The sequence below is a fragment of the Lampetra planeri genome, chromosome 17 (genome assembly GCF_965212315.1).
Source record: "Lampetra planeri chromosome 17, kcLamPlan1.2.h2, whole genome shotgun sequence".
Taxonomy (NCBI): Eukaryota; Metazoa; Chordata; class Hyperoartia; order Petromyzontiformes; family Petromyzontidae; genus Lampetra; species Lampetra planeri.
In genome coordinates, this window is record NC_136123.1 from 1,662,664 (window position 1) to 1,723,611 (window position 60,948).

Here is a 60,948-nt window from a genome sequence, read left to right on the forward strand (position 1 = left end):
TGGTAGTGAGCGAGAATCAAACTCATGTCACCGGGTTCGTAGCGCAGTGCCCTAACCGCTGAGCCACCACCTCCCACAAACAACAACAACAACTGCCTTCGCCACTGAGTGGCGGTGACGTCACCACGACGCTTGTGCCAGGCTAGGTGCACCTTGAGGCCACGTGAAGTGTCGAACGCCCGCCGGCAGGAGGTCACGGGGTAGACCCAGGTGCCACAGGGTCGCTCACACACCAACACAACAACAACCGCCGCCGTTCACCACTAATGGCGGTGGCGTCGCCGCGTCGCTTGTGCCAGGCTAGGTGCACTTCCGAAGCCGCGTGAATCGCCGAAGGCTCGCTGCTGGCACGAGGTGACGGGACAGACGCAGGTGAACGTGGGTCAACCGACTGAGACGACCGGCAGATGCACCAGCTCTGCTCCCCCTGCTGTCGCGTGGCCGTTCCCACCTTGGTTGCCACCATGCCCGCCTGCGTCTCCACCACGTACACGAATCTGTTCTTGACCCCGGAGAAAGCCGGGTTGATGCAGGGCAGGTCCACGCCTGGGGGGCACAGTGGTGGCAAGAGACGTGAGCTGAGTTTGACTCCATTTGGGCAACATGCCCGGCCACATTTGCCTCCCCAGTGGCGATGTTCACACACCGCAGCGGGCTAACCGCTACACCACCGCTCTGCACAGACACGCCACCCTCGCCCACCTACCATCCCTACATCCATCTCCCCGAAATCTCCCCGCCATCTCTCCCTCCACATTCTCTTTTCGCCTCCACCAATCCCCATCTACGGCGCCACGGTGGTCGAGATGTTAACTCCCTCACCTGCTGTATATTTGAAGTTTGCATGATTTTCCCGTGGTCGAGTGGATTATTCTCTGGGTCCTCCGGTTTTCTCCTCCACATTTATAATCGACGTGCATTTAGAGTATTTGGCTGCTATAAATTTCCACGTGATAAGCCACTCTTCGTTGAGGTATCATTTGTGGCCAGGTCGCTTTTGAATAAGAGCTATATAGTGCAGTGGGCTTAACCTGGAAAAATAAAAATAGTTTAGATTTTAGTTTAGTTAATTTTGTCTATTTTACTAGGTGAGGCCAAGTGAGTGAGTAGTTCTTTTTCAGAAGCGACCTGGCCACAAACGATGCCTCGACGAAATGTATCGCAACCGTTGCCCGTTGATTCTAAATGTGGAGGGAAACACCGGAGGACCCAGAGACAAATCGACGCGACCACGGGGAGAGAGATGAAGCGAGACACGCACTCTCCAAATATACAACAGGGGATCAAGGTAATGATCGTAGCGGGGGGGGGGGCGTACTTTGTGCGATCTCCTCGGGAATGCAGTACAGGTGTCCGTCCTTGTCACGGATGGCGCAGGCCTCGCTGCCTGGCAGCGTCACCAGGTTCGTGCCGATCTCCACACCCTGCGACCACGGTCAGAATCACTCGCTCCCACACTTACTCACTCGCTCGCTCACCCACTCACTCACTCACTCACCCACCTACTCACTTACCCACCTACTCACTCACCCACCTACTGACTCACCCACTCGCTCACCCACTAACTCACTCACCTACTCACCTACTCACTCACCCACCTACTCACTCACCAACGCAGTCACTCACTCACCTGCCTAATCACTAACTCAACCACCTACTCACTCACCTACTCAGTCACTCACCCACCTCCCCGCTCACCCAAGTACTCACTCACCCACTACTCACCCACCTATTCACTCACAAACTTACTCACCTACTCACCCACAAACATACTCATCCACTCGCTCACCGACCTCCTCACTCACCTACGCACTCACCTACTGGACACGAACACTAAGCCACACATCAACCTGCTGATTCACTCTCTCACCTGACCATGAACCCGCTCACCTATGTACATACATACAGATCCCCCGTATAGCTTTAACGGACTGTAAGGGCAAGTGCTGTTAGCGAGCAGCTATGTAGGGCTCGAACGGCAAACGAGGGGGTGGGTGGCCAGCACCACGCCCTGCCGCCTTTGTCTCCCCAGTGGGGATGTTTACACACCGCACCAGGTACTCATATGAGGCCGAGTCGACGCACACGCATACACACACACGCATACACACACACACACACACGTACACACACACACGTACACACACGTACACACACACACGTACACACACACACACATACGTACGCACACGCATACACACACACGCATACACACACACGTACACACACACGCATACACACACACACACACGTACACACACACACGTACACACACGTACACACACACACGTACACACACACATACGTACGCACACGCATACACACACACGCATACACACACACGTACACACACACACACACGTACACACACGTACACACACACACGTACACACACACACACATACGTACGCACACGCATACACACACACGCATACACACACACACACACACGTACACACACACACGTGCACACACGTACACACACACACGTACACACACACACATACGTACGCACACGCATACACACACACGCATACACACACACACGTACACACACACACACGTACAACAACAACAACAACCGCCATTCGCCACTAAGTGGCGGTGACGTCACCACGACGCTTGTGCCAGGCCATGTGCACCCTGAGGCCACGTGAAGTGTCGAACGCCCGCTGGCAGGAGGTCACGGGGCAGACCCAGGTGCCACGGGTCGACTGACCGAGATGACCGAGATGACTGGCTGATGCACCACCACGTACACACACGTACACACACACATACGTACACACACACACGCGTACACACACACACGTACACACACACACACACGTACACACACACACACACGTACACACACACACACACGTACACACACACACACGTAAACACGCGCGCACCTTCTCGTTGGCCTCCAACGGAATAACGAAGCGCAGCAGGCGGCTCTTCACGGGCTCTTTCCCCTCCTTCTCATCGTCGTCCCCTCCTCCTCCCCCTCCTCCTCCTCCCCCTCCTCCTCCTCCTCCACCGCTGCTGTCGCTCATGGACTTGACTCTCTTCTTATTGTTGTCACGACCCTCCTCCTCCTCGCCTTTGCCGAAGTAGAACGCCGCGTAGACTCCGTCTCCGTCGTGCGACGTGACGTCCGCGACCAGGTGGCCCTCGTCGTTGTACGTGTTGGCGTGGTGGATGAAGACGCCCGCGTCCGTGTAGCACGTGACCACGTCTGGAGGCGACGACGAGGAGGAGGAAGGGGCGGAGGGTGGTGCCGCGTCCTCTCTCTTCCTCGCCAGGACGTGGATGTGAGTCTGGCGGTGCACGGGGAGTGGGGGGGGGGGGTAGTGAGGAGGTGACGAGCTGTGTCTGTGTCAGTTGCCGTGTCGTTAACGACGTCACGACGATCTGATACGTGCGACGTGTTGGTCCTGAACGTTACCATGTTCGCCAGGAGACCGATCGCTCGAGGGTGTGGTCGACTCTGACTGAAAGCAAAATCAGTTGCACGCAACCAAAATCGGAGTCGTGCGTAAACCAAACCGGAGTTGCGCGCCCAACCAGGCCGGAGTTGCACGCAACCAGGCCGGAGTTGCACGCAACCACGCCGGAGTTGCACGCAACCAGGCCGGAGTTGCGCGCAACCACGCCGGAGTTGCACGCAACCGCGCCGGAGTTGCACGCAACCGCGCCGGAGTTGCGCGCAACCGCGCCGGACTTGCACGCAACCACGCCGGAGTTGCACGCAACCAGGCCAGAGTTGCACGCAACCGCGCCGCCGCACCTTCTGCCCGGGGTCGTAGGAGAGGCAGCTGGCCATGTTGCCTCCGCGCAGCGAGGAGGTGAGCAGGCGCAGCACGTGTAGCACGTGCGGCGACTCCAGGAGCAGCGCGTGCGAGTGGGACAGGCCGAAGCTGTGCAGGTAGCTGGGGCTGATCATGCGGGAGCAGGGCACGCTGCACAGCACCCGCGCCCTCCCCACTCCCGAGTTGTGCTCCTCGCCTGCCCGCAATGGAGGAGGAGCGCGCCTCCGGTTAGCACTCGCCCGGCGTACGCACGTACGTATGTGTGTGGGGGGGGGGAGAAGCGCGAGAGAGGGGAACGGAGGGGGGGGGGGCGAGGAGGGGAGAGAGGGTGGCGTGGGGGAGGAGAGGGGGGTACGAGGGGAGAGGGGGTGGGAGAGGAGAGGGGGGGGCGAGGGGAGGAGAGGAGGGAGGGTGAAGGAGGGGAAAGGAAATGAGGGGACGCAGAGGAGGGGAGGGAGATTGGAGGGGAACAGAGAGTAGGAGAGGAAGGGAGGAGAGAATGGAGGGGAGGGGAGAAATTAGAGGGGATAGGGATGGAGGGATGAGGTGGGAAGAGGAAAGAGGGAAGAGGGGGGATAACAGAGAGGAAAGAGGCCAGGAGAGAGCGGAAGAGGTCATGGTAATCACACGGCTTGTCGTTAAGAGGACAAGTTGTACGCACCCCCTAATTACTGAGATTATCGTCGGAATTTCACAAAGTTGCCCATTCTTCTGTTTGCTTGAAGCACCACGAGGCAGGGGTGAAGTGGTGGTGGTGGGGGGGCACAGAACTTCACCCGTGCTAATCGGGGGGTGATTACGAGAAACACGCCTTCAATGAGCACACTCAACTAGAGCTACTCTGGTTTTACTTCACCAGGTAAGGCGCCACTGAGCTACACAGCTGTTTTTTTCAGGAGCGACGTGGCTGTCGCAAATGACAGCTCAGCGAGGTGGCTCATCGTTGCGCGGACATTTACAGCAGCCGAATACTCGTCCATGGGGGGCGTGACGTTCATTCGAAATGTGGGGGGAAAAGTCGGAGGACCTGGAGGAAAAAATCCACGCGACCTTGGGGAGAGAGACATGCAAACTACAAATACACAGCAGCAGGCGCCAGGGTCAGGATCAAAGCCACGACCTCCTGAATGCCAGTCGAAGGAGTTAACATCTTATCACCGCAGCACTCTGGAGGTGCGTGTAAACATCACCACTGGGGGAGACAAAGGCGGTGGGCGACGTGCCAGCCATGCCCGTCCAACGCACCCTTGGCACACGCGCGAGCCGTGCGCCCCTTCGTAAAAGAGCTTCACGGCTCGTCAGATTTCCTCCAGCGTGAAAAATCAAGATTCCGATTCCAACTCCGAGGTGCGCGGCTAACAGCGGCACTTGGCCCGGCGGGCTGTCAGGAGCCTACCGGCGGAGGGCTTTGCCTTGTTTTGCCCACGTACCTGCGGCGGTGGGCGGGATCTGCAGGAGGTTGTACTTGGTGCGGCCCTTCTCGCCGATCACCGTGGCCACGTTGTAGGCCGTGCCGTCCGGCTCGTACAGCGGGTGAGCCGTCAGCATGTTCATCCCCACCTTCTCGGCCAAGTTCACCTGTGTGAGTGTGTGTGCGTGTGTGCGCATGTGTGTGTGTGTGTGCGTGTGGGGGTGTGGGGGGGCGGCAGTGTAGCAAGTTCGCATGCTCGTGTTACGAAACCCGGATTCGATTCCTGCTCGCGGCCAGTAACAGTGGCGAATCTTTGAAGCGGTCCTGGGCGGTGGTCGTGGTGGTCGAAGTTATGGTGGTCGTGGTGGCGGTAGCAGCGGTGGTGGTCATGATGGAAGTAGCGGCGGTGGCGGGGGTCATGGTCGCGATGGCGGTGGTGGTGGAGGTGGCGGTGGTCATGGTCGCGATGGCGGTGGGAGTGGTGGTCGTTGTCATGATGGTGGTGGCGGTGGTGGCGGCAACGGCGGTGGTGGCACCTTGTCCGACGTGAGCAGCGACGTGGGCTCGATGCGACGCAGCAGCGGCGTCTGGCTCTGGGCGTACACGTCGGTGCCGCAGCGCATCAAGTTCACCGAGCAGTTGTCCGTCACCTCGGGCAACGCGCTCCGCAGCAACGCCAGGGACCTGCGGGGTCACAGCGGGACATCCCTCTCAGGACAGACGTTCACCCCTCCCTCGCGTCCCCCCCCCCCCCAGTGAGTGGCAGCTGACTCCGAGCGGCACAGGATTCCCGTCGATGTGCTTTCTCGCACCGCGCGCAGACGACCGTGCTGATCGTAGGCGGTTTAGAGCGCTGCGCTACGAACCCGGCGAACCCGAGTTCGATGCCCGCTCACGGCTACCAACACCAGTGACGATTATCTTAACCGGTCCTGGGCCTCCCCTAGGTCAATTCAGCCTCGAATGAGTACCTGCTGCGGTGTGTAAAGATCACAAATGGGGAGACAAAGGCGGCCCGGCATAATGCTGGCCACCCACCCCTTCGTGTGCCATTCCGGCCTTCATAGGTGCTCGCTAACCGGACTTGCCCCAACAGTCTGTCAAGGCTATACGGGGAGTCTGCGTTGTACATTTTTCTCCCGTGTTTAATACACGTTTAATATATTATTTACATATTTACTTAATGTAATGCCAATATCATTATTCACGAAATGTGCTCCTTCGCGAGCGTCTCCAGAGGGAATCCCTCGTGAAAACCGAGGGAACCGCGTGACGACGTGTAACGGCGAGGGCGTGCGGACGCCCAACGGCACCTCTGGAAGAGACCCATGCCCTCTGCGAGCGGGACCCTCGTGCCAAATTCTGGCACCAAGATGCGGTTGGCCTCCACGTTCTTCGTGTACGTGTCGCTGCGCAGGTAGCGACTGCTGAACCACACCTCGCCTGGAGGGGGGGGGGGTGAGGGAGGAGAGAGAGACAGCACAGATGGGAGAGAGCGTCGCGTGTGTACGTGACGAGTCGAGACTATGAATTGTGTTTTGGTTATTTTTTATGAAATCATAATTATGATGAGAATGCCATGATTGTTATTTACTGACAATGGTGGTTGGATAATTCCGATAAATTTACTGATTGATACTCTTTCGTTCTTTCGGTAAAGTCACGTGGGTAGAAATAAAATATTGTTTTATTTTATTTCTACCCACGTGACTTTACCGAAAGAACCAAAGAGTATGGATTCCTGAAGTCACAAAAGCTTCAAATCAAGATTACTGATTGATGCACCGCATGATGGCAATGCTGATTGATTGATCATATGATGAAAATGATTGTGGGTGCCACGGTAGAGAAATGTTAACTACATTGCCTGGTATACAGGTGGTCATGGGTTAGATCCCGACCCTGACACCTGCATATTTGGAGTTTGCATATCTTTCTCCATCTCGCTCCTCGTGGTGGCGTGGATTTTTCTCTGGGTCCTCCGGTTTTTACATTTAAAATCAACATCGTGTGCATTTAGAGTATTTGGTTGCTGTACATTTCCACGTGGTGATAATGATAAGCCACTCCGTTGAGCTATCATTTGTGGCCAGGTCGCTTCTTAAAAAAAAAGAGCTATGCCCTACCAGTGGGCCCTACCTCGTCAAATAAAAAAAAAACAGTTCAGTGTATCTATGATGCTCCGATGGCTCCCAACCAGCTGCGCTCACCATCTCTGAAGTCGAACTTGCGCAACAGCGCCAGGCCGTCAAACCAGTGGCAGTAGTGCGTGTCCCCGACACTGTGCTTGCCTGGCCCGTTGCGTATCAGACAGCCGCGCAGCCACTCCGGCAGGCCTCCTGGGTTCAACCACAGCGGGGGGTCGGGCGGGGGGGTGTAAGAGAAGACGAGGGGTGGTGGAGACACAAAGAGGCACAGTCACGGATATGTCAACACCAAAAATTCGTATCGACGCATCGTCCGAGCGCCACGTGCCGCGACGAGGAGGGCGTCGCGCGGTCATCGAATTGTGTCTTGTTGCCATTGTTGTTGTTGTCGCGAATAACGCCGGCTGTGACGAGCGGGCGCAAACACGCCCTGCGTGGAGTTAGAACGAGCGGCCCTAGAGAGGAAAGCGCGGATTAGCGAACGCAAGCAAGTCGGACGCGCCGTGTCAACTTGTTAGGGGAACTGAACAATCCTGGTGATGCTGCAGCGTTCCGCAAGCACAATTACCCACGACCAAAAACGGGCAAGAGCCTTCTGTGTATTCGGCGAAAGATTTTACGCGTGACTTTCACGCAGCTAAAAGCACCGAAATTGTCATGGGAGTTGGGAAAAAAAATGTTGGGATATATATCAATGGCTTTATTTTGATTGTTATTATTTAGTTCATGAAAGGAGCTTCTGTATTATGAGTGCAAGCAAAAATATAGAGGCTGCTAGGAATGTCGAGGCAGGATCGGGTAAGCATCTTGGAGGTTGAGAATAGAACCCTGAGTGCTGTAAATGTAATTGGGCAGTGAAAACACCATCATCATCATCATCGTGCTGTCAAAACCAACATTCGTTTCGGATGTGTGGCGGCCCTCACACCGATGTCTTATCGGCGAAAGTGCACCCCTCACCGCTGTAACGGAAGCCAAGGCTACAGCGAGCAGTCTGCACGGACGTTCTCAATCAGTTAAACATCAGCAATTTTTTTTTATTTACGCGTTGAAACATGTCAAAAATCCCTCAACTCTGGCAAGCGTCCTGGAGGAGATTCCGCAGTCTCTCCTCTCTGTAGCGTCGCCAGACCACCATTGCCAGCTCGAGTGATGTAAATAGCCCACGGGTCAGAGCTGACATCGGTTCCGCCCAAGACAGCAACAACTTTATTCGTACCAATTAATAGAGGCGGTTGATAATCAAAAAAAAAGAGCGACTTATTTTTGAACATTTGGAGCGGGCATCTATCATATGATTCACCGTCATCGGCCACATAAATAAATTGCAATCACCGAAGAAGATACGCCACAACACGTGGTACTGGAATGTGCAATATTTGCTCTTACAATCTTACCCCGCTCCCGCCCCACCGTTTCAACCTGCCGCACCGGGAGATCGAATCGAACCCCCCCCCCCCCGGGGCCTGGCCTGGCATTGCTGCGAGAGTCTGGCGTGAGTGAATCACGCACGGCAGAAAGCTCATTGTCTGTGTGTGTAGTGCGTGTGTGTGTGTGTAGATCGTGTGTGTGTAGTGTATGTGTGTGTGTAGATCGTGTGTGTGTAGTGTGTGTGTAGATCGTGTGTGTGTAGTGTGTGTGTGGATCGTGTGTGTGTAGATCGTGTGTGTGTAGATCGTGTGTGTGTAGTGCGTGTGTAGATCGTGTGTGTGTAGTGCGTGTGTGTAGTGTGTGTGTGGTGCGTGTGTAGTTCGTGTGTGTGTAGTGCGTGTGTGTAGTTTGTGTGTGTGTGGTGCGTGTGTGTGTAGTGTGTGTGTGTGGTGCGTGTGTAGTTCGTGTGTGTAGTGCGTGTGTGTAGTTTGTGTGTGTGTAGTGCGTGTGTGTAGTTCGTGTGTGTGTAGTGTGTGTGTGTGGTGTGTGTGTGTAGTTCGTGTGTGTGTAGTGCGTGTGTGTGTATAGTTCGTGTGTGTAGTGCGTGTATCTGGCAAAAACAACCCCATACCTCCTCGTGGTGCCGGACGGCAACGCTGGTGTGGGCAGTGCCGTGGGGGAAAAGGCCAATTTAGATTGGCCCTTTCCCCTCATGGCGTTTGTAACCACCACAGCTGCCAAATGGGGGCTCTGGACGGGTGCGAAGGGCTGTTAACCCCCTCCACCTTCAATTAATTACCACAAAACCACGTCTAAAATATCTAATTAATACGCCTGTGCCGGAGGCCCTGGGGGGACAGGCATCTATGACGTCTCCTGGCCAAACCCCATTTGGCAGAGCCAGGAGTTTGAATCTTTACCCTCGGGGCTCCTCCAGAAATAACAAAAACACACTGAGGGTGGAGACGTGGAATGTTTGAACGCTCACTGCGGAGAAGAGGCTGCCACTCCTCTGTCGGGAGCTAGACTGGTACCGCCTGGATCTCTGTGGTATTCAGGAGGTCCGTTGGACTGGCTCTGCCTCCTGCCACCATGAGGGGTGGACAGTCCACTACTCGGAGCAGGAGACCACTAAACAACAGGGAGTGGCTCTTCTTCTGAACAAAAGAATGAAGGGGGCGTGGGAGCGTGGCGGTGAGGTGTGGGAAGCGGTAAGCCCCAGACTACTTTGGGCCCACCTTCCCATCAACTGGAGACGAGGAGTGGTGGTCGTGGTTACTTATGCCCCCACCAAAGACGAACATCCATGGAGGGATGCAAGAAAGCCCGATGAGTCAGATGGCTTCTATGACCTCCTGTCACAGGTGCTAGCTAAAGTGGCCCCTCGGGATAGTCATCCTGTTGAGCGACTTCAATGCCCGAGTTGGTCATGATGCTGGCACCTGGTTTGGAGTGATTGGAAGGAATGGGCCAGATCAGCTCAATAACAACGGTAGGGGGCTGCTAGATTATTGTGCAGCCCATGGGCTTGTAATTACCAACACGCTGTTCCGGCATCGGCACATCCACACAACATCATAGATGCATGCCGGGTCCAACCAAGAACATCTGCTGGACTACATAGTGAGGGAACAGTGGATGCGAGCCCATGTCCTTGACACCAGGACCAACCGTGGAGCTGATCTGCCCACTGACCATCGACTTGTCATCTGTAAGATGCGCCTGCCATTATTCCGCTCCGGTAGTGGGTGTACACCCAGGACCCCATTCAAACCCAAGGTGGCCTGGTCTCAGCTAGCTGAGGAAAGTTGAAATCGAGAATTTCATCATCGCTTGCGGCTGGGGTTGGCATCATCCCTCACTCCTCCAGATGTCGAAGGGAAATGGGCGAGGTTTAGGACTGTGGCTTATGCAGCTGCAATGGCTGCTTTGGGTACACGGTCCAGACCTCCCCAGAGACCCTGGCTGACAGAGGAGGCGTTCAGGCTGGCTGAGAAAAAGCGATAGGCCCACCCTCATCGTCTACAGCATCCTACGTCAGAGAATGAGGAGGCTTATCGCAGCCTTTGCTCGGAGGTTCAGGGAGCTGTGAGGCGCTGCAAGGATGCGTAGTGGGCACGGGTTGCTGAGGAGATGGAGTCTGCCTCAATGGCCCGCGATCACAAATCGTTATTTAACTCCATCAAAAAAGTAACCTACAGCGCCACACCTATTACCATCATTAGGGGAAAAAACGGTGATCCAATCTCCGACCCCCAGGAACAGGTTTGCAGATTTGCTGAGCATTTCTGTGAAATCCTGGGGGAGGGGAAATTCCTCGGCATCGTGGGACAAAGTGGGAACGACCCTGCTGAAGCTGTGGTGTCTCAAATATTGGAAGAACAAGTCACCCCCTGTGAGTGGCTGGCTGAGGTGCCATCTGTTGAAGAAATACTAATGGCAATCCAGAGTCTGAGACCAGGAAAGGCACCGGGCAGAGATTATCTCCCAAGTGGGCCCTGGTAAAACTATGTGGCCAGGAGTCGGAGCCATTCCCTGTTCACCTTGAGGTGCGACAGGGATGTCCTCTGGCTCTCACATTATTTAACATATTTTTCGACCACGTAGTTTGTGAAGCCTTCGATGGCTGTACCGGAGGAATTTCCATCTGGTACAGATACAATGGGAGGCTGATTGATGCCCAGGTGCGGTAAAGGGATGGCTCCCTATTGATCAACCACGTTAGGTATGCCGATGATCTAGTAATTGCCGCTCACTCAGAGGAGGAGTTGGAGGCGTTGCTGCTGAACCTGGAACGTGCCACTAAGAGGTGGGGCCTTACCATCAGTCCCACCAAAACTCCACCCCCACATCACCAAATTGGTGATGGGGCAGTTGTGGAGAGATTGGGGAGTTTCCCAGACCTGGGCAGTGTGCTCATGACCGGCTCCGGTTTGACAGCAGAGGTCTCACTCCGAATCAGTCGGTTGCGTAACGCTGTGTGGAAGCTACCTGGTCTGTTGCTCAGCACGAAGCTTCAGGTCTTCTCGGCCACGGTCATTCCCTCCCTTCTCTACGCATGCGAAACATGGACCCCCCTAATGGAACATTTTCGCTGGTTAGCAACATTTAGGCTGGCCTGCCTACGATCCATCCTGGGTTTAACCAGGCTGGATTGTGTGTGGAGCTCACAAATCCTTGAAAGATCTGGGCAAAGTCCCATCGGTGAGCTCCTCCGGCAGGCAAGGCTGCGTTGGCTGGGTCATGTAGCCCGCATGCCCAGCCACCGCATGCCTAGACAGCTTTTGTTCAGCCGGATAGAGGGGGCTAAACGGGCGCGGCACGGGCTAGAGAAGAGATGGAGTGATGTGGTACAGGAGAATGTGGAGCTGAGTGGACTTGCAGATGACTGGTACCAGCGGTGTCAAGATCGGCCTCTGTGGAGGAGGCTCGTGAAGGACGCTACTGGGCAGTTGGAGGCAGTCGCCCTCCAACAACAACGGAGGGCGGAGGAGCGACGCTCACAACAACGAGCGGAGCGCCGGGTGGCTAAAGCACAGCAAGTTGGCACAGTAGGGGGCACAGATGGTGCATCAGCCAGTCATCTCGGTCATCTCAGTCAGTCAACCCGTGGCACCTGGGTCTGCCCTGTGACCTCCTGCCAGCGGGCGTTCGACACTTCACGTGGCCTCAATGTGCACATGGCCTGGCACAAGCGTCGTGGTGACGTCACCGCCACTTAGTGGCGAATGGCGGTTGTTGTTGTGTGTGTAGTGTGTGTGTGCAGTGCGTGTAGTGCGTTTGTAGTGTGTGTAGTGTGTGTGTGTGTAGCGTGTGTAGCGTGTTTGTGGTGTGTGTGCGTAGTTCGTCTGTGTAGTGCGTGTGTAGTGCGTGTGTGTAGTGTGTGGTGTGTGAGTGTAGTTTGTGTAGTGTGTGTGGTGTGTGAGTGTAGTTTGTGTAGTGTGTGTTGTGTGTGTGTGTAGTGTGTGTTGTGTGTGTGTGTAGTGTGTGTAGTGTGTGTAGTGTGTGTGTGTAGTGTGTGTGGTGTGTGTGAGTGTAGTTTGTGTAGTGTGTGTTGTGTGTGTGTGTAGTGTGTGTAGTGTGTGCGGTGTGTGGTGTGTGTGTAGTGTGTGTAGTGTGTGCGGTGTGTGTGTAGTGTGTGTGTGGTGTGTGTGGTGTGTGTGCAGTGTGTGTTGTGTGTGTGTTGTGTGTATGTGTGTGGTGTGTGTGTAGTATGTGTGTGTAGTGTGTGTGTGTAGTGGGGGAAGGTAGCGTAGCGGTGAGCGCCCGGTGACCCGAGTTTGATTCGCGCTCACGGCCAACACCGGCGACGATTCTCTTAACAGGTCCTGACCCTCACCTAGGTTGACTCGGCCTCAAATGAGCACCCGGTGCGGTGTGTAAACATCGCCACTGGGGAGACAAAGGCGGCCGGGCGTGGTGCTGGCTACCCCCACCCCCTCGTGTGCCGTGCCGGCTTTTATAGGTGCTGCTCGCTAACAGCACTTGCCCCTACAGTCTATTACACGGCGCGTGGGAGGAGGGTATTTGCGTTTATTCATCATCATCATTGTTATTGTTATGTCCCGCGAAAGCAAGAATCGGTCTTTAAAACTCTGTACTGTATACTGGGACACTTCCGAGTTTTGAGTTGCGACAAGGAAATACAGCACACACATCACACACACGACACGTACACACACACATCACACACACACCACACACACACATCACACACACACCACACACACACCACACACACACATCACACACACGACACGTACACACACACACATCACACACACACCACACACACACATCACACACACACCACACACACACCACACACACACATCACACACACGACACGTACACACATCACACACACACCACACACACACATCACACACACGCCACACACACACATCACACACACACCACACACACACATCACACACACATCACACACACACATCACACACACACATCACACACACGACACGTACACACACACACATCACACACACACCACACACACACATCACACACACAACACTCACACACGACACGTACACACACATCACACACACACCACACACACATCACACACACACCACACACACACATCACACACACACCACACACACATCACACACACACATCACACACACACACATCACACACACACCACACATCACACACACACCACACACACACACATCACACACACGACACGTACACACACACACATCACACACACACACACCACATCACACACACACACACCACACACACACACATCACACACACGACACGTACACACATCACACACACACCACACACACACATCACACACACGACACGTACACACATCACACACGCGACACGTACACACATCACACACGCGACACTCACACACACCACACATCACACACCACGCACGCAACACGTACACACACATCACACACACCACACACATCACACACACACATCACACACACATCACACACACCACACACACGACACACACACATCACACACACGACACACACATCACACACACCACACACACCAAACACACATCACACACACGACACCACGTACACACACATCACACACACAACACACACACACGACACGCACACACACACTACACACACCACACACACACACCACACACACACATCACACACACAACACACACACACATCACACACACGACACGCACACACACACTACACACACACCACACACACACACCACACACACACATCACACACACAACACACACACACATCACACACACGACACGCACACACACATCACACGACACGCACACAACCAGCACGCAAACACATCACGCACACACACACACACGACACACACACAACCAGCACACAACCAACACGCACAAAGAGAGTGAGCGAGAGACTTCCTCTTCTACTGTACCCGAAATCATCAGCTTGACGGGCTCCGTGCACTCCTCCTCGTCCTGTCGCCTGAGTGGCATCATCATCATCATCACCACCACCACGCGCCTCTTCCTCCTCCTCCTGCTGCTGATCCTGCTGCTGCTGCTGATCCTGCTGCTGCTGCTGATCCTGCTGCTGCTGATCCTGCTGCTGCTGCTGATCCTGCTGCTGCTGCTGCTGATCCTGCTGCTGCTGATCCTGCTGCTGCTGCTGATCCTGCTGCTGCTGCTGATCCTGCTGCTGCTGCTGCTGCTGATCCTGCTGCTGCTGCTGATCCTGCTTGGGTGCTCGCTATCATCAACAACAGCAGCTGCTATCAGCACTTGCCTCTCTCGACCCGTCTGTTTCGTCTCTGTGTGTGTGCCGGTCTTCAAAGCAGATCGCTTGACAAGCACTTGCCCCGACTGTCTGTGAAAGGCTACACGGGGGACCTTTGTCTTTGTGTGGCTGCGTCCCGGTCTTAATAGGAGCTCGCTAACAGCAACACTTTGCTCCGACCAGCCTGTGAAGAGTTGCTTATTGTGTCTGTTGTATGTGTATACGTCTGTGTGTCTGTGTGTACGTCTGTGTGTCTGTGTATACGTCTGTGTGTGTGTCTGTGTGTACGTCTGTGTGTGTGTCTGTTGTATGTGTATACGTCTGTGTGTCTGTGTATACGTCTGTGTGTGTGTCTGTGTGTACGTCTGTGTGTGTGTCTATTGTCTGTGTGTACGTCTGTGTATGTGTCTGTGTGTACGTCTGTGTGTGTGTCTGTGTGTACGTCTGTGTCTGTTGTATGTGTATACGTCTGTGTGTGTGTCTGTGTATACGTCTGTGTGTCTGTGTATACGTCTGTGTGTGTGTCTGTGTGTACGTCTGTGTGTGTGTCTGTTGTATGTGTATACGTCTGTGTGTCTGTGTATACGTCTGTGTGTGTGTCTGTGTGTACGTCTGTGTGTGTGTCTGTTGTATGTGTATACGTCTGTGTGTCTGTGTATACGTCTGTGTGTGTGTCTGTGTGTACGTCTGTGTGTGTGTCTGTGTGTACGTTTGTGTGTGTGTCTACTGTCTGTGTGTACGTCTGTGTGTGTGTCTGTGTGTACGTCTGTGTGTGTGTCTGTGTGTACGTCTGTGTGTCTGTCTATTGTCTGTGTATACGTCTGTGTGTGTGTCTGTGTGTACGTCTGTGTGTGTGTCTATTGTCTGTGTGTACGTCTGTGTGTGTGTGTCTATTGTATGTGCATACGTCTGTGTGTGTGTCTGTTGTCTGTGTATACGTCTGTGTGTCTGTGTGTGTGTCTATTGTATGTCTATACGTCTGTGTGTGTGTGTATACGTCTGTGTGTGTGTGTCTATTGTATGTGTATACGTCTGTCTGTGTCTATTGTATGTGTATACGTCTGTGTGTGTGTCTATTGTATGTGTATACGTCTGTGTGTGTGTGTGTCTATTGTATGTGTATACGTCTGTCTGTGTCTATTGTATGTGTATACGTCTGTGTGTGTGTCTATTGTATGTGTATACGTCTGTGTGTGTGTGTGTCTATTGTCTGTGTATACGTCTGTATACACAGACCCCGTATGTATTTATGTTGCGTCTAAATGTCACTCTGTGTGTGTGGTGCCCACAAGGTGAATGAATGCCTGGGATGCCGGAGCACTGCGAGTGCTGAGCTGTAATAGCGAGAGGGAGAGAGGCGGGAGATGAATGTGTGGGGGGGGGTATGGGCGGGTGGCTAATCGTTGTTAAGATTACTTTGGCTTGGCTGCTTGCTAGCAAATACACCCATTGTTTGTAGGTCGACTCAGTCTCAAATGTGTACCCGGTGAGGCATGCAAACATCGCCACACTGGGGAGACAAAGGCGGCCGGGCGTGGTACTGGCCACCGTGTGCCGTGGCGGCCTTCAAAGATGCTCACTCACAGCACTTGCACCAAAAGACGTTCAAGGCTACACGGGGGATCTATGTTTTCATATTTAATGTGTACAGTGTAATGTGGCTTACAGTATTGTGTATAGTGTTGTGTAGTGTGTGGTAAATATTGTCATGTGTGGTGTTACGCAGTGTGTAGGTGGTGCATCTGCCAGTCATTTCAGTCAACCCATGGCAACTGGGTCTATTCTGTGAACTGTCAGATCAGCGATCCTTTGACACTTCTCGTGGCTTCAAAGTGCATTCCAGACAGTCCTCAACTTACAAACACCCGACTTACGAACACCCGTACTTGCGAACACCCAACTTACGAACACTCGACTTACGAAGACCCGACTTAGGAACACCCAACGTACAAACACCGGCACTTACAAACACTCGACTTTCAAACACCCGACTCACGAACACACTTACTTGTGAACACCCAACTTACTAACACTGGACTTACGAACACCCGACTAACGAACACCCAACTTACACACTAAACGATCAGTGAGCTCTGGCAGCCGAGGCTGCCTTGGCTGGGTCACGTAGTCAGTACAGGAATATGTGGAGCTGATTGGACTTTCCGAAGACCGGTACCAGCGGTGTCAAGATCGACCTCTTTGGAGGAGGCTCGTGAAGGACGCTGCTGATGAGTTGGATGCAGTCGCCCTCCAGCAACAACGCAGGGCATATAAGCAACGCTCAGAACAATGAGCAGAGTGCTGTGCGGATTAAATACAGCAAGTTGGCGCATTGGGGAGCACAGGTGGTGAATCTGGCACAGGTATCGTGGTGATATCACCATCATTATGGGAATGGGCGTTGTGTCTCTTATATAAGTATTTGTGGACATGTAATGACGTGCATGTGTGTCTGTATATATTATCTGTGCATCTATGTCTGTACATGTGGCTGTGCGTCTACGTGTTTTATTGTATAATTGTATCTGTGTGTATATATATTCGTTAACATCTATGTGTACAGCATGTGGAAATGCGACTGTCAGAATAGCATGATCAGTGGTTCTTGCGTTTCTGACCACCCCTCCCCTAACCAAACATGTTAATATTTAACGATTATGCTCATGCCTCTTCTATGCTATTGGCCAAGTAAGGTTTTTGTTGTTTGCAGCAAATAGTGGTGTGTTTGCGCCGTGGCGTTTTGTTAATATTACTTCACCAGGAATGGAACATTCTACAAACAAGTTGAAGGTACCTCAATGGGTTCTCCCTTATCTCCAGTTGTAACCAATGTGAAACAGATGCCATCCAGGCATCCACCCTACGTCCGTCCTTGTGGATGAGAGACGTAGATGACACGTTCGTCATCTGGCCACACGGCCGACCAGCTCTGAACCAATTCCTCAACCACATCAATTCCATTCACCCAGCCATCAAATTCACCATGGAAGTGGAAAATGATGGCAAGCTACCATTCTTGGATGTTTCAATCGAAAAGAGACCAGATGGCTCAATGGGACACTGTCTACAGGAAAGCCACCCATACGGATGGCTACCTGAAACCTGATTCCCACCACCATCCATCCCAGAAGAATTCCCTTATCAAAACTCTGCACCATAGAGCTCGATGTATTTCCGACCATCATCACCTAGCCAGTGCACTGGAACATGTACACCGAGCTCTCAAGATGAATGGATACTCAGACTACACAATCCGTAAAGCTATCACCCCAACCGTTGGGAAAGAACAATCTGAGGACTCAATCAAAACCATCACCTTGCCATACATAGCAGGGATCACCAAAATATTTCCAAAATCAAAGAACAAACACAAGATCCAGGTTCAATTTAACACAGTACATAGCATCTGATGCCATCTGTGAAGGCTGTGATCCCTGACATGCAATACCCCGGCGTCTACAAACTAAGCTGTGTCTGCGGCAGTAGATACATTGGGGAAACTAAGCGACATGTCTCGGACCGTGTTCGTGAACATCAGACAGATCTGAAACACGGTAGGACCAATACCTCGGCCGTGGCTGATCATTGTTTTAATGCGGTGGGCTCACACGGAATTGATTTCTCTTAGACGAATGTACTTTGCAAACCCACTGGCTATCAACAAAGATTTGTTCATGAAGCCATCCATATAGATAGACACAATATTTCGATTTAAAGCTTTCGTGACTGCAGGGATTCATCTTCTTGGTTCTTTCGGTAAAGTCACGTAGAAGGGAAGTAATAAAATAATGAAATAAAACATAATAAAATAATATAATAATTATTTGTATTGTTTTATTACTTCCCTTCTACGTGACTTTACCGAAAGAACCAAGAAGACACAATATTATCCGAGAAGATGGGTACAAACTTAGCAATCCTTCAAGGACGTTATAAACCAGTTTAAGTCATAACTGGCTGTAATGTTCCCATCCTGCCACCTTCCGATGTAAACATTTTTTTTTCCTTCCCCGTGGCTTCGGCTCTCCGATTTCATATTAACAGGTTGAATTTCTCGCGACAACGTGGCCACCTACGAACGCCGACCTTTGCGATCTTACATTAACATGCTAATTTCTCACGTTAACATCACTAGCCCCGCCAACTTCATTTATGACCCTCCTGATAACGATCGCTCGTGTCGTACTTTTTTGTCATGTGACTTTACCGAAAGATCCAAACAATATATTTTTTGGGGTTATGGGGATCATTTTTATGTTTTGAGTTTCAGCGCAGCACCACATGTAGAGCGTCGGAATTTCAGTGTGTTCACGTGGCTGAACTGAACCCATGTCTGGTGGCAACGAATGCAGTAACCTAACAATGCGTCGCTTGATGAAGCTAGTTGTAATTACTGGAGAAACGTCGTACTCAGATTGTAAATGCTGTGGTTTTGGTCTCCAATGCACCGGTTAGTGCTGTTCTCGTGAAGAATTGGCCACGTTCTGTTTACGTGACAAACCTTACTAGTTGGCTGTGTCGGGTGGTGGCGGGTTTTAACGATTAGGCTCGAAAGAAAGCTGTCTCTGGTGTGGACCAATCAGTTTTAAAGACAATGCATCATATAATATCAGGGGATGTTTTTTTGTTTGCATGTTCACCACAAGTACTGTGTGTGGTTACTGCAGACAGGACTCCCTGAATAAGGATTCTGTCATGTGTTTTAGCATCTTGACACAACTGTTTTATTGCCAGAAAACCTATTGTTACTAAGAAACAAAGTTTTCACGTGAGCAACTCGCAGTCCCCCCCCCCCGGCACGCCCTGACGGAATTCACAGCCGGAGACGATGACGCGGCTGTGATACGATTAAAAGGTGACCGGAAATACAAGGGAGACACTTGGAAGTGAAGGTATTTTTGCCCACCTGTGGTGTTAATAGGATTAAAGTTGAGGTTAAATGAGAGCGGACACTTGGAAGTGAAGGTGTTTTTGCCCACCTGTGGTGTTAATAGGATTAAAGTTGAGGTTAAATGAGAGTGGACACTTGGAAGTGAAGGTGTTTTTGCCCACCTGTGGTGTTAATAGGATTAAAGTTGAGGTTAAATGAGAGCGGACACTTGGAAGTGAAGGTGTTTTTGCTCATCGATTCCACCCCGCCCGCTCGGGGCCCCCATCTTGGAAATGTTCGATCTTTTATTTAAACTTATAACCTGCGGTTAGCGGAGCAAAAGTAACGTGTTTTTTTTAACGAGATTTCAAAGACGAGACTGCTATGTTGATTCCCCAAGCAAATTTTATTTTTATGAACATCAAAATTAACAGCTGGGAGCAGCGTGAGGCGGGCAAGATATTTTAATGAATAATTTTCAGTTAAATTCCGCGACTGTAATGAATAATCTTCGGTTAAATTCAATTTAATTTCGCGGGAAAATAATTGAGCAGATTCACGACACATGTCATCGGTGGCAACGATTCATTCGTGGATCGAGATGGCCACATGGTCAAGTGGCACACCGCCTTGTTTTCCCTTTCTTTGATCGGCTGGTGTCCGCTTTTATTATTTCGTTCAGCTTTCATTGTTTCACAGCGCCACGGTCTCCCGGTACACGCATTCACACAGCGGGGCTGTCACGCAGTCGTACAATGATGCCCCATCGATGTTCGTAAATGGCACACAACCTGCCCTGGTCACACCGGAAGCGGTTCAACTGAACCCCACTGGCACATTTGTTGGGGTCAAAGCCGGCCGTCTGGACAGACGGGTCACTGGTGAGGATCTTGTTGGGCACATCCACGCAGAGCCGGCCCAGCCACTAAGCGACCCTTGCAATTGCAAAGGGCCCCGTGGCCAGCAGAGGGCCCCCTAGAGTCACTGCTAGCTAGTGGGTGAAAAAAATCATACATCAAAGGGGCCTCCAACCAAATTTTGCTTAGGGCCCCCAAAGGTCTAGGGCCGGTTCTGCATCCACGCGTCTCAATGCCTCGCCCCAGGCAGTGCGGGCATCCCGCATTCTCCAGTCTTCGGGCTGTGGCCATGCCCACCCAGGTGTGTCGGAACTTCAGATGCACGTGGGGGTGGCGACTTGGAGATATGGAAGTGAATGAGCAAATCCGGTGATGCCACATCTATCGTGTCCAGCATCTTGGCCACGGCAGCTTGGCGGCGAATTTTGGTGGCGGCGGAGAGAGGGGGGGGGTAATGCAGAGTACTGGCGGCCACGGTCGTATGGTTGCCCCGATCGCACCGGAGATGGTTCTCAGGGTGACATTCAGCTGAGTGTTCACCAGTTTAACACGTAGGCGTTCGCGACCAATATTATTCATAATCAACGTTTTTGGGTTTAGATCGCGTTATTTCTAAATGTGTCGTAACCCTCCACCATTCTGGCGAATTGCCCGATGATGCTGGATGCAATTACCAGCGAAACGTCGTACTCAAATTGTAAATGTTGTGGTTTCACGCTTCAACACACCGGTGGGCTAAAGCAGTGAACTATTTGTCTTTTGTCAACGTGACACTTTTTTACTGATTGGCCGTGTCGGGTGGTGGAGAGTGTTCACCAGTTTGGTGTGAAGCCGATTGAGTCCATACGGGTTGCGCAGTGTAAGGCGGGCGCCTCATCCCTGTTCTGCTACAGGGCTACAGGGAAGCAGAACGTAGTTTACTGGCACAAATGCCCCGTGTTGAGCCAGCCAGCCGGGCCAGCAGACAGTCCCGCGAGCAGCAACTTGCCGTTGTCAGACTCCTGTCCAACATCGCGACAAAGAAATGCCGGCACTTTGAGCTCGTAGGTGGCTCTGGCGTTGTGCAGGCGAAACACACTGCAAACGGGTCTTGTACTCGGCCAGGGTCACCATCCGCTGCAGTAGTCGGCTACCATGGCCAACGCCACCGTTCAGATAATTTTCCGGGCTGCCAAAGTCAAAGGCTTGGGTTGCAATGCCGATGTCATCCGCGTTGGACAAATCGTCGTGACTCTGTAGGAGGCGGGTCAGTGATGTCAACGTTGATGAGTGTTGGGGGCAAGATCGGAATCCTTTTTTTTTCCACCTGCAAGGGAGCTGACCTGGAAGCAGCTATTTTTGAAATGCTCGATGGTGTCGACTTCTGAGCGCGGCAGGATCCGTGACAGCTTTAAGCTGATGTGCAGTGTGCCAGACGGTATCGTGACGCTGCTGTGAGGTCCGCCAACACTGTGCACCTGTTTTGAGACCACTCATCAGCAAACGTTGGCAATGCTGGGGGCAGGGCCTGGTCAACAAGCGCTTCGGCCGTGGCGGAAACCAGCCTGTTCCGACGCTCACGATGTTATTGAGAGTCGGCGTGAGATGCGTTCGAGCACCGATCGCTCCAACAGTTCTAGACACAACACTCAGAAGGGAGATGGGCCGGTAACTAGCTGGCACATTGAGGTCCTTCCCTGTCTTTGGCAGTGCGGTGACTTTGACCCTCCTCCAAGTTGTGGACAGCTGGCGTTCTGACGCAATTCGGCTGAAGAAACGTGCTCGCCGTCCCTGTGCGTGGGATCCAAGGTGCTTCTGTGGATCAGGGGATATGCTGTCTAGGCCGTTGGGCTTCGCCAGGTTGACGTGCTGAACGTACACCGCGGTGAAAGGCTCGCGATGGTGTTCTGTCACCGCCGGTGATGCTGTAGACCAATCCACGCACGCTGGTTGTTACAACCAGCATCGTCAGGCAAATGCCTGACACGCATTGTACTCGAGCGATACAAGTCAATTGTGAATCATAATACTGGTCGCGAAAGGCCGTAAGTTAAATTGGAAATTCGTTTGTTTCCCATATTGCCAGTCCACTTAGTTTCATGCAATCAGCCATTGGTTTTTTATTAAGCTAACTTGACTATTTCCGATTCGACACGGAATTCTGAAACTGCGCCAGAGGTTGCTTCTTTGAAAACGATACCGCCGAACAGATATGACTGCCAGAAGGCCGCGCGGCTTATGTATAATGCATTAAACGTGTTTTCATGTCAAGTGACAGATATGTATGGTGCTGGTGGGCACAGATAATCTATGTTTACATCCAAGGCTACGATGTCTTTCTCACCCCTCCCCCTGCCCCACCCCCCATCTGGAACAGTGACTGCAAAATTGGATGTGCGTGAGTGGCAGTAATGTATTGCATGTGGAGTGGGTGGTTGTGGACATGGCTTGTGGGTTGGTAGTCATGATGGTGGTGGTAGTCAAGCGGTGGGTTGTAGTTTGTGGAGGGGTTGGTGGCGGTGGCAATGGTGGAAATTTGTGGGATGTGGCATGAGTGGTGTTGGTGGATGGTGTGTCGGTAGTCATGGTTTCGGTAGTGGTAGGCAAGCGGTGGGTTGTAGTTTGTGGAGGGGTTGGTGGCGGTGGTAGTGTCGCGGTTAGCACGCTGCGCTACGAACCCGACCACCCGAGTTCGATTCTTGCTCTACGGTCAACACCAGTGACGATTATCTGAACTGGTGCTGGGCCTCCCCTAGGTTGACTCAGCTCCAAACAAGTACCTGGTGCGGTGTGTAAAAAACATCGCCACTAGGGAGACAAAGGCGGTCGGGCGGGGTATTGCCCACCCACCCCCTCGTGTACCGTGCTGGCCTTCGTAGGTGCTCGCTAACAGCACTTGTCCCAACAGTCTATTGAGGCTATATGAGGGATCTTTGTCTGTGACTTTGGTGGTTATTTGTGGAATGTGGAGGAGTTGTTATTGGTGATGGTGGTCGTTATGGTGGTGGTGGAAGGAAAGGCGGATGCCGGCCCGGTTTTATTTTCTAGGAAATTCATCGTCACCCGCCCCGCTTGTCAGCTGTGCGAATTAATGGCACGGGATCGATTTAACGTGGCGAGATTCATGACGAAAAAAACAACGCAACATTTCTTCACAGCCATCGGCGTCATCGCTACACTCGACCGAGCCTTCTGATCAGCTGTCGGTGAGTGTCAACGTCAAACAAAAACGTGAAGTGCCCCGATTTGTGAGCTTCGTTTTTCGTGATCACCATCGTCATCAACTCACTTCGTAATCATCAGTGTCATCAGCATCATTGCCATGCTGCGATTGTAGATCCAGCCAGGTGGCTTGAGCGGTTGCGCGCTCAAATCCTGGTCGAGGAGGAGGGGTTCAGTCAGCCCATCATATCTCAGGGGTCGTTAAAATATGTACCACGTTGTGGAAAGATCAAAGGTGGTTTTGTCTTTTTGATATTCGTACCCCTGGCATAGGGACGTGGAGTTTCCGACCGCTGGCTCAGAGCTGTGCACGGGAGATGACCACTGAGTGCCTTCAGTCCTTATTTCGAGCAGGACATCACCTTGACTTGTTCTATCATCATCATCATCGTTTGTGCATTATCATCGAATCATTGTCACCATCATCAGCAGCAGCATCGCTTGTACAACTACAACACGTCATTATCTGTCAACATTAATTGTATCAATAGTTGCATCATTACCGTCACCATTGCCTTCATGACAGCCCGTCACACATCCTGATCTGCATTGCTGTGAAGTTATGCCATAGTCATTGCATTTATCATCACTAATCGTATCACAGCATCAACCTCATTGCCTCTAATCATTAGCAACAGTTTCCTCCATCATCATCACCATTACTTAACGGTACAACATTGGAAATTACCAACACACCGAATTCATTTGCCAACAGCGGAGCTTCGGCTGCCAATTCGTAATCAGTCTGGACTGCTGGCAATCAACTCTCCTAATAGTACAGCGGTGGAAATTGCTTGCACCATCATCCACACAGAGGCCAATAACGTCAGTGGCAAGTGATATTTCGACCGGTTTCAACCTTGTGAGTGCTCATCAGCTGTCCGACTTGCTTATAGACAATGCTGCTTGTTTACCAGATATTGTTGGCACGAGGACTCCATCAAAACTATGGGGCCCCCTGTTCAACCCCCCCAAAAAAGCAATGTTGTACACAAACTCATCATGCGTTGTTGTGGAGTATGGCAACTCCTCGTTTAACGCGGTAGATGCGTTCCTGAACAGTGCCACGTAAAGCGAAAAATGCGTTGAGTGAAAACAATTTCCCCATAAATAATGTACCAATAAAGTTGTTGTATCACTGTACTGCTAAGCCACGCAGCTTAATAAAGTAGTTCGTCATCGACCGCTCAGAAACCGTGTTGTTCTAATGGTGCCCGTTCCACGCTATAACGGCGCGCGTTCTGCGTTATAACAGTGCTCGTTATGACGACACCCGTTCCGCGTTATACCGGTGCGTGTTCCGCATTATAACGGTGCACATTCCACGTTATAACGGCACCCGTTTCACGTTATACCGGTGCCCATTCCGCGCTATAATGCCGCACATTCCGCGTTCTAACGGTGCGCGTTTTCACGTTGTGCGAAAAGTGTTTGCAAATGGGAGAAGCGCGTTAGAACGAAAACGCGTTATAGTGTGAACACCGCGCGTGAAGCCATACATCAGCAGAACTCCGTTCCGTGTCACGGCATATGACTGTAATTGTTAATTCCAGACCGTTAACAAAGCGGCGTGTTTTTTTTACAAGCCTAATTCTGCTGATGAGGACCAGATGGGTCGCAAACGATCTACAGCTTGTCAGATAACTTAATGTTGGTCTGCAAAGCCGAGAAAAGATCGATGGACAAAAACGTAGTGGTGTTATGTCTGTCGAGAGACGCACACGTAACGTTCCACTACTACGCATAAGAAAATCACGTGACCGACACTGCGTGGTGGCGGAGGGAGGGGGGGGGGGGCTTAAATCCAGCAGTGGATTGATCGAGCTGATGAATAAATCAAAGAAACGATTAATTTTTCTTCTTGGTTCTTTCGGTAAAGTCACGTAACTTTACCGAAAGAACCAAGAAGATGAATCCCTGCAGTCACGAAAGCTTTAAATCGAAATTTAAACGATTAATTGATTTCTTGATTCATTGGTGGGGGTTAGCAGTGAGGCTATTGAGGTCCAGTCTGCAATCAACGCCTGCAAGGACCAGAGGCTACACATGTTGTTCTGTTTAGTGTTGTGGGGGGTGTGCATCACGTGTTGATCAGCTGAGGTCAACTTGACTCTGTGTAGACAAACGAGCCACTTATCTCAGAGCACTGATGACGATACAAGCTGAGTGCCTCTGCACACTGACCCGAACTGCACCCCTCCTATCTACGAGCTGGGCGACCTGAGTTCGAATTGTAGAGGGCTTCTTTATTAATTCTCGTCCACTTTACTGCTACAACTTGACGACACAGTCACAGTGTAGGGCATAGCGCTGACTGAATATATAGCTGGTTGACTATATAGCGACGACGGCGACACGACAGCGATGACAGCGACGACAGCCAGGACCCCGAACACCCACGGCAGCCCAGAACCCCATTCCTCTACGCCCTTTTATCCCCCCAGCGTGGCCACGCCCCTCTTCTCGAACTCTCCCGCGGGTTCTGGGAGCTTCCGGATAGTTATCCCCCCTTGTGGTCGCTCGCCTGCAGACTCTCTTCTGTTGTTTGTGTGCTGTTCTCCCATCCTTAATTAGTCCTTCTATCCGCTAGTCGGCGTACTGCCTCTACACATGTACTTGTTCATTCCCTGGAGAGATCTTTTTTTTCTGCTTAAGCTATTTGGTTCCCGAAGACAGAGACAGAGAGACAGAGTGTCACGCAACGGGAAGTCTACGCGAGCAGGGGTTGGGGGGGATTGGTGGGCCGACTCCACGTGAGGACTTGCTGGTATAATGAATGCCTGACCGGGGCAGTTCTGGCCGCTGCCAGCCCCTCGTTTACCATCGCCGCTAGTGTCTGCGTGCAACTCCTTTGGGGGCGCATCGTGCGAATATCTACCATGCCGCTGGGCCTCTGGCAGGTCTCCATCTTCATTGGTTCTTTCGGTAAAGTCACGTAGCAATTTATTTTATTTTATACCTATACGTGACTTTACCGAAAGAACCAAAGAGTATGGATTCCTGCAGTCACGAAAGCTTCAAATCAAGATTAGGTCTCCATCTCTTCCTCAGCGTCCTCGTCTTCTGTATAGGACAGTCCTTGCTCCGAGCAACGCCCTTCTGCAGGCATTCCCCCCCCCCCTCCTCCTCCGAGTGCACTGCCACACACTCACGATCCCACACCTCAGCTGGGACACCACTGCACCTGCCGACCTCACCCCGGGGTTAATACTCCGTACCCCGCTTTGTCGTGTCGGAGGCGGCGCCCGTGTGTGCTTTATGCGTGTACGCACCTATAGTCAACCTAGCTGGCGGGTGGGGATGTGTCCATGTGTATCTCTCCACAGGGGTGGCGTGAACACAACCTAAGGTCGGGCCCCTCGGGCTCCCGGCCAATCTGCACTTGTCCCGGCCTCTGACGGCGCGAGGCGTGGTCACATCGCGACGTGCCTGGTCTCGCCTAGTAAGAGGTTGAAACTAATTTGTTGACGATATAAATTACCCGGCGGTTGGCCCTCTGCGCGCGCCGTGCACAACGCTTCAAATTGGCTCCTTGCCCCACACACACACACGCCACCCAGTACCCCCTCCACCCGACGTTATGCGGCGTTCCCACGGCTCAGGGAGACGGCTCCTCGGGGTGAGGACCCTGTACACGCCTCCCTGGCTGCTAGGTGGGATTTCTAAACTGAGGGCCTCCGGTGCGCGCCAAGCCCTCTCGTAGATTTAGATACCTGCTTAACCACAGCAGTCACTTGCACACCCACAAACGTTTGATCTCTTAACACGGGTTTGGCTGGGCTTAGACGGACATTCAGGGGCGACTCTCCTTGGTGTGCATGGCACGGTGAAGGTGAGAGTTCACGCGGAACTCTACGCCTTTACGTCTGTCCACACGCGACCAATCTCCAGCTCGCTCACCGCCAGACTCAGCCGCCCCTGAACCCTCTGTCTCCCCCTTCCTGGTTGAGGACCACTCTGGGCCCTATCTCCCTGATTTGATACCGATAGGGGAGTTGTCGGACGGGATTCGCCCGCGCCAATGACTTGACCCTTCCCACCTCTCTCACTTGCTAACTGTCAATCAACTTTTGAATGACTCCCAGCGATACGCGGTCATTCCAACGGGCTTGGCCATTTCCAAATCTCTGCTGGGGACAGCCACGTATTTGATCAACATTGAACCTCCTACATTAGGAGAACACGTAGTGTCAGGCCTCCAACTTGGAGTGGCTTAGCCTAAAAACCTTTGTCCATGGTGTGGGGGAATGGCGGTCATTGCATTAACACACAGAGAGAGAGAAAGGGTGAGAGAGAGCAACACACAAACAACATGTCCCTCACATTCACCTTAGGGGCCATCCATTTAGTACGTACGCATGGGGGGGAGGGGGGTTCACCCAAATGCGTACGCTTGCGTATAGGGGGGGGGGGGTCTACTGACAATGTACGTACGCATCGGAAACGGGGGGGGGGTGGTGAAGCCTCGATAATAATTTTGTCGACATTGGCCTCTATTCTATCCGCATAAGGGAGAGAGGAGGGTGGGGGGTGGAGTAGAACGCGTGCTGATTGTCAGTAACAATTTACTTCCGAGGCTCATGGGAATGTATTTTCGGAGTGCATTTCACTTCGCGTTATCCCTGAGGATGATTCAGATTAAAATCTAAATACCGGGAGTTGCGTGTCAGCGACGTACCACAAAGACAAAGATCCCCCTTATAGCCTTGATGGACTGTTGGGGCAAGCGCTATGAGAGCCGGAACGGCACACGACCGGGGGTCGATGGCCAGCGCCACGCCCGACCGCCTTTGTCTCTCCAGCGGCGATGTTAACACACCGCTCCGGGCACTCACTCAATCGTGGCCGAGTCGAGCTCCCCGAGCTGACGGCGGTGCGGAGGTTTTTGCTCGCGGCAGGGCAACGAGGAAAGGCAGCAGAGCGCTAATCTCGGGGGGAAGCACCTCACCCCCCTCCTTCCAACACCAACACCACCACCGCCGCCGCGGTTGAGAGTTGCGCAAGAGCGAGCCAGAGACGAGCTTGCGGTTTCTGCGGTGTGGCGGTAATGGTGAAGGTTGTTCGGAGAGCGGGGCGATCGTTGGAACTGTCATCGTTATTACGCATCAACACGATCCATGGGCAGATAGCCTTTAGCGGGAGGTGTCCACTGCAACATTTCGTCATTTGTTTCCAATTGCAGTGCCGATACGCTCAAGTTGTAGCGACATTATTCTGGCACCAATCTCTTAATGTAGTCGTCAAGCCATTCTCTGTTAGTTCTTTCTTTCTTTCCGGTTCCTTCCATTTTTCCGAGCGACAAACTTAGAATATGCCCATTGTTGTCCACAATACTACATATGTGTCCAAATAGTGTCCTTTTCCTTCTCATCACTGCCTGCATCACCAGGCCTTATTCTACGTGCAACCTTTGTCTTTTACGTTGGTCACTCTTCTGTGTCCAGCTTAGATCCAACAGTATCCTCCAGCAATACATTTCAAATGCCAATATCTTATCTCTGTCAGTCTTTTTCATGATCATTCTCACGATGCAATAATAACAGTGATCATTGAGTCAGACGACTCTTTCGCAGCGATAGATACGCAACCCTCGGTCGTTCCGAATAAATTAAAAAGTTTCTAATTCTAAAGTGTCATCACAGGACGTGGCGTCAGCTCCGAGAAATCATTCTCGCCGCTGTGAAATGCCATTCGTGAGTTCCTCAAATGGGTGGCGTGATCTACATATACGTTGTCCAGAGTTATACTTGGTGTGTCATTGTTTTAAATTAAGTTATGTTGATGAAACGTCCCTACTTTTGTTTCTATGCAGCCCCTGTAAACCCTCCCTTCCCGTGCGCCCAGCCTGCCACTTTGGCCGGATCGCTATTGGGCATCGCGGTGGCGAGATGTTATCTGCCTTACGTGGTATGCAGGAGGACGTGAGTTCGATCGCGACCCTGAGACCTGGATATTAGGAGTTTGTATTTCCCTCCCAGTGGTCGTGTGAATTTTTCTCCTTGGTCCTCCGGTTTCTCCCTCCTCGTTTAGTAACACGCGCTTCGGGTATTTGGCTGTTATAAATGTTCACATGATGATAAGCCACTTCGTTCAGCTCCCATTTGTGACAGCCAGGTTGGTTCTGAGTGGGTCTTACTTGATAAATGAATTTGTTTTTGTTCATTGAAAAATATCTCATTAGTTCAGTGGGTCTCATCCTAAATAAACTCGACCAGCTGACTGACATCTCGCATTATTACCGCTGAAAGTGGTGTCTTACGACGTCACTTTTGCTTTCACGATCTCGCCGCTAAAACCCAGTCTGCTCAGCCACAGTACTACGAGCATTACCAACGGCGCTGATGACCGCAGCACCTCGCGGCACGAGCGACAGCATTCCGCTTGCATACCGATCGCCTCCCAGGTGACTCGAGGGTACAATCGAGTGCCGGGGAGATATTGATCCAGCCCAACATCTCTCCGAGTCGATAAAATAGGTACCACTTTGTGGGCGAGTTCACGAATCGTTGTCTGATGGAACGTGGAATTTCAACCATTGGCTTTGCAGTTGCTACAAATAAAGAGATGAGCATCAATCTGTCGGCTTATTTGCGCGGAAAAATCATTGACCTTTGTGACCGTACAGGTGCGAAACGTGGACATTTAAAAAAACAGACACATCAAGAAAATTGTCGGCATGCGCTGCGTGCGCGTGCTTCATTTCTGAAAGTTTACCCCGGTGGCACGCGGTGTCAAGACAAATTAACTTCCCTTCGTACAGGAATGACAATTCGTGTTGTTTGTCTTGGATATCACGCGGCGGTCTCCCGGCACGCAGGGGCTGTCTGAGAGCGACTTACGTCACGTCTCATCTCAGACACGTTTTCAAAGGGAAACCCCCATTGGCAGCTGTCCCGCGAAATTAATGAAGAACTTCATTTAAATATAAATATATATTAATATATATTAAAAACAACTATAACAATCTATATATTAAAACGGAGACGCCTTACACATCGTCGTGCCCGCCAATCGTCAATCTGACATTTTTTTTTGGACAGACGATTCTTTTACACGTTCCATTCGCGAGTTCGTCATTCACAGGTGTAAGTATAGGGCGTGTAAAAAACAAAACGTTTCGGAAACATCAGCAACGTTGATCGCGACGGCATGTCGCGATGACGGGACGATGCGCGCACGGTGCGACACTCGTGACACAACGCGTGACTTAGAATGACACAAACCACACTGGTGACATAACGTGAAACAGAGGGCGAGGTGGTGGTGGGGGGGGGGTACCGTTACCCACCAAAGCCAAAGGGGGTGGGGTGGTTACACCTTTGCCTGAAAAAAAAAACGTTTTAATTGTTCCATCTTCAACCCTTGCGTCCGTCACGCAAGGCGCATTCCCAAACGCCGTCGATGATTTGTAACGCCCCCCAACGTTTGTTCCCCCCACCCTCGTCACACGGCGTCACAAAAAGTCAGACCCCCCCCCCCTCAAATATGACGTCACAAAGCTCTTCCCCCCCCCCAAAAAAAAAAACATACTTCAAATCGCTTTAAACTATTGTCATTGTAGTGCGTATTTAACGTGGCGCTGCACTCTGATGTTGCAGTAGAAAACATTTATTACAAGTCTATTTAATTAAGTAGAACGTGCTGTCTTAAAGTTGCGCATTTTGATGTGACGTCACATTTCTCAAACACCCCCCCCCCCTCGTCACACATCGTCACAAATGTCTGACCCCTCCCCCCCCCCACCTAGGTGCGTGACGTCATTTATGGACGGCCCCTTACCTGCGACACGAGTACGGAATACATAACGCAGTAGATGTATGGCATTGCACGGACAAAGTGGGTCCAGGAAGGTGGCAGCGGAAAGTGTTGCCCAAGCCACGTGGTGCGCCCCCCCCCCTCACCCCCCGTAATCGTCTGTCCACCCACGTTTGCCGGTTCCACATTCGTGGGCAACCCCCCCCGAGTGTCCACCAGACACCACCCACCGTCTGTCGCCATCTCAGCCTTCCTTCCCCTCCCATTCCGGTCGCTTCGGGTCATCGACTCGTCGAAGATCTCCACCCCCCCCCCCCCCCCCCACTATGCCCCCCCATACCCCCCCCCTACAAATGATAGCTCAACGAAGTGGCTTATCACGTAGAACTTCATCGCAGCCAAATACTGCACTCTAAACGCATGGTTTTACATGTGGCGGGACACACCGGAGGACCGAAATTAAAAAAAAAATCCACGCGATCACGGGGAGAGAGAGACAAATCAACTTCAAACACACAGCAAGCGTCATGGCCGGAATCAAACCCACGACCACCTGCATACCAGGCGAGGTAGTTCATATCTCGCCACCACGGCACATAAGAGGCCCTCATCCAGCAGTGGATTGACACGAGGGGCTGTGAGTGTGTCGCGGAGGCCCTGATGTTGCACCCCTTCTCTCCCAGTCTTCTTCCTATTCTGACGGCATCCCAGGTCTCCCTCCTCCACTCCTGTCTGACCCTTACTGCCTCCTTGTGACTACAGCCTCTTCCACGTCTCATTCTCCTCCTCCTCTTGCCTCCTCCTCCTCCTTATCTCCGTGTCTGCCAACTCTTACCCCCATCAACCCCTAACAAACCCTATCCCCCCCCACCACGCCCCCCCCCCCCACCGTCCCTCCGGAGGTCTCAGCACAACTTCTGCAACGTCTTGAAGATGTTGGCGAGTTCGTCTTCGCTGTCGGCGCTCGAGAGCTGGAAGCTGCCGGGAGACGCCTGCCAGTTGTCCTCCAGCAGCTCGCAGCACCGGCGCGCGAACACGGGCTCGACCTGCACGGGAACCACACCGCAGACACCGCGTGCGGTGGTGACCAGAGCGGTCGCCGGGGCTCGAGCCGCAAACTTCTCGGCAAAAAAAATAAAAAAAAGTGGCAACCACTGAGCAATGTGGTAATGGTGGTGGTGGATGCGGGTAGCGGAGCAGTAGCACTGGTCAACACACTTTTTCTGGCACAAGGTATTCCAACGGTTTTAAGGTAATTGTGGGGTGCTGATTCCAAATCTGGCATCAGTTTTTGTCTATCACATCAGGTTTTTGAGATATCAAATATTGCATTTTCAAAAAAAACTGCAGAAGAAAAATATTAAATAAATGTGGATATCTACATAAAATGATATTATAAACACACTATCCTAAAAATACAGCACCATATGTTAACACTAAAGCAGTCACTGACTCGCAACAACTTGCAATCATAAGTGACAGAGTTAATTTCGGGTAAAATCAATGAAAATGGGGTATGCCGATAGCATAGAATGAGATGTGATAGAGCAAATCTGAGATCAGATTTGGAATCAGCACCCTGAAATTAGTCTAGAACAGCTGCAAAAGTCCAGGCCAGAAAAAAATGTGTTTTTATTGACCAGTGTAGTGTAGCGGAGAGCGCTACGCTGTGCTACGAACCTGGCGACCCGAGTTCAATTCCCGCTCACGGCCACCAACACCGGTGACGTTTATCTGAACCGGTGCTGGGCCTCCCCGAGGTCGACTCAGCATCAAATGAGTACCTGGCGCAGTGTATAAACATCACCCACTCGGGAGACAAAGGCGTCCGGGCGTGGTGCTGGCCACCCAGCCCCTCGTGTGCCGTGCCGGCCTTCATAGGTGCTCCTTCCTAAGTTGCTGCTCGCTTGCCCCAACACTCCGCTAAGGCTAAACGGGGGAATCTCTGTTTTCTATCAACGCACTCGCACCCGTGGCTTAGACTTTCACATGTGTTACAGGTTATAAAGTCAAGATGATAATAAGGGGAGGTGGCGCGTGACTGGTAGTAGCTGCAGCCGCAGCGAGAGGTCTACTATGAACAACAAATAAATTACGTTGCCAGGTAAAGCCCACTGAGCTGTACAGCTCTTTTTAGCGAGCGACCTGGCCACACATGATAGCTGAACGAAGTGGCTCATCGTCGTGTAGAAAGGTATAGCAGCAAAATACTCTAAAACGCGTGACGTTGGTTCTAAATGTGGAGGGGAAAACACCACGCGACCACGGGCAGAGAGAGAGAGACACCGTAAACTTCAAATTCACAGCAGGCGTCAGGGTCGGGATTGAACCCACGACCTCCTGCATACCAGGCGAGGTAGTTAACATTTCCTAGCCACCGTGATGATGATGAGAGAGAGAGAGACACGCAAATTCCAAATATACAGCAGATGTCAGGATCGGGATCGAATCCACGACCTCCTGCATACCAGGCGAGGCAGTTAACATCTCGAGAGCCGAATGGCTCACAGGGCTATACCTAACAAATTAACTGAACTGATGAACTAATAATCTCGCCGGCGTGGTGCCCCATACTTGATGTGGTGTGCCGCACGCCGAATCATCGCTTACGAGACACTCACGTGCACTGTGAGGAGCTTCCTCCGCCTTCCGGAGTCCGGGTACTCCTCGCCAAAGCAGAAGATGCTCTCAAACAGAGGTACTGGCCCCTCTCCACGCGCGTACGCCTCCAGCTCTGAAAACACAAACGCCGTGATTGCATTCTCTTGTTGGCTTCTCCGTTTCGTTATCGTTGCTGCTACGCCTGTTCCCACCCAGGAGTTCCCTACTCACTGAGTCACTGGTGTTGGTGACCGTGACAAAGCGCTCTGTAGATCCTGGCACCACGGTGGCCAGATGTTAACTACCTCACCTGGTTTACAAGAGGTCGCGGTGTTCGATCCTCACCCTGACACCTGTATATTTGGAGTTAGAATGTTCGCCCGGTGGTCGCGTGGAATTTTTTTCCGGGTCCTCCGGTTTTCCCCTCCACATTTAGAAACGTGGGTTTAGCGTATTTGGCTGCGATAATTGCCACGCGATGAACTACTTCGTTGAGCTATCATTTGTGGCCAGGTAGTTTCTGGAAGGAAAAAAAACATCTGTACAGCTCAGTGGTCCTTACCCAGCAAAAAAAAAGTTCATACAGTAGTTAGTTTTAAATAGTTTAACAGTAAAATGTTCAGTTTAATTTATTATGTACTAGCTTTACATCCGGGACTTGGATTCACCACGCCCGGCCGCCTTTGTCCCCCTAGTAGCGATGTTCACAGACCACACGAGTTACTCGATTGAGGCTGAGTCGACCTACGGGAGGTGGTGGCCGTGAGCGGGAATCGAACTCGGGTCGCCGGGTTCATAGCGCCGTGCGCTAACCACTATACTACAATCCGTTACGCTTCCACATGTGCGGGTCACGTGACAGATTTGACGTCACAGCTCACTTGAAATGCAAAAAAATACATGCATTATTGAGCTTCCCCCCCTCCCCATCCAAAAAAAACCCACAAAAGTGTATTTTTATAATGTTTGCATGGTGTCCAGTCTGGAAAGTACCCACATGGCAAATTTCAAGTTTGTTGCATGTCGGGAAGTACGCTAAACATTTTTAACAGACACACATATTCACAACTTTGCCTTTTATATATATGGATATGGGGATAACCCTGTGAGCCATGTGGTTCTTGACTCGGGTGCAACCGCAACAAAACAAAAACATGAACAAGAAACATCTTAAAGTGACTACACGCAACAGAAAAATTCTGGAAAAAAACAGCAAAGTCTTCCAGAAAAAGCACCGTATTTCAACGCTGCGTGCAAAAATCCCAGTGGGATGCAAGTCAAACAGTAACAACCATAAGACAATGCAGATTAAAGTTACCAGGCTAACTCTGTACTACAACAAACAAACATGGCTAAACCAAAAGTTTTCATAATTACCAAAATAAAGCGATAAAAACAATGTAACAGTGATCATAGGAACTGTGATTCAAATTTAACAATAAACGATATACAGAACATGTACGACCAAACTTTGCAGCCATAGCTGGCAGCATGAGTCACAGACATTTTGGGTGCAAGTTCTGTTGGCGAGCAGCGCCTACGAAGGCCATAAACACACAGACCCAACACACGCAGGACACAGAGAGACACAGAGAGACGCAGCACCACCCCCCTCCCACACACCTTTGCAGAAGCGCTGCGTCGAGAACACCTGCACGCTGACGCCACGGTCCAGCTTATTGGGCCGGCGGCGCTGCACCTCCGCCACCTGCGGCCCCGTCCAGAACACCCTGGCGGCGCACAGCCGCCTCGCCCGCAAGCCCTCGGCCCTCGCCTCCAACACGAGGCCCCGCTCGAGGTGCGACAGGAAAGTCGCGCAGGCGCTCCTCTGGAGCGGGCAGCTCAGCGCCGCCTCCACGTCGGGGAAGGGCAGCTGCTCGAGTGCGCGCGGGCCGAACACCGCCTCGTCGTGCACCGGCGGCTGCCCGTGCGCCACGCGGCAGCCGAGGCCGTTGCGCACGCGGCGCGCCGGGCCCACGCGCTCCCCCAGCACGAAGAACGTCACGTCCAGCTCGAGCGGCTCGCCTGGTGGTGGCCGCGGTGGTGGTGTGATGGTAGTAGGGTGGTGGTGGTGATAGTGTGATATTTGTAGTGGTAGTGTGATGGTGGCAGGGTGGTGATGGTGGTGGTGGCAGGGTGGTGGTGATGGTGTGGTGGTGGTAGAATTGTTGTGGTGGGAGGGTAGTGGTGGTGGTGTAGTGGTAGTAGGATGGTGTTGGTGGTATGGAGGTGGTGGTGATAGTGTGATAGTTGTGGTGGTAGTGTGATGGTGGTAGGGTGGTGGTGATGGGGTGGTGATGGTGGTGGCAGGGTGGTGGTGATGGTGTGGTGGTGGTAGGATGGTGTTGGTGGTAGGGAGGTGGTGATAGATTGATCAATGGAGGGAGCGGAGCAGAAGTGTAGCGGTTAGTAAAGTGGGCAAGGAATGCCGGTTGGTGGTTGCGAAATCACAATTCTTTTTGGATTTTTTGCGGTGTGCTAATGTGTTTTAATCTCTCTCCGTATCTACCCGCTCAATGGGCACGGCAGCGATCGGTGGCATGCTGAGATTTTCACTCACCGGAGCAGGGAAAGGGCAGTGCTGGGAATGTGACCGGGCTGGTGAAGCCACTGACCTCAGCTTTGCAGAGGTCATCTGAAGAAGAATAACATACACGGTGACCACCCTTGCTATGTAAATATATTTATGCTAGAATATATCTTGGTGACACTTTTTATCATACAACCAAAAACATTGTCACATTTTTGACGGAGGTCCTTTAGTTTTCTTAGGCCGTAGGCACAGTGCCTCGTGTCCCTGTTGGATAATACGGCTCTGATGGGATGTGCAAAACATTTCTACTTTTCTATTTTCATATTTGGAGAGAACGATACGTGACGGAGGCGTATGGACGGCACATGTATTTATTTGCAAATGCATTTTGCGAGTGACAAAATGAGAGATAGTGATAAAGGAAGATGTTTGGAGATGGGAAAGTTTAGAGATGTTGGTTATGGTGGGAAGGCAGGGGGGGGGGGGGTAAGTCATTTCCAATCGCGGTTGCTGAGCACAGGTCAACAACACCAAGCGGCCAGCAAAAAACAGCATGATGTGAGGCGTACATAGACGAGCATTGCAAGACGTTTTTTTTTATTGGATTGAGAAATGTTATTTTTGACAAGAGCTTTGGATGACAGGAGGCGATTGGAGGAGACTTACAAAGTGGAGCAGTGGCAGGGTAAGAAGCGTGAAGAGGAAGTGGTGTGAATTGCAGTGTGTGGTGAGTGGGTGTGCGTGCTTGAGTGAGTGGGTGTGTGTGTGTCAGTGAGTGTTTGAGTGGGGAGCGGGAGTGTAGCGGAAAGCGCTTTGCTACGAACATGCCGACCCGGCTTCGATTCCCGCTTATGGCCAACAACAATGACGATTATCCTTGACCGGTTCTGGGCCTCCCCTAGGTCGACTCAGCCTCAAATGAGTACCTGGTGCTGTGCATAAAAACATCGCCACTAGGGAGACAAAGGCGGCCGGGCGTGATGTTGGCCATCCACCTCCTAGTGTGCCGTTCTGGCCTTCATAGGTGCACGCTAACAGCACTTGCCCCAACAGTCTGTTAAGACTATACGGGAGATCTTTGTCTGGCAGTCGCCTGATGAAGCTAGTTGTAATTACAATGCGAAACGTCGTACTCAGATTGTAAATGTTGTGGCTTGGCTCTCCAACACACCGGTGTGCTGTATTAGTGATGCATTGGCATGTTCTGTTAACGTGACAACCCATACAAGTTGGCTGTTTCGGGTGGTGGCGGGTTTTAACGACACATATTCAAGCGATTTAACCCAAAAAAAAAATCTTATGGATGATATTAGTCGCGAAAGCTTACGTGTTAAACTGAGTGTTTAGGTGTTTCAGTGTGTGAGTGGGTGAGCGTATGTGTGAGTGAGTGGGTGGGTGATTGACTGAGTGGGTGGGTGAGTGAGTGGGTGACTGAGTGAATTGTTGTATATTGCAGCGTGGTGAGTGTGTGTGCGTGCGTACGTGAGTGGGTTGGTGAGTGAGTGTGTTGTTGTGACCCGCAGTGTGGTGGTTGAACAGAGTGAGGTGGATAAGAGAAAACAGTGTCTGGTAGTCTTCAACACGGGTGGTGGTGGTGGTGATAGAAGGGTGAGTCAGTGAGCGGGTGCATCTGTCAGTCATCTCAGTCGGTCAACTCACAGCACCTGGGTCTGCCTCGTGACCTGCCAGGAGCGAGCTTTACACACTTCACGTGATAGTCTGAAAAGTGCACCTAGCCTGGCACAAGCGCCGCTGTGACATCACCGACACTCAGTGGCGAATGGCGGCTGTTGTTGATGTTGTTGAATGAGTGAGCGAGAGTCGTGTTGGTCGACATTGTCTGTGGTGGTTGAACACAGCGAGCCAAAACAGTCTGGTCGAACGGACAATTAAAATCAAGCTACTCGTAACATTATGTTTTATTACCTTATACAATATTAGTCATTATCTTTACATTATTAATATGTGTCACTCGTTATTCTCACCTTGTTCAAGGATGGGCTGCCATGCTTGGGGTAGAGGAGCCTCTGCGGTTCTGGCGAGTGGTGGGATGATGGTTGGGTACGGTGGAGGTGGCGGGCGTTTCTCCGAGCTCTTCACCTGCGGTTGAGACATCGGCTGAGTTTCTACTCCTCCACCACCTGTGCTTGCCATTTAAACTCTGATTAAACTGGGGCGGTGGGGGGCTCTCAAGGGTATAGCGAGGTCATGGTCCAAGCCCGATCACCAATGACTCACATAGAGGTCCATGGACCTGCATAAAGGCCCAGAGACTCACACAGACGCCCATATACTGACACAGAGGCACATAGACTCACATAGAGGCCCATGGACTCACACAGAGGCCCATAGACTCACATAGAGGCCCATGGACTCACATAGAGGCCCATGGACTCACATAGAGGCCCATGGACTCACATAGAGGCCCATGGACTCACATAGATGTCCATAGACTCACATAGAGGCCCATAGACTTACATATAGGCCCATAGACTCACATAGAGGCCCATAAACTCACACAGAGGCCCATAGACTCACACAGAGGCCCATAGACTCACACAGAGGCCCATAGACTCACATAGAAGCCCATAGACTAACATAGAGGCCCATGGACTCACATAGAGGCCCATATACTGACGCAGAGGACCCATGGACTCGCGTCGAGGACTGTAGACTCGCGGAAGAGGCCCACTGGAATGTGGTGGAGTTCCCACCATCGGCTTTGCAGGGTTCGTCAATGTTAGCGTCAATGGCTCAGCGTGCAAGAGAGCAGCAAGATTGCGTGGGCTCACCGGCAGATCTGTCACCCCGCTTGCACTTCGCTCATTCCTGATGCGGTTGTTCTGACCTGTACGGGCAATATCGGTGACGACGAGGTCACAACGGGGTCACGGCACGGGACGATGTGGTGGACGCGGAGTTGTTGAGACTCCTAGCCAATCCTCATCCCAATAAGCATGAACACTGGGACTCGGTACAATGCTGGTCCTATTTCCAGCCAGGGCCCTAACACCGGGAGTATGGGACTTGCCCGAACCCTAACTTCAGCCTGAATCATAACCTTAGCACGAATCTCGTGTCCTTACCCTAATCCTAACCTGGACCCAAACCTTAACACGAATCCTAACCTTATCCCTAACCTTAACCATAACCCTAATCCTAACCTTAGCACGAACCCCTAATTCTAGCCCTAGCCCTATCCCTTCATACTAACCCTAACCCCTCATGCTCACCATAACCTCAGCCCTAACCCCTCATCCTAACCCTAACCCCTCATGAGAATAGGTTTTCCCCTTTTTCTGGCAAGAAAACAGGTGTTAATATGTTAAAACACCAAACTGAAACCTTTTGCAATGAATAATGTCTGCATTAACCACAATACTTGTGGTCAGAAAGCAAACAAAAAACATACTCTGATAGCATATTCATTGTCTTTGAAACTGATTGGTCCACACCAGAGACAGCTTTCTTCCGAGCCTAGTCTCAAACGGTGTTAGACCAGAGGACGCCAAAAGGCGTACTAACCCCTCATCCTAACTATTATAACCTGCGCCCCGACACCTAATTCTAACCCTGCCCCTGAGCCCACATCCGAACCCCTCATCTTAACTATTACAATCTCTGCCCTAACCCTCGCCCTCGTGCCCATCTGTACCCCCTCAGCCCTGACCCCTAAGTCGGCCCGGGCCACCTCAGCGGCGAGGGGAGTTTGCGCGCTCACCCCTGGGGGAGGAGGATGCCCCAGTGAGGTGCGTGAGGGGGCCACTGATGCCGGCGGCGGTGGCGGTCTCGTCGGGCAGCAGGCGGTAGACCTTGTAGGGCCGCGCACCTCCGGTGTGCCGCCGCTCCACCACCTCGGCGAAGTCGGGGCTCTTGCTGAGGGCGCAGCGCAGACGCGTCTTCCAGCCCGCCGGGTCCGGCTCGTCGACCCCCTCGTGGTGCTTCCGGCGGAACACGGCCCACGCCTGCAGGCGCGCGAGCGCGTGAACACGTGGACGGAGTGCGCGCGCGCGCGCGTGAACACGTGGACGAAGCGCGCGCGCGTGAGCACGTGGACGGAGTGCGCGCGCGCGCGTGAACACGTGGACGGAGTGCGCGCGCGCGCGTGAGCACGTGGACGGAGCGCGCGCGCGCGTGAACGGACGAGCGCGCGGACAGACGAACGCGTAAAAACGGACGAGCGCGCGAACGATCGAGCACGTAAACGAATGAACACATGACCGAACGAACGGGAACGAATGAACGTGTGAACACGTTAACGGACGCGTGAACGATCGAACACGTAAGCGAATGAACACATGAACGAGCAAACGTGTGAGCACTTGCATGAATGAATTAATGAACGCAATAACGAATGCACAAACTAACGCACGAACAAACACACTCCTAGAACCCATGAACCCACGACCGACGTACAGACGAACGCGTGAACACATGTACGAACGTACGGTAGTATCTACTGACTATAGCATGTAGGGCAGAAATGCCTACACACCCGACATGCAATCGAGTCAGTAGCGTCTACTGTCAGTAGTGTCTCGTGTGTCAGCAATATCTGCACAGATGGTGGGGGGGGGGAGGTTGACATCAGTGGGGGTGACGAGCGAGGCGCGAGGTGGAGAGAATCCCGATAATTTCCACGCGACCACGGTGAGTGAGAGAGAGAGAGAGAGACACGCGAACTCCAAATAGACAGCAGCCAGGGTCGGGATCGAACCCGCGGATCTGCTGTATACCAGCCGAGCTAGTTAATATCTCCTTGCCACCGTGGCGCCCACTTGCATATAGACTCTTAGAGCCCGCAAAGAGACTCCCCGTGCCACAGACGTCCGAACAAACAGCTCGTGTCTCTCACCTTGAAGAGCGCCGAGTCGCCCTCCAAGTCGTAGTCGTGCTTGGCCGCGTGTTTCCACGGCACCCGGAATGTCCTCCGCTCCGGGTCTTCCCACGCGAGTCCCGGGTAGCGCTGGCTGTCGATCTGCTCCACGATCCAGGAGCGCAGTCGCCTCGCGGAGCCCCTGAAGACGCGGGCCGTCACCCCGCCGGGTTCCAGGGAACGACGGCGGGACACTGCCGGGCTGGTGCTGGTGGTGGTGCTGCTGCTGCTTGTGTTCGGGACAATTCGACTGTTGCTGCTGCTGTTATTGCCGAGGCCGATGTTGCTTGCTAAGATGCTGCTACTGCTCCCGCTGCGACTACTGCAGCCGATTTTGCTGTTGCTCGCGAATAATTCGGCGCTACTGTTGCCGGCGATGAAGTTGCTGCTACTGCAGCCGATGTTGCCGAAGCGAAAGTTGCTGCTGCTGCTGCTACTGCAGCCCATGTTGCCGAAGCTAAAGTTGCTGCTGCTGCTGCTGCAGCCGATGTTGCTTCTGCTACTGCCGCTGCCGGTGGCGGTGCAACTGAAGTTGCGGGTGATGGTGTTGCCGATTGCTGGCAACGTGGCAACCCGGTCGGGAATGCGTGCGCCGTGCAGCGAGCGCTGGGCGCACGTGTCGAGAACCGGTGCGGGGCGATATCCGACGTCCTCCAATGACCCGAAGAGAGTGGACGACATTTGCGTCTGCGGAGCGAGAAACCAGTGGTGGTGGTGGTGGTGTTGGGGACCGCGTGGAAACGCCGTGAGCGACGCGAAAGTTGCCGTCAAATCGCACAGCCCACGCAACAATTCGCGTCGGAGCGCCCCGTTGTAGAATGTGTTGTTGGAAGAGGCAGGGTTGTAGGGACCCAGAGCAAGTCCCCGGGGTACGGCAAATCGGGGGGCGATATTTTATTGTTTAGCAGATAAGGCCCACTGATATATCCGGCTCTATTTTCTGAAGCGACGTGGCCACAAATGATGGCTCAACGAAGTTGGCTCATCGTGTGGAAATGTCTAGCAGCCGAATACTCGAAGCGCGCGATTCTAAATGTGGAAGGAAAAACCTGGAGGACCCGGAGAAAAAATCCACGCGACCACGGGGAGAGCGAGAGACAATGTGTGCGTGTACACTTGTATACGTGTACACACACACACGCGCGCGTTGAACAAGTGTACACACGCACACGGAACACATGTACACACACACACGCGTTGAGCAAATGTTTACGTGTACACACACACGCACAATGAGAGCTCAATCTAACTGTTCAGCGGCTCTATGAACGCAGACATCGTTAGTCGCTTAGCGCGTCTCGTGGGAGTGTTTAACGATCATCAGGCACGTGCAGCGTGTAACGAATAGATTTGTATTGGAAGGGGTGGTAAGATGATACACGCTGAAAGACGTCGCGTGAGGACTGGAGTGTGGGGAAAAACCAAATTGATAAAATACGGAATTAATTCAAACTCCAGAATCGAACATTATCAAAAAAAGTAAAAACACTTGGTCGAGTGTGGAGTCTGAGACGAACACTTCAACGTGTTAGGAGGTAGTAAGAAGAAAAAAAGCGATACCTCTGCACGGAGTTGTCGGCAAAGGATGACGAAGAATACCGAGGCTGATGATGATGATGATGTTGGAAGCAGAGAGAATTTGCAGCCTCACGACTTTTGTCCGGGCAAGCGATTGAGGATCCGACGCTGGGTCGAGTGATCTTAAATAGCGGTTCTAATGTGCACGGGGAGGAGTGAGAGGTGAGGGAGACGAGGGGCGAGTGAGGGGGCTGGGGAGTCGAGGAGGGAGAATGGGTGCGTGGATTTCCTTCTAAAGTTGTGAGCGGGAGGTGTTGTGGTGATGTGGGGGAGGAGTTGTCGGTGTGGGAGTTGGTCACGGGATAGTGGTGGGGGATGACTTGATAACATTTGTTGATGGAAGTTGTGCATTTACAGGAATTGCTATTTTTAGAAACGTCAGAATGCTCGTTGTTCAGCGAAATGAGTTGTTGGTAGTGTTTTCTTCTTTTAACTTTTGTTTTTGGCGTTATTTCCAGAGCAATTATCAAGCTCACTTGATACAGTAAAGTTAGCTGTGACGGTCCCACCTGATGACTGGGACTTGTGTTGCCTCCGAAACGTCGTGATTCATTACTTTATTTCTATCATTATTATTTCTATTATTTTTATTATTATTTTTATTTTTACCTACGTGACTTCACCGAAAAAAACCTAAGAGTATGAATCCTTGCAGTCACGAAAGCTTCAAATCTCGAATTTACGGACAAACTTATGAATGTCATGTCATTTATTTTTTTACAAATCGTGACAGAAAACAATAGATAGTGCATCTTCATCTCAGTCAAGTCTGTAAGTAATCAGCAACCAACTGCATGGTGACTGGATGCACAATCTCGCAACCAGGAAAACCACAGGCATTTCCGACGAAAACAATTCCTCCGTGAAGCCTTTACAGGCTGTTGCAGCAAGTCATGCTAGTAAGTACCTACGAATGCGATGTTTACATATGACACACATTTGAGGTTTAGTTGATCTGGGAAAGCCCTGGACTGGTTTAGATACTCGTCACTAGCGTTATCAGTTAGCAGGATTTTAACTCACGTCACCAGGTTCATGTCACGGGGCACGCACGGCTATACCTCCCCTACCCACGACTACAATAACAACTGCCTTAGGTGATGTCACCATGGCGCTTGGGCCAGGCTATGTGCACCTTCATGCCACGTGAAGTGTCGAATGCCCGTTGACAGTAGGTCACGGGACACACCCAGGTGCCATGGGTTGACTGACTGGGATGACTGGCCAATGCACCACTTGTGCCCCCTACTGTGCCAACTTGCTGTGTTGTCGCCACCCGGCGCTCCACTCGTTGTGAGCGTCGCTCCTCCGCCCTCCGTTGTTGCTGGAGGGTGACTGCCTCCAACTGCCCAGTAGCGTCCTTCACGAGCCTCCTCCATAGAGGCCGATCTTGACACCGCTGTTACCCGTCATTAGCAAGTCCACTCAACCCTGCAAACTCTTGTACCACATCACTCCATTTCTTCTCTAGCCCATCCCGTGCCCATTTAGCCCCCTCTATCCAGCCGAGCAAAAGCTGTTTAGGCGTGCGGTGGCTGGGCATGCGGACTACATAACTCAGCTAACGCAGCCTTGCCTGCCGAAGGAGCTCACCGATTGGACTTTGTCCAGATCTGTCAAGGATTTGTGAACTCCTCACACAATCCAGCCTGGTTAAACCCCGGATGGATCGTAGTCAGGTCAGTCTAAATGTTTCTAACCGGTGAAAATGCTCCATTAGGGGGGTCGAGGTTTCGCAAGCATAGGGAATGGTGGGCATGACCATGACTAAGAAGACCCAAAGCTCCCTGTGGAGCGACAGCCCAGGTATTTTCCATATAGCGTAGGGCAGCCGATGAAAAGATAATGCCGCTCGACTGCTTCAGAGCGAGACATCTGATGTCAAACCAGAACCGGTCATGAGCACACTGCCCACTACCCCACCCACGCAACACACACACACATTTTGCAATGAATGTGCGCAGAATAGGATGAACAGGGAGTAGGTTGAAGGGAAGGAATTTGGTAAAACGTAATAATAATGTATAACAGTGTGTTGCTTTAATCTTGCGATACCCCCAAACGCATGACTGAGGATTGTGAATGCACCTTCGCGAGTATGGGCAGCGAGGCAGAGGAGAAATCGCCCCTGCATGTACAGTGGCATTTACTCAGTGGCAGAGCTGGACGGTTATTGAACATAAATGCTCAGCAAAATACAAACCTATTCCTGGTGGTACAGCAACCCACGAAGACCACTCATCCTTGCAGCGTTACACAGCGCTCTGAACACCAATAGAGAGAACAAGCTGCGGTCGGTCTGACCCTTTCTCTCAGTATCAGCGCCTTGATCTAGCAATTGACTGACCATGGATGATGATGATTAGAATACATAGGAAATGTAACTTTCGTTTTCAAGCGGAGACAGTTGACTTGGAGAAGGCTATGCAGGGGTTCGATGAATCACTCAATGTTGTCTGAAACAATCCCACACGGGCGGCCAAGCAGCTCAAATGTTAAGATGTGTATATAATTACTCTTGGATTCTTTCGGTAAAGTCACGTAGAAAGGAAAATAAATAAATAATATAATTTGACGTTTCGATTGCAACACAAGCAACTGGTAGAAAACAAACCTAGTAAACTTAGAAATACAATGCAATACAACACAGTGAGTCGGCTAACACAACAGTCAGTACCTTACCTGGTTGATTACGTTCTTCCAAAGATTGCTAAATTTGAGAGAGACAAAACACAGACACGGAGACACACAGACAGACACACAAGCGGAGAGAGACAACACAGAGATACAGAGAGAGAAACACACAACATTGAATTGTATGTACTGTACTCTTTGGTTCTTTCGGTAAAGTCACGTAGGTTTAAAATAAAATAAATCACGACGTTTTGATCGCAACACAAGCGGTCGTCCTCAGGCGGAAAACATATAATCGAGCAGTGGAACTGCTGAACCAGCGAGAGAGCAGTTTCAACAAGAGGCTATATACGTGGCGATGGTCAAGCAAGCGGGCTCTGAGCTGAAAATAATTATATCCACGGACGCAAGCACCTCAGTTGTGTAAACGGGGGAGATTAGAGAGAGAGATTAGGGAGGGAGATTAGCATGAATGAGCTTCCGTCACCGCATAAGAGTATCATGCCCGCATATGCGCACAACAGCAGTGTTGATGAGAGATTATCACCATTAGAGTGCAATCCAAAGGGCGTGTGAGCCTGAGAGATGCAATCCAAATGACGTGGGAGCCTGATAGATGCAATCCAAAGGGCATGTGAGAGATCTAACAGAGAGTCATATATAGAGAGAGAGACACAGAGAGTCGGAAATAACAGCTGACATTGGCAGGTAGGATGGAAACATCACAGTCAGTTAAGACTTTACCTGGTTAAGAACGTCCTTACAATGATTGCTCAGTTTGTATCCATCTTCTCGGTTGACGTTGTGTCTGTGTTTATATCTCTGGATGGCTTCATGAACACATCTCTGAAGGTAGCTGGTAGGTTTGCAGAGTACCTCCGTCTTAGAAAAATCAATTTCGTGTGAGCCCACAGCGTTAAAACAATGATCAGCAACGGCCGATGTATTGGTCCTACCGTGTTTCAGATCTGCCTTGTGTTCACAAACGCGGTCCGAGACATGTCGCATAGTTTCCCCGATGTAACTGCTGCCACAACCACAACTCAGTTTGTAGACACCAGGGTATTGCATGTCAGGAATCACATCCTTTACAGATTTGTTAAATCGAACCTGGAGCTTGTGTTTGCTCAAGATTTTCTAAACATTTTTGGTGACCCTGCTATGTATGGCAAGGTGATGATTTTGATTGGGTCCTCAGATGGTTCTTTCCCAACGGTTGGGGTGACAGCTTTACGGATTGTGTAGTCTGAATATCCATTCGTCTTGAGAGCACGTGTTCAATCATAAAATAATGAATTGTTTAAATGCATGCCTATACAGGTCACCATACGTCAATGGGGGTAACTTGTGAGCAGCCACATCTATCCCACTATTTAAGGAACGAAACAGGAGGATTTCTTCACAAATATGGCGGCCGCCTGATGATGCTGGTTTTAATTACTGGCGAAACGTCGCACTCAGATTGTAAATGTTGCGGATTTGATCTCCAACACACCGGTGTGCTGTACTAGTAACTAATTGGCATGTTCTTTTTAAGTGACAAACCTTACTAATTGGCTGTGTTGGGTGGTGGCGGGTTTAACGACACATTTATATATATATTTAACCCACAAAACCTGTATTATAGACCAGCCATGTTTGTTTGTTGTAGTACAGGGTTAGACTGATGGCCTTAATCTAAGTTGTCTTGTGGTTGTTGTTGTTGTTTGACTTGCATCCCACTGGGATTTTTGCACACAGCGTTGGTGTACGGTGCTTTTTTCTGCAATGTTTTGCTGTCTTTTCTTGGATTTTCTGTTTGCACTTAGTCACATATTCACTTTAAGATGTTTTTTGTTCATGTTTTTGTTTTTTGTTTGTTGCGGTTGCACCCGATTCAAGAGCCGAATGGCTCACAGGGCTATACCTAATAAATGAACTTGAACTTGAACCACAAGGTCAGTTTGAAGCAAGCTTAGTGGCAATCTGAGCGATCTAGACGATAAAACGTGACGCGTGCACAAGTGGTGCATGTGCAGGCCTCGTCCTGCCCGCACGAGGCTCGCGGTTCATGTATCTGCGTGCACATTGGACTTCTTTTGCACCGTACTCATGGGAGGCACGGGGGGAAGGGCAACAGACTGAACACAAAACGCCAGATATAAAGAAATTATGAGAATAGGTTTTCCCCTTTTTTTCTGGAAACAAAACAGGTGTTAAGATGTTAAAACACCAAACTGAATTATTTTACAAGGAATCATGTCTGCATTAACCATACTTGTGGTCAGAATGCAAACAAAAAACGTACTCTGATAATATATGCATTGTCTTTGAAACTGATTGGTCCAAACCAGAGACAGCTTTTTTTGGAGCCTAGTCTCAAACGGTGTTAGACCAGAGGACGCCAAAAGGCGAACAGCATAAAGACAATGCCACAATCAGAGTAATGAGAGCTCGGGGTGACCATCTACATCATGGGACCTCCTTTGCCAGCAGCAAAATATGAGAATAGGTTTTCCCCTTTTTTTCTGGCAACAAAACAGGTGTTAAGATGTTTAAACACCAAACTGAATTATTTTACAAGGAATCTTGTCTGCATTAACCACAATACTTGTAGTCAGAATGCAATGTTTTCATAGCCAAAAAGCCGCTTCTGTGATGGTGGTATACGCTCCTCGATGAGATGAACACGCGAGGTGACATTGGGGTGTCGAATTGGCGAGATTTTAACGACCTCGTCTGGTATACAGGAGGTCGTGGGTTCAAACCCTAACGCCTTTGGGGGTCGCGCGGATTTTCTTTTATATCCGGGTCGCCTGGGTTTTCCACCCACATTTAGAAACACGCGTTTAATCGTATTTGGCTGCGATACATTTCCACACGATGGGCCACTTCGTTGAGCTATCATTTGTGGCCAGGTGGCGTCTCAAAAAAATAATGACTCTTCTTGGTTCTTTCGGTAAAGTCACGTAGAAGGGAAATAATAAAATAATAAAATAAAACATATTAAAATAATTCTCACGACGTTCCGGCCACAACGCAAGCAGCCGTCCTCAGGTGAAGAACAGGTCTGTCGGAAAGACAGCGTCTCATTCAGACGCTGTCTTTTCACCTGAGGATGGCTGCTTGCGTTGTGGCCGAAAACGTCGTGAGAATTATTGTATAATGTTTTAATTGTATTATTTTATTATTTCCCTTCTACGTGACTTTACCGAAAGAACCAAGAAGATGAATCCCTGCAATCACGAAAGCTTTAAATCGAAAAATAATGACGTTGCTCAGTGGTCCTTACCTGGTAGAATAAATAAAACATCGCTTTGCTTAGAACATGCGTTGGTGACTCAGGAGGGATGCAGGGGGGAGTGGTAACTTCCCGTATTGTGTCTCTGTGCTGTTGTACCCGAACTCACCGGACGGTGAAAAGGAGGGCGCTGGTTTCGATGTGGGATTGCCACTCACCACGAAAGCAAATGTCTCATTCTTAGAGACGATGTCTTCCTCGCTCACCCCACCCCTACCACCCGTCACGTGATGTGTTCGCTCTACGCCCACGGCATTGCGCGCACATCTAATTTCATCTCGGAATGCTTTTTTTTATTTATTCAAATTTTAAAGGGCATCCACAGCTCACCCACTCGGCACACCCACCCCCCCACCCCTCCACCCACCCACCTTGGCGAGTGTCAGTAGTCGCTAAGGAAACTAGGCGACTCAGCACGTCAGTAATACTATGAATACCTACTATCATCACCCAGGAATGTCTGTGGTTAACGCTCATGACGTCACTCCACATAGATCAGCCCCCCTCATTAATATTCATGAGCAGGTGATGTCCTCCAAATGGACCCCCCCCCCCCATTATTATTACCTACGATAATGAGCCCAGAATGTTTGTGTACAACGCTCGTGACGTCACTCCACGACGACCAGCCCCCCTAATTAATAATCTGTGTGTTTGTCTCTCTCTGTGTGTCTCTCTCTTTGTGTATGTGTCTCTCTCTCTGTATGTGTGTCTCTCTCCGAGCTTGCATTCCTTCACACCTGATGACGGTTGCTTGTGTTGCAATCGAAACGTCGTATTCTATTATTTCTTTTCTTTTCTTTTTACGTGACTTTACCGAAAGAACCAAAGAGTCATTCCTGCAGTCACGAAGCTTCAAATCAATCAAATATTTGTTTTACCCTCGAGAGCCAGATTGAGCCAAAGCACTTTTGTTCAGAAAGTGCTGACGCTGCAGCCGCCGCATCTACTGCACATCTGTAAAAAAAAAAGCTTTCTAGCTCATCGGATTCTTCCAGTGTAAATACATATTGCCATTGGACTGTTTATTTGAAAGAAGTGTCCATCCAATGAATGATGAGCTCTGTTAATGATAATAATAGTCACTGCTCACGTGGGGAGGAGGAAAACCGGATCACCAGGAGAAAACCCCACGCGTTTTGCGTGGGTGCGACGCTTGGTGTCGCCGTAGAGACGAAGCAAACATTTTTTGGGTAATTTTTTCTCCCTCCTGATGACGATCGCTTGTGATGTGATTGAAACGTCGTAGTTTATTATTATTATTTTCTCTGAGCCTATCTACGTGACTTTCCGAAAGACCCAAAGAATATGAATTCCTGCAGTCACGAACGCTTAGTCACGAAGTAGTCACGAAGTAAACAGTCTGGCGAAGTTAGACGGAGTGGAGTTCGCCATGGGGTTCATACCCGGTTGGTGGTGGTGGTGTTCGTGCTGGTGGTGGTATTGGTGGTGCTGGTAGTGTTGGTGGTAGTGGCGGTGGTGGTGTTCGTGGTAGTGGTGGTGTGGGTGGTGGTAGTGCCGGTGTTGGTGTTGATAGGGGTGGTAGTGTTGGTGGTAGTGGCGGCGGTGGTGGCGACGGCGGTGGTGGTGGCGGTGTTGATGATGATGGTGTTGGTGGTGTTGGCTACGCTGCACCGAGCTGCCTGTGATCCAGCACCCGTTGTGTGGAAGCAGCAGCGAGGGGTTAGTGGACCACCGCACATATGTTGTGGGACTCCCTTTCCGTGGGTGGGCGAGATGTTAACTCCCTCGCCTGGTACGCAGGAGGTTGTGTGTTCGATCCCGACGCTTGTATCGTGGGGGTTTCTATGTTTCTCGCCCCGTGTCTGTGTGAATTTTTCTCCGCGTCCTCCGGTTTATCCTCCACGTTGAACATCACGCGTTTAGAGATGCTGGCTGCTAATAATGTCCACGTGATAAGCCACTTCGTTGAGCTATCATCTGTGATTGCCAGGTCGCTTTTGAAAAGAGCTACATAGGTCAGTGGGTCTCACCTGGTAAAATAAAATTAGTTTTCATGGTTTATTGTATAGGATGTATATCTGTTTGGATATCTGCATGGATAGTTTTGTCTTTGAAGTGTCGTGGTTTGCGCACTGCGCTACGAACCTAGCGGCCCGAGTTCGAATCTGGCTCACGACCAATAACAAGTGGACCAATACTTGAACCGGGTCCTGGGCCTCCCCGCTAGGTCGACTCAGCCGTAAATGATCACCTGACGCGGTGTATAAAACATTAGCAATTGGGGAAGACAAAGGCGGCCGGGCGTGGTGTTAGCCACGTCGTGTGTGCCGTCGTGCCGACCTTGATAGGTGCTCGCTAACAGCACTTGCCCCAAGGACTACACGTGGTCCCCTGTGTAATTGTGAGTCAAAGCCGTAATTATAATATATATTAGGGTGGGGGACACATTCCCCCCAATATTCAAATATGCTCACAATGTCCCCCCCAATATATTGCTATGAGATAGATTCCTGTTTATATGATTGTGGTTATGGTTGTACTTTATTAATACCTAATCTCTGCCATTACATACAATGACACAAAAAAGGTAAAAAAAGAAAAAAACAAAGCAATGTAATACAATGTACTATTAGACATTATGGTAAAAAATACATCAAACGTCCATCCTATGTATTAGTGAATTGTTTAATATTTTAGGCAGGAAATGGCAGGAAATTAGTTTTCAAATATAGATTTTTTTTTGGGGGGGGGGGACCCCCAGACCCCCTGGAAGATTTAGCCCCCCCCAATGTTGACTCCATCGCTACGGCCTTGTTGTGAGTTATGGGACGCACTTCTCCCCCCCCCCCCGCTGCTATATATGATATCAACGTCCCTGACAGCACTTGCCCCCAAACAGTCCGTTACAGGCTACACGGTGGGGGTGGGGGGGATCGCTGTCTGTGTTGTAGCTGACGGCTTCGTTGTATTAACAGCGAAGGCACGCGCACGCGGGCGATGCCATTGGCCAAGAGTTGGCGTTACCCGTTACTACAGGTGACGACGGTGAGCATCTACGCGAGGGGGGTGGGGGGTGGTCCCCGAGACATCAGCGGTGGCTTCGTCACACTGCTGATCGCCTGCTGGGATAAAGAAGTCCTCCCCTTGCCTCCGACGGTGACATTAAGGACACGGAGACATGCAGGAGGAAATGAACTCGAGGAACGCCTCCGAGATGGTTATGACCGTGAGTATGTTACGTATCCCATACACAGCAATCGTCCCCCAACATAGCGCGTAAGGCTACCTTGGGGAATGTTTATGTATACGTACGACAAAATGCCGAGCGGTAGTGTCGTGGTCGGCGTCTAAACCGGTCCTGGGCCATCTCGCTAGGTCGACTCAGCCTTAAGCGAGTCACGTGGTTCGGTGTATAAAAAAAAGCATGAGCACTCGAGAGACAAATGCGGCCGGTTGTGATCCTGTGTCACAACGCCTCCTCGTGCCAACAGCACTTGCCCCGTGTACCACACGGGCCCCCTTTATCTTTGGTGGGGATGCGTCTTATATTCCGGTCAACGTCTTATAATCTACAGAATCACAGGCGATTCTGCTCACAGCACTTGCGGCATCGCTCCACCACGATTGCTCACACAATGATGGCTCTGCGTATACTCTTCCAAAACGTCTGAGCAGCGTGGAAGAGTAGGCCAATCTGGCCTCGAGCGGGGATTTCTGGCTCCCTCTCGTGGTCTCCCTTCCACCAGCAGCGGTGTGAGCCGGGCAGTTCCTGGGCTGCGCCTTTCGACCCATGTCACCTTTTTGCAATCGTCTACTTGCACGAGAATTCATTGAACGTGGCCTTGTATTTGTTCCGTTGAGCAGAGGGCATTGACGCGTCTCCGGACTTTGTTTCACACGAGGTTCCTGCCCCACCATTAGACGGAAACCGCAGTTCGCTCCAACTCACAGCGGTCATCATGCACAGAGTGCCCTGTCAACCTACTTGCTGCACTTGCCACGTCCCCGAGTGACCTCGCTCTGTATTGTTTGCAATGGGGTCAACTCAATTCGTCATTAAACGAGTATCTGACGAGGTGCGCAAAACATCGGCAATGGGAAAAACAAAAGCGGCCGGGGGTGATGTTAGACACACTCTCCCCCCTCCCGCCCACTGCATGTTCGCCGCTTGCCGGCGTGCGTAGATGCTCGCTAACAGCACTTGACCCAACAGTCTGTTGAGGCTATACTATACGGGGGGGTGTCTTTATTTTTTGTACGATCGACTATGAAGTGAGTGAGTGATTTGATTTGTCGGACGGCCTGCAAGTCGGCGGGTGTTTGTCTCGTTTACGTGGCAGCATTCCTTCGGTGTTTGCTAACGGCGCTTGCCCCGACAGTCCGCCGAGGCTATACGGGTGATGTTTACCTTTTGTGTGTGCACGCGCGCGTGTGTGTACTCTTAAAGGGAGCGGTGGCGTAACGGTTAGCGCTACGCTGCGCTACGAACCCGGCGACCCGAGTTCGATTCCCACTCGCGGCCACTAACACCGGTGACGATTATCTGAACCGATCCTAGGCATCCGCTAGGTCGACTCAGCCTCAAATGAGTACCTGGTGCGGTGCGTAAAAACATCGCCACTCGGGAGACAAAGGCGGCCACGCGTGGTGCTGGCCACCCACCCCCTCGTGCGCTGTGCGGGTCTTCATAGGTGCTCGCTAACGGCACTTTTTTATTTCAGTTTCATTTATTAGGTATAGCCCTGTGAGCCATGCGGCTCTTGACTCGGGTGCAACCGCAACAAACAAAAAACATGAACAAGAAACATCTTAAAGTAACTACACGCAAACAGAAAAATCCAGGAAAAAACAGCAAAGTCTTCAAGAAAAAGCACCGTATATCAACGCTGTGTGCAAAAATCCCAGTGGGATGCAAGTCAAACAATAACAACCATAAGACGATTCAGATGAAAGTTATCAGTCTAACTCTGTACTACAACAAACAAATATGGCTCTTCCAAAACGTTTTTGAAATCACCAAAATAAAGCGATAAAAACAATGGAACAGTGATGATAAGAACTGTGATTCAAATGTAAACAATAAACGATATACATAACATGTACGACCAAACTTTGCAGCGATAGCTATCAGCATGTGTCACTCCATAACAGCAGGAGTATCGGCAGGAGCATCACAATTTTCCAAAACACCTTTAAAGATCAGCACACTATAATCAAAACTCAAGATCATACTTTGCAGCGGTCATCCGGAGCGACGCATTTAATTTCACGCCACTGAATCGCAGCGGCAGCTCGCGGTGTACAACTCCTCTAGAGCAGTTTTTGAGTGAAGATCTCACAGGTAGTGATCCAAGTTGCAGTTTATTGGCGATAGCATTCGAGGCTATACGGGGGATCTTTGTCTTTGTACTCTTTACAGAGTCAACTGCCAGGCCCGGTCACGCTCACCGGAGCGTGGCTGACGGAGTCATCGCGACTCCCAAACAGCCGTTCCCATGGGCACCGCATCGCCCCCTTCCAACGCGCGGATCCGCGTTTCTCTATCGCCATCTAGTGTGCATTTGTCTGGTCAACAACTACATCAACAAACGGCCGCTAAACGTCGTTACCACCACGGCGCTTGTGCCAGGCTAGGTGTATCTTGCGGGTTATCGGGTGAAGTGGGGAAGGCTCCGCTGCTGGACAAAGGAGGTCGCGGGACAGACCCACGTGCTGTTCCCAGGCTAAGTGCAGGAGGTCGCGGGGCAGACCCAGCAGGTGCCATCGGTTGACTGACTGAGATTACAGGTAGATGCACCAACTGTGTCCCCCTAATATTTAAGAGCTTTATAGCTCATCGGATTTCTCCAGTCTCAATTGATACTCCGATTCTGAAATAGACTGATTCTCGAAATACTCGAGAATCAGTCTGTCCGTGGCACGGACAGAGAGGGAGCGCTAGACGTGTATCGTCCACAGCATCGCGAATTGTCACCGTTTGGTTTCCATGATGTGGGGGGGGGGGGGGTTAGATCGCGTAAATCTATGAATGTGTCGTTAAACCCGCCACCACCCGACACAGCCAACTAGTAAGGGTTGTCACGTAAACACAACGTGCCAATTCGTCACGAGTATAGCACTAACCGGTGGGTTGGAGAGCAAATCCACAACATTTAGAATCTGAGTACGACGTTTCACCAGTAATTACAACCGGCTTCATCAAGCGACAGACAGATTTGTGGAGAAATCCTTCTGTTTCGTCCCTTAAATAGAGGGGTAGATGTGATGACATCACTTGTGGGTCCTTCTTGACGAAGTGGGGGGGGGGGGGAGGATTCATGAATGCTTATGAATAGCAATGGTTGACCGGTTGGGTAATTCATATGGTAATCAACATTGATTATGCATGCGCATAAGGAGGATTTATCCACAAATGTGGCTGTCACCTGATGAAGCTAGCTGTAATTATTGGCGAAACGTCGTACTCGGATTGTAAATGTTGTGGTTTTGCTCTCCAACATCCCGGTGTGCTGTACTAGTAACGAATTGGCACGTTCTGTTTACGTGACAAACCTTACTAATGGCTGTGTCGGGTGGTGGCGGGTTTAACGACACGTTTATATATTTACGCGATCTAACTCCCCCCCAAAAACACGTGTAATGGATGATATTGGTCGCGAAAGCCTACGTGTTAAACTGACCGTGCGTTTCGTGACAATGGTAATTATTTACCTAGGTAAGACTCGTTCACTCGCTCACAATAATCTCAGTCATCATTTTTATTTTCAACATGCTTCTGCTGCGTTTTCTCAACACTTTAGGAAGCCGCTGGGAACTGTACGCATTTAAATCGAGATTGAAAACGAATTTATTTAGAACTGTTTGTTTCGTGTGTTTAGTTTGTTGTGCTTACACCCGCACCTCCGATGAACACGTTAAGGTGGGTGGATGGTTAGCTGAGTGGGTGGCTACGTACGGTGCGAAAGAAGTTCAACATACATACATTGTAATGGTTGGCCAAAGCCATTACCGGCAGTTGAAACGATCGGGAACGTTTCGTCTGTTTCAATCTCCACCACCCGCCTGACCTCCCTGTACACCCAGCAGAATATAAATGGGCTACACCACAGGTGATACGTCCATGGGGTAGCTTCCACCACCTCCAAGACGTCTAATCAGCGTGGAGTCGTAGACCCAATACCCTCAAGAGCCCCCTTGAGTGAAGGACCCTTCTGCCAGTATTGTCGCGAGCTAGATATTGCAGCGCTGCGCCTTGATCTCAGAATTCGAATATTTATTGGCGCTGCAGGAGGAATCCGATGAGCTATGAAGCTCTTTTTCACAGATTTCCAGTCGGAGCTTGTAAGAAGGTTACAACAACAGACAATACAAAGACCACGATAGGAGTGCAACGTACAAGAAAAGTAAACAAATGTCTTCATTCAGATACAAATAAAACATCCACATTCTACCAGGCAAAGCCCAATGAGCCGTTAACTATTTTTTCAGAAGCGAGCTGGCCACAAATGATAGCCACTCAACGAAGTGGTTTATCATTTGGACATTTTTCGCAGCAAAATAATCTAAATAATAGTGTCACGTACGACTCGAAAGTAATTCTACATAGATACATACAACTGATAAGCTATGGCAAACGGCGCATTCTTCATGCAAAAAAATCCACAGGTAACCGATACAAAAACAATCCGACATTGATGTACATATGTCATTAGTTTCAAATCCTTTCGTCATGTTGGTGACAACCCTGATGGCGTTTTTCGCCGGTGAGACTCCTCTTATCTCGGTCTCTCTTGAGATCCTCACCTGGGTTAGATGCAACTAAAACTACATCCTCAATTAGTTCTTTGGGTAAAGTCACGTAGTTAGAAATAAAATAAAACAAATCACGACGTTTCGATCGCAACAAAAGCGGTCGCCATCACAACACAAGAGGTCGTCATCATGATGACGACCGCTTGTGTTGCGATCGAAACGTCGTGATTTGTTTTATTTTATTTTTTATTTCTACCCACGTGACTTTACCGAAAGAACCAAAGAGTATAGGATTCCTGCAGTCACGAAAGCTTCACATCAAGATTAAAACTACATCGTCGGCACGCTCCGTCTGTGTGCGGGTGCGCGCGTGCAGGCAAATCTCCAGCTGCAGCAGCTACAGGAGAAAATCCACGCGGTGTCGGAGCGAGCAATGGAGAGGCATATCCTTCACTCGACCATGCCGAGGCTTCTTCTTCTTCTAATTACGCTGGACCACATGGGGGAAATCTCGCCGAGTCTCATGGCCCTTAATTAATCATGACTCAATTTCAGGATGGTCCTGGCAAGTGAAGCAGATCGTACCTATTATTGTCTTGCTTGTTTGTTATTATGACTCATACACCCGCCCGCAGTGTTAATCAGGGCGGCCCGCTGGTTTCGAACCGTGAACCTCTGCAGCAAGAGGCGACGAACGTCGCTACCACCAGGCTACGTCACCACCACTTATCGTTGCAGAGGGTTGCAGTTCGTAAGCCTCGGCCACTCTGGTAAATACTGGTGGGTGTATTTATTAACTGCAAATATAAACTCAACATGTTCGTCCATAGCACTTGCCCTAATGAGGTTACACTGCTGCTGCTGCTGGTAATGGTCATATTGCTGTTGATGATGATGTTGATGATGCTGATGTTGATGGTGATGTTGATGATATTGATGCTGATGGTGATGATGATGCTGATGGTGATGATGCTGATGGTGATGATGATGTTGATGATGCTGATGTTGATGGTGATGATGATGTTGATGATGCTGATGTTGATGGTGATGATGATGTTGCTGATGCTGATGGTGATGGTGATGATGATGATGATGTTGCTGATGGTGATGATGCGGATGACCTTAACGCCGTGGCACTGGGAGCGGCCAACTTGGAGCTGGGGCTGATCGAGAGGAGCGTGGGGGAGCTCCTCGAGAGAGCGGGGCACGAGACGCTCCCGGGGGAGGCAAGGTGAGGGGCACCCTGCATCCTGCACCCGGCACCCTAGACCCTGCACCCAGCACACAGCACCCAGACCCTGCACACTGCACCCTGCATCCTGCACTCTGCACCCTGCACACTGCACCCAGCACCCAGCACCCAGACCCTGCACACTGCACCCTGCATCCTGCACTCTGCACCCTGCACACTGCACCCAGCACCCAGCACCCAGACCCTGCACCCTGCATCCTGCAATCTGCACCCTGCATCCTGCACCCTGCACCCTAGACCCTGCACCCAGCACACAGCACCCAGACCCTGCACACTGCACCCTGCATCCTGCACTCTGCACCCTGCACACTGCACCCAGCACCCAGCACCCAGACCCTGCACCCTGCACCTTGCATCCTGCAATCTGCACCCTGCATCCTGCACCCTGCACCCTAGACCCTGCACCCAGCACCCAGCACTCAGACCCTGCACACTGCACCCTGCATCCTGCACTCTGCACCCTGCACACTGCACCCTGCGCCCTGCACCCTGCACACTGCACCCTAGACCCTGCACCCTGCACCCACCACCCTGCACCATGTGGGCAAGGGAATTCCAGACAATGAGGGCAGCAGAGTAGAAGGTGCGACCTCCCACTGAGGAAAGATAAACGTTGGGTTTCCGTGAGTCTATGGGTCTCTGTGCGAGCCATATGGGTCTCTACGTGGGAAAGTCCTGATGAAGCCACTGCCAGCGCATTAAATTGAAGTGGCTCAGGATCGGTTCATGCGGCGAACCACAGTGGCGAGATGTTAACTACCTCGCCGAGTATACAGCAGGTCGTGGATCCCATCCCGACCCTGACGTCCAGCTTTTTTGGAGTTTGCGTGTCTCTCTCCACATGGTTGCGTGGATTTTTCTCCGGATCCTCCGGGTTTTCCGTCCACGTTTAGATAACACGCGTTCAGAGCATTTGGCTTCTATAAATGTTCACGTGATAAGCCAATTCATTGGACTATCATTTGTGGTCAGGTCACTTCTGAAAAAAAGTTATATAGCCCAGTGAGCCTGACCTGATGAAATAAATAAAAAAATAGTTTCGTTTATAGTTTTATATCACTCACCACCGATGCAAAGCCGCGGCCGGGAATCGAACTCAGGTAGGGAGATTCGTAGTGAAGTGCGCTAACCGCTGCGCCACCGCTCCCACCCGGTGCCGCCCCCCCCCACCACCTCCTATCCCCAGCTGAGCGCTTCTCCCCGTTTGGCTGCATCGTTCATCATCGTTCATGGTTCACGAGGGAGCTGAGCGCGTTAATTGATGGCACGTGACTAATGCAGATAATTAAGCGGGGGGGCCCATCCCCCCCATCCACCTCCATCTCTTCACTCATCCAACGATGTTTACCTTTTTGCTTGGTGGGGCGGGGGGGGGGGGAGATACAACGAGACATTAGACGCGACATATTTTAATGGACTGGGGGATACAAAGGCGGCTTGGAGTGGTGCCAAACACACTACACCTCCCTCCCCGCACCCTGCACACCACATCGAGTATCCGCCACTTCTCGTCTTGTCCGTGGCTACCGGTCCAGTGGAGCCATGTGACATGTTGAGCGGGGAGTTGAATGAAAACTGTGCACTGAGCTATTGCTGCTTTGGGAATCTTTCGTGCCATTATCAAAGCATGGACAAAAATAATAGGAAGTTGGCTTGAACAATTAGAATAGGAAGTTGGCTTGGACAAATAGAATAGGTTTTACCCTGACTGACAATAAAACAGGAGGTGTTAAGATGTTTAAATGCCCTTGCTTTGTCGTTGTAATATTCACCTTCTGGCGTTGTTCTCTGGTCGCACACTCGTGGTGCGACAATGACGTAGCTCTGGTGGAGGCCAATCAGTTGCAAAGACAACGCATACATGATCAGACCATGGTCGTTTGCGTGTACTTTGTGTGGTTAATACAGTACTTGATGCCTTGGACATTTTATCAATTTCGTGTTTTCACATCTCAAAACCTCCCAGTTGTATTGCCAGAAAGGGTACAACATAGTCTGCTTGTTCATACCCCCCCCCCCCCTATTATTATTAATGCATTGCGTAAAAACAACTTGGGATGCTGCCACGGCGGTGCTAAGGTCAGCTAAGGTCATCTCAGGTCATCTCAGGTCAGCACACCGGCCTTTGCAGGTGCCCCTCGCTTAGCAACACTTTGCCCCAGCAGTCTGTTGAAGGCTAAGGGTAAAACGTATTCTTATTGTTCCATAAGCTGTTGCTTTTTGTTGTTGGTTGTTGTTGTTGTTGTCGTTTTCAGATTCGCGACTTCGAGCGAATGACTCGGAGGGTGGGTGTGGAGATGGGGGATGTCTGGGGAGGAGGTGCCAGACAAGAAGCTGCTGCTGGTCGAGAGACGCTGCGATGAGACGCGTACTTGGTGTGTTTGTGTGTGTGCGGGAGGTCAGAACCCAATGGTGTGGGGTTTAGCGGGGAGTTACAGGGGGTGGAGTGATGGGGGGCAGGGGCTGGTACAGGAAATGGTGGGGGGGGGGGGGCTGTGTGTGCTACTGTCAGGTCTCCCGAACTCAGGTTTTTTGTGTGAGCAGCAATCATGTTTTTGGTGTGTATGTTGAACTTATTCTTGCCCACCGTATGTAGCCGCCCACCCAATCACCCACCACCCACCCACCCATCACCCACCTAACCGTGTTAATAGGAGGTGCGGGAGAAGGACGACAAACGAAACACAAAAAGCAGTGTTCACTCTCGCCGCGCGTGTGTGTGTGTGGCGGTGAACGCGCTGCTCGGCGAATCCGGCGACCCGAGTTCGATTCCTTCCCACGAACAACAACAGAATCGAAT

General features: G+C 51.1%; 2 protein-coding genes and 1 long non-coding RNA gene across 3 annotated transcripts in view; 1 reads left to right on the forward strand and 2 right to left on the reverse strand.

The window, feature by feature from the left end:
• Positions 1–14,776, reverse strand: part of LOC144723252 (beta,beta-carotene 15,15'-dioxygenase-like) — a 19,517-nt gene extending 4,741 nt beyond the window's left edge. Inside the window, exons 1-9 of the mRNA XM_078601836.1 lie at positions 14,655–14,776; positions 7,419–7,547; positions 6,522–6,651; positions 5,745–5,892; positions 5,228–5,375; positions 3,776–3,993; positions 2,898–3,305; positions 1,319–1,424; positions 452–546 (exon numbers count right to left, since the gene is read on the reverse strand). Of these exons, the coding sequence (XP_078457962.1) occupies positions 452–546; positions 1,319–1,424; positions 2,898–3,305; positions 3,776–3,993; positions 5,228–5,375; positions 5,745–5,892; positions 6,522–6,651; positions 7,419–7,547; positions 14,655–14,727 (1,455 nt within the window). The 5' untranslated portion in view covers positions 14,728–14,776. The remainder of the gene's footprint in view (positions 1–451; positions 547–1,318; positions 1,425–2,897; positions 3,306–3,775; positions 3,994–5,227; positions 5,376–5,744; positions 5,893–6,521; positions 6,652–7,418; positions 7,548–14,654) is intronic.
• A 17,804-nt stretch (positions 14,777–32,580) lies between these two features.
• LOC144723250 (interferon regulatory factor 8-like) lies at positions 32,581–43,713 on the reverse strand. The gene is made up of 9 exons (XM_078601835.1): positions 43,249–43,713; positions 41,668–42,375; positions 40,534–40,777; positions 39,605–39,660; positions 38,798–38,912; positions 36,840–36,914; positions 35,903–36,304; positions 34,300–34,412; positions 32,581–32,724 (listed from the first exon to the last, which is right to left on the reverse strand). Exons 2-9 carry the CDS (start codon positions 42,367–42,369, stop codon positions 32,584–32,586), a joined length of 1,848 nt encoding a protein of 615 aa, XP_078457961.1. The 5' UTR covers positions 42,370–42,375; positions 43,249–43,713; the 3' UTR covers positions 32,581–32,583.
• Positions 43,714–52,096: 8,383 nt separating this feature from the next.
• LOC144723251 (uncharacterized) lies at positions 52,097–60,576 on the forward strand. Its single transcript, XR_013586141.1, has 4 exons — positions 52,097–52,370; positions 57,273–57,338; positions 58,033–58,127; positions 60,404–60,576. It is a non-coding gene; the product is annotated as an uncharacterized LOC144723251 (long non-coding RNA).
• Positions 60,577–60,948: the final 372 nt, after the last annotated feature.

Excerpts from the sequence above, each read along its gene's own strand:
- LOC144723250 (XM_078601835.1), bottom strand. The coding sequence starts at position 42,369 with ATGTCGTCCACTCTCTTCGGGTCATTGGAGGACGTCGGATATCGCCCC. Across the intron at positions 36,915-38,797 it reads GCAGCCCATCCTTGAACAAG|ATGACCTCTGCAAAGCTGAG; the intron begins GTGAGAATAACG and ends ATTCTTCTTCAG. Across the intron at positions 34,413-35,902 it reads GACGCAGCGCTTCTGCAAAG|AGCTGGAGGCGTACGCGCGT; the intron begins GTGTGTGGGAGG and ends TTGTGTTTTCAG.